General features: G+C 42.0%; 1 protein-coding gene across 1 annotated transcript; it reads right to left on the minus strand.

Moving 5' to 3' along the window:
• Nucleotides 1-27,421: 27,421 nt before the first annotated feature.
• On the minus strand, nt 27,422-56,712 carry CD80 (CD80 molecule). Its single transcript, XM_081301747.1, has 7 exons — nt 56,637-56,712; nt 55,211-55,561; nt 42,660-42,977; nt 38,574-38,855; nt 34,525-34,623; nt 32,789-32,898; nt 27,422-28,567 (listed from the first exon to the last, which is right to left on the minus strand). The coding sequence occupies exons 2-6, from the start codon at nt 55,293-55,295 to the stop codon at nt 32,810-32,812; spliced, it is 873 nt and encodes a 290-aa protein (XP_081157873.1). The 5' UTR covers nt 55,296-55,561; nt 56,637-56,712; the 3' UTR covers nt 27,422-28,567; nt 32,789-32,809.
• Nucleotides 56,713-57,533: the final 821 nt, after the last annotated feature.

Consider the following 57,533-nt stretch of genomic DNA (forward strand, 5'->3'; position numbering starts at 1 on the left):
ACTCACCCGTTGCATTGGTCACCTGGCAAAGGGAAACAAACTGTCGCCATTTGCAAGAGATACTGTAGTGAGCCGTTTCTGCGGGCTGCGGTCGCCATTACAAGATGGCGCTGGCTCGACTGTGGTTTGTGACAAACAACTCCTTAATTGGGAGAGTTGGTGCGTGGTTTTTTAACACCCTATGAGAAAGCTCCACGTGGCAGCTTCGCATTGGGGCTTGAGGTGCTTTATTAAGGCCGGGAGAGGCATCCGAGAGAGAGAGGAAGAAGAGAAGGAGAGAGAGTAGAAGGAGGGAAGAAAAGGACCTGAATAAACGGCTGAAAGAAGATTCCCGGTGTTGCGTCTTCCTTGCGGGCAAGGGGGTTGCGACAAGTGGTGCCGAGACCCGGGAACCAGAACTTTCAGTCGTCAGGGGTGGTGCACCGGATAGTCCCAGGTAAGTGGGACCCGCGACCAAAGCGGGGATAGTCCCAGTAAGTGGGATCCGCGACCAAAGCGGGGTCAGCTCCTCTACAAAGAAAGAGAGAGCCTCATATTTTATTGCAGCTGCAATGTGTACTTTCACTTTTGTTTTCTGTGTTTCTTTTGTCGTCTGTGTCTTTTGTTTTCTGTGTTTTTCTTGTTGTTGTGTCAAGGGTGCCGCATCTTCAAGTCCGCTTTTCTCGGCCCTAGATGGTCTGTTACGTTCCAGGGGCCTGAAGGTGAAGCATCGTACCTTACAGAAATTTTTGCAGAAGATAGGTATTGCTGCACCGTGGTTTGCAGCTTCGGGCAGCCTTACCATACCTAGTTGGGATGAATTGGGCAGGGATCTTGACTTTGCTTCTGAGCAGGGCATATTGGAGGGCGGGGTGATGCCCCTTTGGAGAATAGTCCGTGGTTGCCTCACAGGTGATGGATATCATGACGCACTTATTGAAGGACAGGAAGTTCTAGAACAATTACATGAGGAGAGATCAGAGACGGCAGGAAATGAGGTATCTCGGGAGGATGGAAGCATACGGAGCGTGAAACAGGGGAGGAGACGCTTGTATCCAGATCTCGGTGCGCTGCGCGCGCCCCCATGTGAAAGTGGGTCGGAGGAAGAGGAGAATGAGGAGGAGGAGCTTGGAAGGCTGTCTCGCCAGCTAGGGAGTTTAGCTGTAGGAGAAGGGAGCAAAGATAAGCAGGGGCTCAAGAAATGTGATCCTCCGGATCCACCGCCGTATGGTGGGGGTGTTTCGGGGAGAGCTTTCCATGCTCAAACATGGAAGGCTGTTCACGCTGAGATGGGTCTTGCTTATCCAGTTTTTCAGGACGATAATAGGGGAAGATTCCATGAGCCTTTAGATTTCAAAATTGTAAAGATCCTGGCGGAGTCTGTGCGCACTTATGGGGTGGACGCCGCCTTTACACTAACTCAGGTGGAGAGTCTGTCTAGATACTGTATGACTCCCTCTGATTGGGCTAGTCTTGTTCGGGCTTGTGTTTCCCCAGGTAAATATTTGGACTGGAGAGCATTTATGCTAGAGGGCGCAATAGAACAAGCCGCCCAAAACCATGCAGCAGGACATCCGCATTGGGATAAGGACATGCTTTTGGGGCAAGGCAGATTTGCTAATCAACAGACAGGATTCCCTCCTGAGGTATATGATCAAATTAATAACATCTGCATTCGGGCATGGAAGTCACTCCCAAATAGAGGAGAGGTATCTGGTAATTTGACCAAGATTACACAAGGCCCTACAGAACCTTTTTCAGATTTTGTAGCAAGGATGGTGGATGCTGCTGGAAAGATTTTTGGGGATCCTGATAGAGCCATGCCCCTTATTAAGCAATTGGTCTTTGAGCAATGCACCAAGGAATGTAAAGTAGCAATCGCTCCTTATAAGAACAGGGGCATAGAAGCATGGATGAAGGTGTGCAGAGAGATTGGAGGACCTTTAACTAATGCAGGTCTTGCAGCTACTGTCCTTCGGATTGCAAAAAAGGGCGGTCCTGCCGCTGGAACATGCTTCCAATGTGGTCAATCCGGTCATATCAGACGTGAATGTCCCAAAAATGTCAATTTTACTGGACCTCCTTACGGTGGCCCTTCCACTGGCCTTCGTCCACCGGGATTGTGTCCAAAGTGCAAAAGGGGAAGGCATTGGGCAAGAGAGTGTAGATCAATAAGGGACATCCATGGACAACCTATTTCAGCTGGGCCAAAAAACGGCCGACGGGGCCCTCGACCCCAGGGCCCGCAAATATATGGGGCGATGGAGAATGTCACACCCGAACCCGAGACATGGCCATCTTTACGCCATCCAATGAGACGCGGAGAGCCACTACAGGTGCCGCGGGATTAGACCTCTGTTCCACCTCTAGACTCGTATTAACACCTACGATGGGAGTCCAATTGGTGGAAACTGAGTTCAAAGGGCCTTTACCACCTGGCACTGTAGGTTTGCTAATTGGACGTGCATCCTCTATTTTGCAAGGTCTTCATGTTTTCCCTGGAGTCATAGGTCCTGATACTGTAGGGATAGTAAAGGTTATGGTGGAAGCTCCAAAGGGCATTGTGTCCATCTCTCCAGGAGATCGGATTGCTCAAGTACTAGTTTTGCCTAATCTACATGATCACTTCCCTGCAGACTCAAGGTCACGAACAGGGAATGAGAATGGTACCACCGGAGGGAATTGTGCTTATTTGTCGCTGGATATGAGCAATCGCCCTACTCTGGAATTAAGCATAGAGGGTAAATCTATTGTGGGCTTACTCGATACAGGTGCAGACCGTAGCGTCATTGCTCTTAAGGACTGGGCTAAGGGATGGCCAGTGCAGACTTCTGATCAATCTTTGAGAGGACTTGGATATGCCCAAGCTCCTCAGATTAGCTGCAGACATCTATTCTGGAAGGACCCAGAAGGACATAGTGGTAGTTTTCAGCCTTATGTGCTTGATTTACCTATCTCTTTATGGGGCCGTGACCTGATGAAGGACATGGGGTTCACTCTTGGTAATGACTATTCCCCAGTGTCCCAACAAATTATGCAAAATATGGGATATAAGCCAGGTCTAGGACTAGGAAAACATTTGCAGGGACGCAAACATCCTATACAGGATCATCAAAAGCTTGATAGATTTGGTCTGGGTTTTTCTTAGGGGCCGCTGAGACTCAAATACCCATAACATGGCTCACCGAGGAGCCTGTTTGGGTGCCTCAGTGGCCTCTTCCCTCGGTTAAATTGACAGCAGCCCATGCTCTAGTTAAAGAACAACTTGACTTGGGTCACATTCAGCCCTCTACTTCTCCATGGAATACTCCCATATTTGTCATTAAGAAAAAATCAGGAAAGTGGCGCCTACTGCATGATCTACGAGCAGTTAATGCTCAAATGCAACTTATGGGGCCCATTCAAAGAGGACTGCCTTTGCTCTCCTCTGTTCCTCAAGGCTGGCACATTGTTGTTATTGACATCAGAGACTGTTTCTTTTCTATTCCCCTGCATCCTAAAGATTCGCAGCGTTTTGCCTTCACCCTTCCCTCGTGTAACCACGAGGAACCAGATCAAAGGTTTGAGTGGGTAGTGTTGCCGCAGGGGATGGCTAATAGTCCCACGATGTGTCAAATGTATGTGGGGAAGACACTCGCACCTCTCAGACAAAAGTATTCCTCCATCAAAATCATGCATTATATGGATGATGTATTATTGGCTGCTAAATCAGAACAGACAGTTCACGAGGCCTATGAAGACCTAGTGAGGTTGTTAGCTCAATATGGACTGCATATTGCACCTGAGAAGGTTCAAACAGGGGATTCTATTAAATATTTGGGAGCAACAATTGGGCGTGACAAACTACGACCACAAAAAATTACCATACGAACTCAAGATCTCCAAACTCTAAATGATTTTCAAAAATTGCTGGGAGATATTAATTGGATACGAGGATATTTACAGATTTCTAATGTTATGCTGCAGCCTTTGTATGCTATTCTTAAGGGTGATCCAGATCTTACTTCCCCTCGTGGCCTCACTAAAGAGGCTAGAGCAGCCCTTATGACAGTAGAAGAGGCTATACAACATGCTACTTTATACAGGCTCCAGAGTGATAAACCTTTCCAGTTATGTGTGCTTGCCACTAGGCGGCAGCCTACTGGAGTACTATGGCAAGAAGGACCGTTGCTATGGATACATCCACATGTGTCCCCAGGAAAGTCCTTAGAATATTATCCTGATGCTGTTGCATCATTAGCACTTAAAGGGATTCAACAAAGCATTCAATTTTTTGGACAGTCACCTTCTTCTCTTATTATACCCTATACTAAAGCTCAACTTAGCGTCTTGTGTGCTACTTTAGATAACTGGGCTATTCTGTGTTGCTCATTTCAAGGCGATATTGATAATCATTACCCTTCTCATCCGTTACTTCATTTTGTTAAGGAACATCCTATCATTTTCCCTAAAGTAACTTCATCCAGTCCGATTCCGGGGGCTGTTAACATTTTTACTGATGGTTCCAAGTCTGGAATGGGAGCTTATGTAATTAATGATTCTCCCCCTGTTCAGCATCAATTTGCTCCTGGAAATCCACAATGGGTAGAACTGCAAATTGTTATTGAAGTCTTTAAACAGTGTCCTTTTCCCTTTAATCTCATTTCGGACTCCATCTATGTGGTGCAAGCACTAAAAATCTTGGAGGTTGTGGGAGCTATTAGTGATACCCGTAATGTATCTGCTTACTTTAATCAGCTTCAACAGCTTATCTGTAGCCGCACTGCTCCTTTTTATCCAGTGCATATCCGAGCTCATTCCTCTCTCCCTGGTCCGTTATCGCAGGGTAATGCCTGTGCGGACTCAGCCACTAGAGGTAAGTTGATCTGTTTGGCTTCCTCCTTAGAGGAGGCTAAATTGTTTCACCAAAATTTCCATGTTAATGCTTTGACGCTGCGCAGGCGTTTTTCCATTTCAAGAGCAGATGCTCGGCAGATTATATTACACTGTCCCCATTGTGTCACATTTCTTCATCCCCCTACTTATGGAGTGAACCCACGGGGATTGAAGCCATTGGTTGTCTGGCAGATGGATGTGACACACATACCCGACTTTGGTAACCTCAAGTATGTCCATGTTTCTGTTGATACGTACTCCGGAATTATTCATGCTTCTGCTTTATCAGGAGAAAAGGCACGTAATGTCATTACTCATTGCCTGGAGGCCTGGGCAGCGTGGGGTGCGCCCACGTCCCTTAAGACTGATAATGGACCTGCTTATACTGGCAGACAATTCACATCTTTTTGTTCTGCTATGGGAGTGCAGCTTACTCATGGTTTGCCTTACAATCCTCAAGGACAAGGCATTGTTGAACGTGCTCATCGCACCTTAAAGGAAACTTTACAAAAACAAAAAGGGGGAATAGGAGCTGAACATACTCCTAAAGAACGCCTGTCCTTAGCCCTTTTTACCATCAACTTTTTGAATTTGGACATTCATGGTCGCTCTGCGGCCGATAGACATGTGTCCCCTCAGCCTTCTGTGATTGGCTATGTTAAGTGGAAAGATGTTCTTACGGGCCAATGGAACGGTCCCGACCCCGTGCTGACATGGGCACGAGGATCTGTATGTGTTTTCCCCCAGGACCGTACGGAACCATTTTGGGTTCCTGAACGTCTGACAAGAAGAGTCTTGACGCCAGCTACCCAGCAACAAGAAACACCACAGCAATCCCGTGATGAGGATCTTCATCCTGCTGAGTGCTCTGGCACTGGTGCTGGTGCCGATGACACAGACGAAGTTTGTCTCCGACCAATTCGAAGATGATTTTTCTTACAATAATCCCTGCTTCATGCCTTCCTCCTTTTACCCTTTTTCTTCTTTACTTTTATTATTCCTCTCCTCTGACTCTATGCCTTGTCGAACCGGAACCAATTAAAGACCCTATAATGACTGGCTGAATAGATACCACTGAACGCCTTGGCAACAACAAGCTGATCTTGTAGTACCCAGAGACGGGCAACTTTCACGCTTGCACTGCAACCTAAGACAGGGGAATGGGGCCTCCCCAAAGACGGGTAAGCAGTGTAAGGGCAGTGGATGACCTAAGACAGGGGCTACTTGATTCCCTTTGACGTGCAACAAACGAAAGAGGGGGAACTGCTGGCTCGGATTCCCCCTGGCCCCCGGGGCTTGGTACCGGCCCTGGTTTCTTGTGTGCACGCCAAAGAGGCCAGCTCACAAGGCCTTGAAAGATTGGTGGTGTCTGTTTTCATATTCAGCCAATAACGGTCATGTGGGAACGTCCTGATCTGCTTGGGTCTGATAAAGGTTCCTGGTTGAAGGCTTAGTATGAGTAATGGCAATTCACCTCAAGTCTGGCTTGCGTAGATTAAACAGTAAATCTTTGACATGGTCGTTGCACCCCAAGTTTTACGAACATTGCACTGGGAACGACATGTCTTTTTTTGTTATTCTCTTGGTGTTGGAAAGCCCTTGCACTCTGCCGGCTTTGCTGCCATTGCACGCAGAAGGGTTTCCACACTAGTGCTTTTCTATCGCTTTACGACCCGTGCCTTTCTTTTAGGGTGTTACCAACTTGTTTGTCGTTGTTTTTCTAAACAGCCACAGTTCAGCCTCGGCTATCCCCCTTCGTCCATCACGATACAGGATGCGAGGCAAGGCATTGCACTTGAGTGATCCTTGAAGTGGACCTCAAGGAGAGCATGTCCTATTGCATGCGGGTTAGACGCGTCCACGCCCCGTCCCACGAGAAAAGCGTCGGCTGATATGGTCTCAGATCTGGGGAAGGGCCCTCCTTGGGCCTGAGCCATACTATGCAGCCACTTATGCACAGTGGGATAGGACCTCTACTCTCGCCTGTATTGTTTTTAGAAAACAAAAGGGGGAACTGTAGTGAGCCGTTTCTGCGGGCTGCGGTCGCCATTACAAGATGGCGCTGGCTCGACTGTGGTTTGTGACAAACAACTCCTTAATTGGGAGAGTTGGTGCGTGGTTTTTTAACACCCTATGAGAAAGCTCCACGTGGCAGCTTCGCATTGGGGCTTGAGGTGCTTTATTAAGGCCGGGAGAGGCATCCGAGAGAGAGAGGAAGAAGAGAAGGAGAGAGAGTAGAAGGAGGGAAGAAAAGGACCTGAATAAACGGCTGAAAGAAGATTCCCGGTGTTGCGTCTTCCTTGCGGGCAAGGGGGTTGCGACAAGATACCACCATGGCAGAGAACTGACGTCACCAGACTGCGGCGGAGGAGATAACTTCATTGAAACCTGCGGCTACAGGTGTGTAATTCCCTAGCCTTCCCTCTCCACACATCGGGGAAACCTTAAGGGCCCCTCCCAGCTCTCCTGTAAGGGCCCCTCCCAGCTCTCCCGTGAGCGCGATAGCCAGACCGAGGGAATCAGATGTGGCGCGGAACCCCCGGCTACCGCTCCCACCAGTGCTGACAACTGAGGTCTCTTGCACCAGCTACCACGGGCGTGGCTACCGGAGGGCAAGTAAAATTCGCTGAGGATTCTCAGCCCCAAGCTCTACAAACTTAGGGTCTGAGGGAATGGCAAACTGGGAGAGTGTGCCCAGTCGTTCATGAAAACAGGGCTCCCGGGAGCAGCAGACCTGGCGTGTAGCCAGTATTGTGGTGAGCGGCACCCGTGAGAGGGGCCTGGCTAGAGGAAAAGTGGGGAAGTGACTAGACACAAGACGAGGCCCTAGGCACTCAGGATTGGAGACTCGCCCAGTCTGGGAGGAGGAGCTGCTGCACAGTGATTGGTTCCTGCGTATTGACAGGAGAAACTTGGCCTGGTGGGCACAGCGCCACCTACTGGAAGAGAAGTTAATCAAACTCTAAGACTGCATTTATTAGTTTTTTTTGTTTTTTTTTGTTTTTCTCTTTTTTTTGATTTGGGTTTTTTCTTTCATTTTCATTTTTCTTGTTGTTTTTTAAATTTTTTTTTCAATTTTTTTAAAAATTTTTTCTTCTAATTTTAATTTTTATTATTTTTTTATTATTTTTTAAATTTTTTTTTCTTTTTCTATTTCCTATTTTTTTTCTTCTTTTGTCATTTCATTTCTTTTCAATTTTCTTATTCCCCCTTCCTTGAATTCTACCTGCTTACTCTCATCCTCTTTAGTGACTTCTTCCCTTCCCTTCTAATACCTTTCCTCCCAAGCATCAAATAAATTTATAGGAGTAAACAGTAACTCAGCAGTCAAACAGAACAAGAAGTAACATGGGCAGCTTGAAAAAGCAAGGAAGAAAAGGAGTACAAACAATGCAGGACAGCCTAAATATTCAGGAGGACCTAGAGTCATCAGAAAAATGGTCATATAAAGAACTCAAGGAACACCTTAGACAGATGGAATGGAACCTTAAAGAGGATATGAGACAGCAAATTCAAGCAGTGGAAGAACACATTGAGAATGAATTACATAAACAGATAAAAGAAGAAGTTAAGCATCTTTATCAGGAGATAGAGATTATAAAAAATAATCAAACAATAATTCTAGAAATGAAGGAAACGATAAACCAAATTAAAAACTCAATTGAGAGTATCACTAACAGAGTGCAGCAAGTAGAAGCCAGAAAGACAGATAATGAAGACAAAATATATCATCTTGAAAAGAGTCTAGCCAACTCAGAAAGGCTGGTAAAAAAATCACGAGAAAAACATCCAAGAGTTATGGGATAACATAAAAAAACCAAACTTACGAGTCATCGGGATAGAAGAAGGTACAGAGATTCAAACCAAGGGAATGAGTAATCTGCTGAATGAAATAATTACAGAAAACTTTCCAGAAATAAAAATGGAAACAGATATACAAATTGGAGATGCATACAGGACACCGAGCACACAAAATCACAGTAGACCAACGCCAAGACACATTGTTATGAAGATATCCAATATACAGAACAAAGAGAAAATATTAAAAGCTACAAGAGAGGGCTGGGGATGTGGCTCAAGCGGTAGCGCGCTCGCCTGGCATGTGTGCGGCCCGGGTTCGATCCTCAGCACCACATACCAACAAAGATGTTGTGTCCGCCGAGAACTAAGAAAAAAATAAATAAAATATTAAAATTCTCTTTCTCTCTGTCCCCCTCTCTCTCTCACTCTCTCTTTAAAAAAAAAAAAAAAAAAAAGCTACAAGAGAAAGGAGGCAGATTACATTCAGGGGTAAACCAATAAGGTTAACAACGGATTTTTCATCACAGACGCTGAAAGCAAGAAGATCCTGGAACAACGTATTTCAAACACTGAAAGACAATGGATGCCAACCAAGAATTCTGTATCCAGCAAAATTAAGCTTCAGGTATGACAACGAAATAAAAATCTTTCATGATAAACAAAAGTTAAAAGAATTTGTAGCCAGAAAACCACCATTGCAAAGCGTCTTGAGCAAAACTCTACACGAGGAAGAAATGAAAAACAATAACCAAAACCATCAGTGGGAAGTGCCTCGGTAAAGACAGAGGGCGAGGGGAAAGATAATCATGGAGAAACAAACTAAATTTTTTAAAAAAAGGATAAATAATCAAACATGGCTGGAAGTACAAACCATATATCAATAGTAACTCTGAATGTTAATGGCTTAAACTCTGCAATAAAGCGACATAGGCTGGTATCATGGATTAAAAAAACAAATCCAACAATATGCTGCCTCCAGGAGACACATCTGATTGGAAAAGACATACAAAGGCTGAAGGTGAAAGGATAGGAAAAAATATACCACGCACACGGTCCTCGTAAGCAAGCAGGGGTGGCCATCCTCATATCGAATAAAATCGACTTCAAGACTAAGTTAATCAAAAGGGATAAGGAAGGACATTATATACTGTTAAAAGGAACCATTCACCAACAAGACATAACAATTGTCAATATTTATGCACCAAATAATGGTACTGTGACATTCATAAAACAAATTCTCCTCAAGTTCAAGAATCAAATAGACCACAACATAATAATTATGGGTGACTTCAACACACCTCTCTCACCATTGGACAGATCCTCCAAACAAAAGTTGAATAAAGAAACTATAGAACTCAATACCACAATCAATAACCTAGACTTAACTGACTTATATAGAATATAGCAACCATCATCAAATGGATATACTCTTTTCTCAGCAGCACATGGATCCTTCTCAAAAATAAACCATATATTATGCCATAGGGCAACCCTCAGTAAATATAAAGGGGTGGAGATAATACTATGCATTTTATCTGATCATAATGGAATGAAACTGGAAATCAATGATAAAAGAAGGAAGGAAAAATCCTACATCACATGGAAAATGAACAATATGTTACTGAATGATCAATGGGTTACAGAAGACATAAAGGAGGAAATCAAAAAATTCTTAGAGATAAATGAAAATACAGACACAACATATCAGAATCTATGGGACACAATGAAAGCAGTTTTAAGAGGGAAATTCATCGCCTGGAGGTCATTCCTCAAAAAAAGAAAAAACCAACAAATAAATGAGCTCACACTTCATCTCAAAGCCCTAGAAAAGGAAGAGCAAAACAACAGGAAATGTAGCAGAAGGCAAGAAATAATTAAAATCAGAGCGGAAATCAATGAAATTGAAACAAAAGAAACTATTGAAAAAATTAACAAAACTAAAAGTTGGTTCTTCGAAAAAATAAATAAGATCGACAGACCTTTAGCCATGCTAACGAAGAGAAGAAGAGAGAGAACTCAAATTACTAACATACGGGATGAAAAAGGCAATATCACAACAGATGCTACAGAAATACAGAAGACAATTAGAAATTATTTTGAAAACCTATATTCCAATAAAATAGAAGATAGTGAAGACATCGATAAATTTCTTAAGTCATATGATTTGCCCAGACTGAGTCAGGAGGATACTCACAACTTAAACAGACCAATATCAATGGATGAAATTGAAGACGCCATCAAAAGACTACCAACCAAGAAAAGCCCAGGACCGGATGGGTATACAGCGGAGTTTTACAAAACCTTTAAAGAAGAATTAATACCAATACTCTTCAAGTTATTTCAGGAAATAGAAAAAGAGGGAGCTCTTCAAAATTCATTCTATGAGGCCAACATCACCCTGATTCCGAAACCAGACAAAGACACCTCAAAGAAAGAAAACTACAGACCAATATCTCTAATGAACCTTGATGCAAAAATCCTCAATAAAATTCTGGCGAATCGAATACAAAAACACATCAAAAAAATTGTGCACCATGATCAAGTAGGATTCATCCCTGGGATGCAAGGATGGTTCAATATACGGAAATCAATAAATGTTATTCACCACATCAATAGACTTAAAGATAAGAACCATATGATCATCTCGATAGATGCAGAGAAAGCATTCGACAAAGTACAGCATCCCTTTATGTTCAAAACATTAGAAAAACTAGGGATAACAGGAACTTACCTTGACATTGTAAAAGCTATCTATGCTAAGCCTCAGGCTAGCATCATTCTGAATGGAGAAAAGTTGAAGGCATTCTCTCTAAAATCTGGAACAAGACAGGGATGCCCTCTCTCACCACTTCTATTTAATTTAGTCCTTGAAACACTAGCCAGAGCAATTAGACAGACAAAAGAAATTAAAGGCATAAAAATAGGAAAAGAACTTAAATTATCACTATTTGCGGATGACATGATTCTATACCCAGAAGACCCAAAAGGGTCTACAAAGAAACTACTAGAACTAATAAATGAATTCAGCAAAGTGGCAGGATATAAAATCAACACACATAAATCAAAGGCATTTCTGTATATCAGCGACAAAACTTCTGAAACGGAAATGAGGAAAAACACTCCATTCACAATATCCTCAAAAAAAATAAAATACTTGGGAATCAACCTAACAAAAGAGGTGAAAGATTTATACAATGAAAACTACAGAACCCTAAAGAGAGAAGTAGAAGAAGATCTTAGAAGATGGAAAAATATACCCTGTTCATGGATAGGCAGAACTAACATTATCAAAATGGCGATATTACCAAAAGTTCTCTATAGGTTTAATGCAATGCCAATCAAAATCCCAACGGCATTTCTTGTAGAAATAGATAAAGCAATCATGAAATTCATATGGAAAAATAAAAGACCCAGAATAGCAAAAGCAATTCTAAGCAGGAAGTATGAATCAGGCGGTATAGCGATACCAGCTTTCAAACTATATTACAGAGCAATAGTGACAAAAACAGCATGCTACTGGTACCAAAACAGGCGGGTGGACCAATGGTATAGAATAGAGGACACAGAGACTAATCCACAAAGTTACAACTATCTTATATTTGATAAAGGGGCTAAAAGCATGCAATGGAGGAAGGATAGCAACAAATGGTGTTGGGAAAACTGGAAATCCATATGCAACAAAATGAAACTGAATCCCTTTCTCTGGCCATGCACAAAAGTTAATTCAAAATGGATCAAGGAGCTTGATATCAAATCAGAGACTCTGCGTCTGATAGAAGAAAAGGTTGGCTCCGATCTACATATTGTGGGGTCGGGCTCCAAATTCCTTAATAGGACACCCATAGCACAAGAGTTAATAACAAGAATCAACAAATGGGACTTACTCAAACTAAAAAGTTTTTTCTCAGCAAGAGAAACAATAAGAGAGGTAAATAGGGAGCCTACATCCTGGGAACAAATTTTTACTCCTCACACTTCAGATAGAGCCCTAATATCCAGAGTATACAAAGAACTCAAAAAATTAGACAATAAGATAACAAATAACCCAATCAACAAATGGGCCAAGGACCTGAACAGACACTTCTCAGAGGAGGACATACAATCAATCAACAAGTACGTGAAAAAATGCTCACCATCTCTAGCAGTCAAGGAAATGCAAATCAAAACCACCCTAAGATACCATCTCACTCCAGTAAGATTGGCAGCCACTATGAAGTCAAACAACAACAAGTGCTGGCGAGGATGTGGAGAAAAGGGTACACTTGTACATTGCTGGTGGGACTGCAAATTGGTGCGGCCAATTTGGAAAGCAGTATGGAGATTCCTGGGAAAGCTGGGAATGGAACCACCATTTGACCCTGCTATTGCCCTTCTTGGACTATTCCCTGAAGACCTTAAAAGAGCATGCTACAGGGATACTGCCACATCGATGTTCATAGCAGCACAATTCACAATAGCTAGACTGTGGAACCAACCCAGATGCCCTTCAATAGATGAATGGATAAAAAAAATGTGGCATTTATACACCATGGAATATTACGCAGCACTAAAAAATGACAAAATCATGGAATTTGCAGGGAAATGGATGGCACTAGAGCAGATTATGCTTAGTGAAGCTAGCCAATCCCTAAAAAACAAATACCAAATGTCTTCTTTGATATAATGAGAGCAACTATGAACAGAGTAGGGAGGAAGAGCAGGAAGAAAAGATTAACTTTAAACAGAGACATGAGATGGGAGGGAATGGGAGAGAAAAGGGAAATTGCATGGAATTGAAGGGAGACCCTCATTGCTACACAAAATTACATATAAGAGGTTGTGAGGGGAATGGGAAAATAAACAAGGAGAAAAATGAATTACAGTAGATGGGGTAGAGAGAGAAGATGGTAGGGAAGGGGAGGGGGGATAGTAGGGGATAGAAAAGGTAGCAGAATACAACAGTTACTAATAGGGCATTATGTAAAATTGTGGATGTGTAACCGATGTGATTCTGCAATCTGCATTTGGGGTAAAAATGGGAGTTCATAACCCACTTCAATCTAATGTATGAAATATCATATGTCAAGAGCTTTGTAATGTTGTGAACAACCAATAAAAAAAATTAAAAAAATAAATAAATTTTAAAAAATGAAACATTCAGCCCATTAGAAAAAAAAATTTTTTGTACTTAATTCCAAAGCTGAGATATTGACCTATAGGAATTTGGGTTTCTGCAGATCATTCAAGTCTTGACAGTAGTTCTCTCTTCTCGTGTTCTTACATCCAACTTGGATGTTTTCCTGACCAAACTCAACCAATACTCCACCTCCTCAGTCTCTGGTCCATTCCTTAGACTCCCTGAGCATTTTTGAGACATTTAATTTTAAACTTTTAAGAGCCAGTGAATGGGGATCTGATGTAGTCTTCAGGCTTTCAAAACTCTTGATCAATTTTAGCAGATTAGCCCAAGCTTATCTTTAGCCCATATCAGTTGAGGAGGTAGCAGGAGAAATCTAAATAAATAATTTTCAGAGTGTCTACTCTCCTCTACCCACAATAATATTTGGTGCTCAGGCAGATGTGATTCCATCAGTGCAAAATCAGATAAAAAAAAACAGCCATTTTGTCTATGGGGCAATCTACAGATCCATGGATATGATCAACTTCATACTGAGAATTTTATCTACAAGGCTGTCTAAAAGTTGCAAAAGGCGGCAGATGACAGCTCTAACACATACCTATCTCTCAGTGGAGTCTCATTGCTTTTCCTCGTAAGCAAGGTCATTTCTGTTTGCAAGAGTGGAATAGATTTTCTAAAAGGGATGGAATTTTAGAAAAGTAGGATAAAAACTGGGCTCTACCAATCAGCTTTCTTTAATCTTTATAGCCTAAAAACCTAATTGAAGATGAGAAGTTGCCTATGAATGACAAACTGATGAATAAATTATTTAAAGTTTTGTTTTTCTGTAAGTTTTCACGCTGAGCTATAAAAGCCCACTCAAGAAGCTTTACACGAGGTTTCATCCCTTTCTAGGTGTTGTAAGCAGCATACTGTTTCCTGCATAGAATACTGTGGAGGAAAGAGCAGGCTTAGTGATACCTCTTCGAAGATTTCTGAGATTTAAATCAATCCCTGTAAGAACATTTACTAAATTCCAATTCCCTCCTCCTCTATTACCCAGTTGCTTCACACAGATTGCAATTTGATTGCAAATGAAGCGACTTCTCAGTCCATCTGTATTTGGTTCAGAGACATACTTAGTAAAAATTATAGTCACAAATCCTGTGCAGATAAATACTATTATGTATCAGCCCGTGGAGCTTTCTTTACCAACAGAAGTCAGAAAATGCCTGTAGGCATAGAGGTGAATTGTCCCCTCTGGAAAGAGACAGTAAGTGTTGTGGGGGCAATCCCTCAACCAACTTCTCAGAGTTAGGTTATGAAGCAAGTGAGAAACTTGTGTTTGCAAGTACAAGTTTCCAAGCATACATGTTTTTACTCCAGCAAGGTCTTAGAAAAAAAATGACTTGAATGATTTGAAAAGTGTTTAGATGTTGTAGATATTGGTGCTGGTATCAGAAGGAAAGGTTTATTACTAAACTCTACTGGGCTTAAAATTATGCTGGAAAGAATACAAATATGTATGAGATGCATAAAGATGTATTAAGAGAACACTCTAGTGTAAAGTCGAATATCAAGCATGACAAATGTTGGGTCCCAAGTTTGCCAGAAAATAAATCATAATAGAGGAGAATATACCATTAGGTTGTACAACATGGCAGAGATGCACAAAATTGTCTACAAATGCCTTTAGACATGAAGCATTATTTTTTCATTCCTGGCACCCCGTCAACCAATGTGGAACCAGGTTCCATAGAAATTAATACAATGTTTTAAAATTCTTTAAACCTACATCAGCACCCCAGAGGTTGGCATAGGGAAGACTCATTTTCTTTAGGTAAATAGGATACTTAGGGAGGGTGAAAAAAGAAAAGAATCAAAGATGACTTCTATGCCATTTGAAATAAAATACAAAGTTAACAAAAAGGAAGTAAGTCACATTATTGAAGAAACAGTCTACTTTGTTTCCTCTCAGTCTTGCTGATAAAAAGTGTGTGCGTATTGTTGCAGGAGCTGTGTAGAAGAGAGACACCATACCTACACTTGGAGCTGCTGCCTAAGAAAGCTGTCTTGCAGATTTTAGCAGTTAGTAAATGAGAAGGAAACAGAACTGGATTAGGTGTTCAGCATTCCCCACCTTGGAAGTTCCACTTTCAGACTATGGTCTGAAAATATTAAATGAAAAATTCCAGAAATAAATAAGCAATAAGTTTTGAGTTGTGTGCCTTCCTGAGTAGAGTGATAAACTCTCATGCCTTGCCTCCCAGGACAGGAATCATTCCTTTTTCCAGCATGTCTATGTTCTACCCATTCATTCATCACTAGTAGCTACACCTATATAAAGTTCTGAATTGTCTACAGTTTCAAGCATCCATTGGGGGTTTTGAAATGTATCTCCCTCAGACTGGGGGAGACTACTATATAAAGGGGGGAAAGCTGCTAGTATTTTGTTTTAGTGTTGGGCCTCTCTGCTCCTACTTTAAGAATACTGTTGTTCCCCAAGAGTTAGGTCTAGGGAGCTGGGTAAATAGTAGCTACAGTCATGGGCTCCAGAAGCAGAACACTGGCTGTCCATTTCAGCCATGTGAACTATAGCAAAGCCATTTTACTTTACCTCTCAGATTTCTCAACCTGCCAAGAAATAACATCTTCTTGAGATTGGATACTAAGTGAAATTATTTAGGTCAAGTATAATATTGTGAAATACATATTTGGTCTTTATCCTTGACATACAACTCCTAAAATCCTTGGAATCTCCAAAGAGATCATGTCTTTTTGTACGTGAATTAGTTGAGTGATGGCTAGCATCCATCTCCAGAGGGGATGTGGCTGTTCACCCAAAAGACCCAAGCAGAAGTGGAAGGCAAGCATTTTTAGTCCCACCCCACAAACTCTGGTTAAGGGGAAAGGAACCAAAGGTTAAGGTTGATCACCAATGGCCAAGGATTTAATCAATCAGGCATATGTAATAAATCCTCCATAAAATCCCCAAAGGACCGGGATTGGAAAGCTTCCAGATAGCTGAACCTGAGGAGGTTCCTAGAGAGTGGCCTGCCCAAAAAGGGCATGGAACGTCCGTGCCCCTTCTCCCTGCTTAACTATGCATCTCTTCATCTGTTTCCTTTGTAATATTATTTATAATAAACCAGTAAAGTGTTTGTGTTCTATAAGCTATTTAAGTAAATTAAACCTAAGGAGATGTCATGGGAACCCAACTATATAGCTGGTCAGTAGGACGCACAGGTGCAACAACCTAGGGCATCTAAAGTAGGAGCCCTTGTCAGGTGATTCCAGAGATGGGGACTTTTGACTTAGTGCCAGCCAGTAAGAATGGAATCTGAATGAAGTAATGTGGAGAGCAGGCTGTGCCCTGTTAAGTTACTCCATGATGACTAGAACAGCAGTTTTCAGGACCTGCCTACCTCTGAACTACTCCATTCTGGAAAGCAGTAATTTGCCAGGATTGCTCTGTTTTGAGTATAAATGGGCTAAAATAGAATGACAATATCCCTTGTTCGTACCTGATGTGTACAAAAAAACCCACCATCTGCACAGCATAACCATAAGGCACAAACTGATAAATTAATAGTGCTAATAAAAATGACTACCTGTGAATGTATTGATTTAAATCAGAAGCACATGGATGCATGAGCTTATCAAGAAATTGAGACCCATGAGCTTATTACCTCACCAGATACAACCCCCTTACCTGAAATTCATGAAAGGAAAAGCATCCCAAGACTGGTTATGGGGGCCCATGGGGCACCTACCAACCTGCCAACAGACCATCAGAGTCCCCAGGTTTCCACTCAGCTTGATCTTCCTGTTTGATGCAGCCCACTTTGAAACTGCTTGCCTGCTGTCTGGACCTTGGCCTAGAATAAGTTCCCTGCTCTGGACCCTGAAGTTCTGGGGATGTTTAGTAATTCCAATCTGACCACTTGTAGTATCTCTTGAGTTTGTATTTGCTGTCTGTCTTTACTCTCAGAGCAGCCCCCTAGAACTCTGACCACCTTAACCCTTCTTCACTTTTCTGCAAGCTATATACCTTATCAGTGTGTAAGGTGCCATGTGTGACTTGAATGTTCTAGATCTTAGTAATTAAGATTGGAATGAAAGAACCTGACTTGTTCCTACCAAGGGACCCATTCAGTACTTGAAGAATTGTAACCTATGAAAGTGATACAGCTTGTGAATTTGTTGTTATTCAATAAATTGTGACCCTGTGGGAAGTCACAAATATGTCCAGTCTATATTAATGGCACAACCTTATTACTTCAAGTGAGCAGGAATATATAGGCAAAGCATTGGGGGCAGGGGCAGAGAAGGAAGGGCCTTTGCCTCCAGCTGAAGGGAACAGCCAAGTGTGGGAGGCCAACCTTACGGGTGACTGAGTTACACTCCCCAGCTGGGTGCTGAGGCGCTCAGTCACAGAAATGGGTGTGTCTTGCTACAGCCCCATGGGTGAAGCTATGCTCACCTGTTCCTTTGTAATATAACCCCTTGCCCTGTTTAGGATAGAATCTTCCATGGAAGTGCCCTGTGTGTGTCCCCTTCTCTTATTGTGCCCTTGGGTGTGGCCTACCCAGATGTCAGTCAACCTGCTGACAGTGGACATCATGAAGATAGACTCAGCCCCCTGAAACCTGACCCCTTGCCTCATTTGAATAGCTTCTCCTCAATAAAAGGGGTCAGAGTGTGCTCTCGCTCTCTCTTTCTGTGGACCCTTGAGGTCAGAGGAGCCGTCACAGAGACCCCAAAGAAAAAGGTATTTGTGTCTCTTGTGTGGTTATTTCATGCAGCCCAGTTAGCCCAGTTTAACTAGAGTGACCCCTGAGCCTTTTAGTCGCGAGAACAGAAAACCGGCAGCCAAGATTGAAAGAGAAGTCAAATCTACCACGCGGCCTGCGCAGTGGTTTCATTAATGAGGTTCTGGCATTAAGTTAGTTAGAAGAGATCAAAATAAAACACACAGACAGTACCTTATTTTATATTGCTAGGTCCGAGACGGCTCGCCTCCCTGGTCCCCGCCTCAAGCCGCCCAGCAGGGCAGCGAGGATTACTCTGGGCTAGCAGGAGAGAGAGAGAGCGAACACGCCGGGGAGTAGCCTTTTATTTGGGGGGACAAGAGATTCAGGGGAGAATTCCATCCAATGAAGGTTGAGGGGGGGCTGCACTCCAAGGTCAGGGTCAGTGATTTGGTCTCCAGGGTCAGTGGTTACGCACACCCCCACACGGATGGGCTCTCTCATCAGGAAAGGGTCGGGATAACTCCGACACAGACAGAGTGCCTCAGGCCCTTAACGGGAGTCACCCAATCACGTGTCAGAATGGCTCCCCACATATTCCCCCTTTCTTTTCTTAACAATGAGGCGGCGGTTCACTCTCTGGAGTCCCCGGATTCTTGATTGGAAGACTTGCCATCCTATAGTTACAATACAAAAGAGAATTAACAGCAAAGAGAATAATCCAATAAGGTACCAAGCGGAGTGTTTGAGAATATTTCCAGGGTTGAATCCATTTAACTCCTTCAATATTTGGTTAGCCAAGGAAGAAGGATCTGAAAAATCAGCTCTATTATTTTGACTGTCTTGGATATGGTGATGAAGTTCCAGAATATCTAAGCTATTATTACTATTTTGCCAAATACCTAATAAATGGTTTTTAACCTTCTCCCAATCCCAGAGAGAAGCATTGTACTTGGCAGCTGTAACACATACATACTTATAATTAGCATGGCATTTAAGCCTTTCCTTAAATTTTAAGGCTGAAAGTTCATTACCAATGTTTATAACAGTCGCCTCTAAGGCATTTAACTTAGTCTCAATCCTTTCATCAATATTTACTTGATTATGCAGAGCCTTGGAAGTATTTTGAGCTAAATTATTAAGAAATTTTGCATGCTGAATATTCTGAGACAATGTCAGAGATGCAGAGACAGTTGAGGCAATAAATGAGACCAGTGCTAAAACACCAACAATTATGACTCCAATAGCACGTTTAGGTCTTGTTAGCTGGGCATGAATCTGCTGTAAGACTTGTAAACCAGCATCAGCATACCATGGCTCTAAAATATTAGCAGGTAATAAAACAAAAGAGGGCTGATGAAGTATCAGCACTCCTTTTCCTCCATTATACCTAGAAATACAATTGGTTAGGTTGCACTTATTACAAGTAACAAAATATCTATCATCTATCCATTTAACTTTTACATTTCCAATAATTAAAACATAAGGAGATTGGACACAGGCTCTTAGGCCATAGAAAGATCCCTCTTTACAGTTCTTGCCAACAAATTTTGGTAAAGGTTTATCTGTAAAATGTAAATATTCTGAGGCAGCAATTAAACGCCAAATATCTTTTTGAATACCTCCTTCACTATAAGTCAAAATATTACTAACAAATCCTGCAGGTGTCATAGCAGAATTTCTTCGTAATTGTCTCTTATCAATTTTTGGAGACCAGTCTAAAATATACCCACCAGCTTTAGACACCTTATGTTGTACAGGAAAGGTATTTACACAATCCATCCATTTAGGAAAGGTGCCAATCTCAATTATAGAACTATTTGGACAGTGGGGTACCGGTGGAGGTTTTGCAGAAATGACTGGCTTGTTATGGGAAAGTCCCATCTTAATTACTGATCTAGTATTAGGTTTTAACTCTCCATAAATAGAATTATTTGTTAGTCTAGGTTTACCAATTGCTGTCTTTTCTTTAAATGATACTTTCAGACAGCCAGCATGTTTATCATGTGACCAACATAAAGGTAATTGGGCACTGTAGTCAGAATAATTAAATCTAGTCACATGACTGGGAGTAATATGAGTATCTGTAAATCCTCCCATCATAAATGAGTCATTAGTAAATACTGGAATAGATTCTCCAGTCCACACAGCTGGGTGTACCAGGGGTGGATCTGGGAAATAAGTCCAATAAGTGTCTACTTGATTCCCTTTTACCTGACAGCCCAGTAGGGCAATTACTGTCGCTACCATCAAGACTGGGGTCCTGTTCTTTCCTAGGCGTCGAAGTATTTGGGAAGCCTGGGTTGTCAGCTTCTTCACATCTTTCCACGAAATCAGCTTTTCGGCTGGTTCAATCTGGTCTTTCTTCATCTTTTTCCGATATCTCCTCCTTCTGGGTTGTGGCTCCTCCGGGTCGATCCTCAGTCGCTTGAGTCTGGGTTCTATCTCCTCCATGTCTGATAGCACGTTCAGGCACCCAGATAGGACGAAAAGCACCTTCTGGAAAAATACAAGCATGCCCTCGGCCCCATGATATTACCGGATCCGGGCCCTTCCATTGACCAGTCTGTAAATCTTTCCACAGAACTCTGCCTAAGGGGCCTGTCACCGAGGGAGACATTTGTCTCTCAGCAGCAGTGTGACCTTCTGTGTCACAGTTTAAAAAATTTAAAACAAACAAGGCATGATTAAGGCTATTTTGGGGAGTCACTATCTTATCCCCCCTTTTTAATTTTTGTAATTGAAGTTTAATAGATAAATGAGCTCGTTCTACAATGGCTTGACCTTGGGGGTTATAAGGAATTCCTGTTTTATGATTAATTTCAAACTCTTGGCAAAATTGTTGAAAAGCAGAGCTTACATAAGCTGGAGCATTATCTGTTTTAATCTGCATAGGACACCCTAAAACGGAGAAGGCTGCTAAGCAATGAGAAATTACATGTTGAGTATTTTCCTTAGTACGTGCTGTTGCAAAAATAAATCTAGAATAAGTGTCCACTATGACATGCACATAACATTGCTTACCAAATTGAGGAATATGAGTTACATCCATTTGCCATATCTGATTTGGTTTTAATCCACGGGGATTTACCCCTGATGGCAGAGATGGAGTGTGAATAACACACTTAGGGCATTGGCTTACAATTTGACGAGCTTGTTCTCTGGTAATACTAAATTTTTTACGTAAGCTAGAAGCATTTTGATGATGCAAGGAATGGGAAGCTAGTGCACAGTCATATGAAGACATCTGTTGACAAAAAGCTACTAATTTATCAATTTTATCATTACCTGTAGCTAAGGGTCCAGGAAGGCCAGTATGCGCTCGGATGTGTCCAATAAAACATGGGTACTTCCTCATTAGCACTGTCTTTTGTAAATTATGAAATAATTCAAATAACTCCTGTGATGAAGTAAAGCCAATAACTGAGGTTTCAATATTTTTGGTAACTCCGACTGCATATAAGCTGTCAGAATAAATATTAATAGGCTCATTTGAAAAATAATCTAAGGCACAAATCAGAGCTTGGAGCTCTGCCCTTTGAGCTGAAGTATAAGAAGTTTGTATTACCTCTGTGTGAACACGGCTGAAGAAACCTGCCTTACCAGAGTTGGAACCATCTGTGAACACCGATAAAGCTCCCTCTATTGGATGAGAACGTACAATCTTTGGAAAAATAAGTGATGTTAATGATGCAAATTGTACAATCTTATCACGAGGATAATGGCTATCTATCTGGCCAGGAAAATCTGCAAAAGCTATCTGCCATGAACTAGAAGTTTGAAAAAGCCAATTAGTCTGTTGAACAGAAAATGGAATAATTATGATATCAGGCTCAGATCCAATTAATTGTAAAATCCTAGTTCTACCTTTAATAACTAATTGAGCTATAGAATCATGAAAAGGAATTAATGTTTTTTGAGGGGAATGAGATAAGTAAATCCATTCAATAACTCCTAATCTTTGCCATATGGCTCCTGTTGGGGTATGCTCAGTTGGAAATATTAATAAATACATTATTTCTTTAGGATCTATTCTAGTAAGCTGTGCATTTTTAATTGCAATTTCCACTTTCCTTAAGGCTGCCTTGGCCTCCAAAGTTAGTTGACGTGGAGAGGTTGGAGAAGGATTTCCTTGTAATATCTGAAATAAAGGACTTAACTCAGAAGTAGTTAACTTTAAGGATGGTCTTAGCCAGTTAATATCTCCTAATAGTTTTTGAAAATCATTAAGGGTACGTAACTCCTTAACTCTTATCTGAAGATTTTGAGGACGGATTGTACTCCCTTGAATTATCTGACCTAGATATTGAAAAGGAGATACCTTTTGAATTTTTTGAGGAGCTATACATAAACCCATTGCAGTAAGTGAGGTCTCTAACTGAGTAAAAATTTCTGAAAGTACTTCTGGATTAATATGAGCCAATAGTATATCATCCATAAAATGAATAATATATGCATCAGGGAAGCTATTTCTAATGGGATCTATTGCCTGGTCAACATATTTTTGGCATAGTGTAGGACTATTACGCATTCCCTGAGGAAGGACTTTCCAGCAGTATCTTTTAACAGGTTCCTTAAAATTAACTGCTGGGACAGTAAAAGCAAATTTTTCACAATCTTCAGGATGTAACCTTATAGAGAAAAAACAGTCTTTTAAATCTATTACCATCAAGCTATAATCTAAAGGAATGGCTGTGGGGGAGGGAAGTCCTGGTTGTAATGATCCCATAGGCTGAATTGCCTGGTTTATTGCCCTTAAATCCTGTAGTAATCTCCAATTTCCTGACTTTTTCTTAATAACAAAAATAGGTGTATTCCAAGGGCTAAGTGTTGGTTCAATATGACCAGCCTGAAGTTGTTCCTCAACTAATCTATGAATTATTTTAAGCTTTTCCCCTGAGATGGGCCACTGAGAAATCCAAATAGGCTCTTCTGTGAGCCACGTGATTTTTTCAGCTGTCTTAAGGATTGGGGAAGTACTCAGGGCCCCTAGTAAAAATTTTGGCCTGAAGTATTTACTAATCCTTGTCGTGGAGACTGACTTATAAACAGATATTCTTCCTGAAAGGTTTCCCTATCATCTCCAGGAAAATACCTCTGATTAATTTCTTCAACTGACCTTATAGAATTTGGGGTAACTAGTAGCAGTCCCATTTTGGCTAATATATCTCTTCCCCATAGATTAGCTGGTAAAGACTCTAACACATAAGGCTTAAATATTCCACTGTTCCCATCAGAATCTTCCCAATGGAGATAGTTGGCACTTTGAGCAGGCTGTGAAATCTGTCCTATTCCTTCTAGGTTAGCTGATGCTGTATGTAAAGGCCATTGCTTGGGCCAAAACCGGCTGGACAATATTGAGCTATCAGCTCCTGTATCAATAATTCCTAGGAAATTTTTATTATTAATTCTAAGTTTTAATAAAGGGCGTTCTTGTCGCACTAACTGGGACCAATATACTCTGTCCGGCGGTTTAGAAACTGAATCTACCGGCAGGTGCCTTTCTGAGACACAAGGCAATAATATTAATTGAGCAAAAATATCCTTTGGGGTGAGTCTTAGGGCATAATTGGATCTTACAGTAACATATAATTGCCCTTTAAATTCTGAATCTATCACACCAGGTATTACTTCAATAGCTCCCTTTAAATTATTACGCCCCAAAATTAAACCTACAGTATTCTCAGGAAGCGGCCCGAAAATCCCAGTAGGGATTTGTGTTGGTCCTGTTTCAGGATCTAATTCAACTGTCTCTGAAGGTCCTAAGAAAACTGTCTGTGATCCCTGTCTTTGTCCCGGTAAAAATCGCGGACTGTCCTGGTCGGCGCTGCCAGTGACGTCATACTCTGCGACCGTTCCTGGAATTCCCGGGCTCTCGCTAGGAGGAGATGCCGGCGGCAGTGAGAAAGCGGGCTGATCCGCGCCATCTGAATTCTCCGCATGGGGCTGCGAGTATAAGTTCACATTTCTAACCTTGGTCCCTAGTGCTTTTGTTTTCAAACGAAAGGAAATTAACTTAGCCTCAGGCCGATTTTCCATTTGAATAGACCTAATGGCTCTTTGAATACCTTTCAGAAGATCTTCTGGCGGCCACGGACTCTGGTCCATGTATTCAAAGAGACAGACTTCTAGGGCTGTCCAAGTTTTCTGTATATTCTCTATACCTCCAGGTATTTCAGTAGAAAGACAAACTCTCTGTAACTTTCTTCCTAATTTCTCCCAAGTAAGTAAATTTGGAGACTCTTGGTCACAAAACCAAGGACAATATTCACCTACAATCTTTAAGAATTGCAATAACTGAGTTTTCTTTATCTGTTTTCCTTTCTGATTAATTATACTGTCTAAAATAGTTAGATACATTTCCTTATCCGAAGAAGTAGAATTTCCCATTTTAAGTAAATTAACGTCTCTTTCCTTCAATATCTCTCGGTACTTTTGTGACCCAAATGTCACTTCTTCCTTTCTCTTATCTTATTTCTTATTTTCCTTATCCTCTTTATTACTTTTGTGACCCAAATGTCACTTCTTCCTTTTCTTTATTCTTTATTCCTTATTTTCCTTTATTTTCTCTTTATTTCTTTTCCTTATCTTCCTTTTTATTTTTTCCCTTAATCTTTTTAGCGCGCACTCCCACTCAATCTAACTAATTCAGAATGCCCCCCTCTTGGGCGCCAATTCTACCATGCGGCCTGCGCAGTGGTTTCATTAATGAGGTTCTGGCATTAAGTTAGTTAGAAGAGATCAAAATAAAACACACAGACAGTACCTTATTTTATATTGCTAGGTCCGAGACGGCTCGCCTCCCTGGTCCCCGCCTCAAGCCACCCAGCAGGGCAGCGAGGATTACTCTGGGCTAGCAGGAGAGAGAGAGAGCGAACACGCCGGGGAGTAGCCTTTTATTTGGGGGGACAAGAGATTCAGGGGAGAATTCCATCCAATGAAGGTTGAGGGGGGGCTGCACTCCAAGGTCAGGGTCAGTGATTTGGTCTCCAGGGTCAGTGGTTACGCACACCCCCACACAGATGGGCTCTCTCATCAGGAAAGGGTCGGGATAACTCCGACACAGCCAGAGTGCCTCAGGCCCTTAACGGGAGTCACCCAATCACGTGTCAGAATGGCTCCCCACAGTCAAAACTGCTTGTGAACACAAGAATGGCCCAGCCTTTTATTGAGTGACTAGGGCTGGGAGAGTCAGGGTTTTTTTTTTTTTTTTTTGTTCTTGTCTTTTGTGGTACAGTGGATTGAATGGGGGAGAAGTGTAGGGGGTTAATCTTTCTTCCATTGATCTACATCCTGGCCCTTTTATTTTGAGGCCAGGCTGGCCTTGAACTCATAATCATTCTGTCTCAGCTTCCCAAATAGCAGGGATTATAGGCTTGTGCTATCTCACCCAACTAGGGTCTGATCCTTTTATGATAACTTATTTGAGAAGTTTCTTTCTTGTGGAAGAGACTTGTGGAACAGGAGTCATAAATAACATAGGAACACAAGTTGACTACTTCCTTCTTTTTAATTCTGTGCTGATTTCAGAAGGGTCCAGAAATACCATGGAGGCAGAGCCACTTTTAGGGATCTAAGGAAGCCCTATGGAAGACTATTATTACCTCAGATATAGTAATGTTGATAGCGCCGATTTTGGGTGACAAAACTGCTTCCTCACAAGTTGAAGTTTGAACATTACCTAGGCAAGCATATAAAGCAGGGTTTATTTAAAAGAGAGCAACACAGTTTCTCCCAGGAGGGAGCTGGTATCCTGGTATACCAAGAAATGAGGGTGCCCTGCCCCTTTTATACATCCTAGACTTTCTTTGTTTTCCTACCTTCTTCCCTCTTTTTTTGGTTGGGGGTGGTGGTGCTGGGGATTGAGCCCACAGCCTTGTGCAAGCACTCTACCAACTGAGCTATATCCCTATCTCCCCACTTCTTCCCTCTTAGTTCTCTTTTTCTACACAGAAGACTAGGCTCTGGAGATGGCCCTGTGGGAGGGCCAAAGGGTGAGAAGCAGATGGGCCGGGTAAGAGACAAATGGAGTGATCCGGGCAGGAAGCAACCCTGGAGGTATTCATTAACAACTTCATAACTCCCTGTAGGAGAGGGACAATTCCAGGGACAGGTTATCTTAGCAACAGATTGAGAAGGGGTAGGTTATTTTGATGAGGGTGGAGGAAGGGCTCTAAAGGCATTAACATTTCAATCCCAGCCTCAGCAACTTAGGGAGACCCTGTCTCAAAATGAAAAATATAAAAGGTTGAGGATATAGCTCAGTGGTAGAGTGCCCCTGGGTTCAATTGCACTAGTATTGCAAAAAGAAAAGAGAAAAGAAAGAAAGAAAAAAAAAAGTGGAGGAGGAGGAAAACTAAAATTTAGTAACAGATCATGAATTAAGGCCGGAGAGTTTATCCATTTTATTCCCTGTTCTGGAACCTATTTGTTTTGAAAAGTCAGCCATTAACCTGTGGGATCTGATGCTTAATTATCCCATTTATAAATTGCTGACAAAGGGGCAGTTAGCCAATCTGTTCATTGTTCAATTTTATCATTATCCTTATTATTTAGTAGTGGGGATTGGTCCCAGGGGTGTTTTATCACTGAAATACATTCTAGTCCTTTTTATTTTTTATTTTGAGACAGTGTCCTGCTAAGTTGCTGCAGCTGGCCTTGAATTTGTGATTCTCCTGCCTCAGCCTTCCCGAGGTGCTGGGAATATAGATCTGCAGCACTGCTCCCAGCTGTTGTTGTTTTACTCACATATAAACCAAATCTTTCAAGTAGAAATTATAAAAGGAAAGAGTTGTTTTTAAAAATATTTTTATTCATATCACAAAAACATCACAATAATACAAGTAAAGCAAAACTTTTTAAAATTAGAGCTTGAAGAGTTATGGAAAATAATATTCCTTCATGACAGCCCCTGGGAAAAACAGAAGGACAGTGTAGCTTGGTCTTGTAGGCATATTATTTCCCATAACCCTTCAGAGCTAACACAGTTATCAAGTATAATAATAATAATTTAAGATAATTTATATGTTATTTATATTTGAAATATTACAAATTTCTTCTTGAGGTTTCCTTAAGATATTGTTTAAGGATTATAAACCTTAAATGCAGCAGCAGCTCCTGGTGTTTTTAGTTTTATTGTTTATTTTTTGATATTTGAGTCTTTACCTTAAGTTCTTGTCAGCCCACTACCTTTATTTTTTTCAATGATTTGTTCTGAAAGCAACCACTTAAAAGCGTACCCATGTTTCCTAGAATCTGGCCCCATTAGAATGCTGCCAAAATGAAACATCTTAAATCCAGTCACATTTGAGAAACTTGGCCATCTTGCTCTCCAGTTCCATTTTCAGATGAGAATATCTGCCCCGGTGTTAGCTGGGTCCACTCCTGGTCCAGTGGAAGGCAGTTTCAGGGAAAGAGGACTTATAAGTAACATAGGAACACAGTTGACTACTTTCTTCTTTTCAATTCTGTGTAGGCTCCAGGAACACCAAGAAGGAACACAACTTTTAAGGCTATTATTATTACCTCAGAAGATAGCTTACTATTTTTTAAAAAATCTCATTTTAAATGAGAACTTTCTAAGCACATTTTATAAATGAGGTAAAACTTATCTGTTGTCATTTACCAACCTTATCAGTCCAATATGAACCAGTAAACTATGACTTAAAACTGTCCCTCTCCAACTTCGTTATTGCTTTGAGGTACAAAAGATATACACTCATACATCAGAGGAAATTAATTTTGGATATTTCTGTTTTCTCTGAATCTGATGAGGAAGTTGGAGAGCAAAAAGGAAAAAAAAATAATATTAAATGAGCCAGCCTCATTGGCTTATTGTCTGTACCCAGCTACCCAGGAGGCTGACACAGGAAGATCACAAGTTCAAGTTTAGCCTGGGAAACTCAGCAACACTCTGTCCCAAAAATGAAAACAGAAAAAGATGACGTGTCTGTGTGCTGGGGATGAAGTTTTGTGGTACAGCCTTCAATATATTAAAAAAAAAAAAATTCAGGCTGAGCTCATCAAGGTCACCAGAGCTACTTCATCCAAACGGAGGTGGAACCTGAGGAAACAAAATAAATAAATGAGTTTTCTAAGCCCTAAATTTGCAAGGGAGAAAAAAATAAATTGTGCATTTTTAATCTCAAGGTAATTATTTTTTTTTAAAGAGAGAGGAAAGGGGGGGGGGAGAGAGAGAGAGAGAGAGAGAGAGAGAGAGAGAATTTATTTATTTATTTATTTTAGTTCTCGGCGGACACAACATCTTTGTTGGTATGTGGTGCTGAGGATCGAACCCGGGCCGCACGCATGCCAGGCGAGCGCGCTACCGCTTGAGCCACATCCCCAGCCCTCAAGGTAATTATTACTATTAATTTTAACCTCAAAGGTAGCTTGAGGTAATATTATAGATATAAATCTTAATAGCTAAAGAATATGAAGGAAGTTTGGAAGTATGAGAGAACTTAGAACTAGACTAATTTTCTCCACATGAAATATATGGTCAAGCAAGTGTTTATTAAAGCAGTTACACTAAACAATCAAATGCTATTGATCAAGACTCTCCTGTGTGTGGGGCAAAGAGGCATTAGACATGGTTGCCCTTTTCCATAGGTAGAAGTCTGTAAAGGGTATAAGACATGAAAATAAATTCTGGGCTATACAGAATTTCAGAGGCCAAATTCTCAAAACCATGTGGTAGTTATTGGGTCTTCTTTGGGGGAAAGGACAGATTTCAGTATCAAGAAATGAGCAATACACTGAAATAAAAAGAAAACAGGGTGTTTGGAAGATTGGAGAAATGTGTAGTGAAAGGAGCTTAAAGTCCAGTTTGAGCCCTGCTTTAGCTCCTTCTCTGTATAATCTCAGCCAAATCACTCACCTCTGGGAGTCTTGGGTTTCTCCCTATAAAATAGAAATAGAAAGATATTGCTCAAAGACATTTTTATTTTATTTATTTATTTTGTGATACAGAAGACAAAACCCAGGAGTGCTCTACCACTGAGCTCATCCCTGATATGAGTACCAGAAATATTATGAGAATTGATTATTAACTATACTGATTATTGATTAAATATTGAGTGATATAAGCAGTGTGCCAATGATGTAATGTGAACTGCAGAACTTAGATAGACTTAAGTTAGTGATGTAAGAGGATACACCCAGGGTGTAACCAGGTACACCCCAGACGCCACCCAGCTAACATCTGGAGACACAGCTGAATGGGGGCTTTAAAAACCTAGAATTCTGTGAGCTGGTGGGGCTGACAGGACTGAGATACCTCCATTGCTTTCGCCACCCCACCTGCACCAGACTCCTCTGGCCTGGGTCGAGTTCTAGCATAGGTGAGCATCTGGGACCCTTGGGTATAGACTCAGTCAGGACTTAGAATTAGGATGTGTGTGTTGAAGTGTGATGAGCATTAATAAAATGGATTTGATTGAATCTAACTACTTCTCTGACTATAAGAATGGCTGGTGACAATCCCCTGTGTGGGGCCACCCAGAGCTATTTGAAAAGCCTCCACTCAGCCTTGGAACCAGGGAGATTTTGGTCTGGCATGGCAAGTCATTTTGTGGCTTTGTAAGGATGACCTTAACCTAAGAAGGGCCTTAGCCTAAGTAACTCCATTTTAAAATAAAACAGCAGTCCCCACTACACAAGCCTCAGAGCCCTCCAATATTGTCATCAGGCATAGCCTGATAAGTCAACTTCCACAACCCTGATAAAACTCAGAGTGAAGTCACTGTCATTTACTTTCGCCCTGATAAAGTCAGAGGTGAGAGAGCCGGGCAGAAACCACCAGACCAGATGTCCTGACCCTAGAATAAAAGACATCACTGAGAAACCTGGTAATGGCTGACAGGGAATGAAAGGGCGGGTAGAAGCCCCAAAATTTAGCATAAATGATGGAGCAAATGAACAGACATTTAGTCAGACAACGCTGATGCCCACATGTTGGAGAGCCAGATGAGGACCTGGACTGACATCCCAACTCTTCTCATCATCTGCTTGATCCTCTGCATCATCCTCACCACTCTCAAACTCTACAGCCATATCTTGACCCTGGTGAGAACAGTGACTTCTCCTTACAACCCTCTCCTCAGTGGGTCATCCTCTCCACCCCACGAGAAGCCTCCATTGGTTCCTGACCTGATCACAGTGGTCTGAGTGAATGTGCATCTGCTGGACTTAAGGCCTAAGGCTTGAGACTTTAGATCTGGCACTTGAGCTTAGCATGCAGAGGGAATGTGTGTAATGAGTCTGTCATGATTAAGGGTGTTTGCAGTGCTTAGAATGGACTTAGAATTATTTGTTTTGGATTGATTATGTCTATTGCAGGGCTCAGCATTAAGGATTGTTGTTTTCTTGATTAAGAACCTATAGAGTGAAATGGTATTGAATAATCTGAGTGAAAAAAGCATTGAAAAGGGCATTAGCACAAAGACATTCTTTATTTCTCCCCTCGACTGCATATGTCACACCTTTGCCCATTGCAACAGGCTTCCCCCACTTAATGGATTACGCAAAGCACTTTGTGACCTCAGTCTTTGGTTGGCTAGGGAGGCTGCTCTGTAGCTCTGGAGTTGGCATGCCCACTGGGCTTGGACAGCTCACCTCCTACCTTATTTGGCAAAAGAACATTCCATGGAAAACCTTTGAAGAAGCCCTCTTGTATAAATAAAGCAAATGTAGGCTCTTCTCTCTCTCTCTCTAGTGTGGAAGCAGGACCCCTAGGGTTGCAGAGCCATCATATCCTCACTTTTAAAAACTACTTTCTGTGTAGGGTGATTTTTTTGCCGAATTCTTTTCTTAGCATTATTTCGCAGCCAGCCTGCTCCACACAGAGAAAACCCAAATTTCACAGCCCGTGTGGGACATGGACAAGAATCCCTAGTCATTTTTATTTTTCATTTTGAGACAGAGTCTCACTAAGTTGCTAAAGCTGGCCTCAAACTTGTGATCCTCCTGCCTCAGCCTCCTGAGTAGCTCATAGAGATTTTTATAAGACTAGGATGACATGGTAGGCTGGGCATGTTAACACACATCTGCAATCCCAATGTCTCCAGAGGCTGAGGCAGGAGGATAGCAAGTTCAAGGTCAGCCTCAGCAATTTAGAGAGGCCCAGAGCAACTTAGCATGATCCTTCTCAAAAAAAAAAGTGCAGGGCAGAGGTGGGGATGTAGCTCAGTGGTAAAGCACCTCTGGGTTCAATCCCTACTACCGCCCCCCCCCAAAAAAAAAGAAATGGTGTTTTTGAAAAACCTAAGGGGTTTTTTCATTTTCCTTTATTTTTAAAGGAAATTCTACAGGTTCTCATTTCTCATGCAGGGGTTACCTGAAACTTCATAAGTTAAAGCTAAACATGAGTGTTATAAATACCTTACACCTGATATCAGTAAAGATTTCAATGTTCCAATGTTTCTCTTACATAAAGACCACTGTCTTTTAGGAGAATACCAAATTGATAGTCAACAGTGTAACTCTCACAAAAGCTAAATTTCCTTTAAAAGAAAGAATATTCCAGATCCTAGATAGCGATTTCCTCCCGTGTGTAGAGTCACTAAGACAGATCTAAAAGTCTTGAACTCCATTCACTAGCATCTAGTGCCTGGAAATGAGGCTATGTGAACACTGGTAAGGACTGAGGATGTTTAGACTGAAGAGATCAGCTGGCATGTAGAGTTAAAAGTTTCAAAACTTTTCCTGTAGGCATTGGGGTCTCTTCTGAGTTTTTAAGTGAGCAAAGGGCATGGCAGAATAATTCTTGATGTAATTTGGCTGAGTGATTGTTCAGAAGGATGAGTCTGTCAGGAAGAGGCAGAGAAATCAAGGAAGATGTGATCACGTCAGTACGAACTGATCCCAATCTGTGTCCACGAAAAGTGAGAGATATAGGGAAAATAAATGATTGGAATACGAAGTTAGCTCAGGAGTTTTATAAATAAAGATACTGAGTTGGCTGACAAGAGGAGAAGATTTCAGGCTGGAGATGTAGCTCAGTTGGTAGGGTGCTTTCCTTGCATGCACAAGGCCCTGGGTTCAATCCCCAACACCACCAAGAAAAAAAAATTCAAGATGGCAGAATAGCACCTTCAAAGGAAGAGAGAGGGGCTTTTTTTTTTTTCATTTTGAATGAAATCTGTTTAGAGTAATATGAATAAATTTTTGAGGTGAGGTAGTAAGTAAAAGAGCTCACTTTTGATACTAAGAGGAAGAAAGAGTGCCTCAGATCAGCACCATCCCATATGTCCCACAGGGGTAGAGAAGAGCTAGAGAAAGCTACCTTTTCATATTATGTGTAGCCTCAGGCTTCTGCAGGTCCTCTGTAAATGTGGGCTGCCGTCCTCATCTCTACTCCTTCCTCGTTCCTTCTCTGCATGCGCATGTGTAGTACTTGGAGATAAACATGAACAATAAAAATGATATTAAGTCTACCTTAAATCATGGCTGTGTGTTTCAGCAAGACTTCAGACTGCCTTAGATCTAGAGCAGTGGTTCTTAGACCAGGGGGAACTTTCATCCTCTCCCACCAGAGGACATTTGGTAATACTTCAAAAAAGACATTTGGTTGTCACAACCCCGGGCAAAGGTGCTCCTGGCACCTAGTGAGTAGAGGCTAGGCAAGTTGCTAAGCATCCTAGAGGATACAGAACAGGACTCTAAAACAAAGAATTATTCGGCCCAAAATGTGGATATTAATAGTGCTCAGAATGAGGATCCTGAATTAGAGGGTAAGATTGAATAGTTTGTATTTGAAATACTCTTGAGTCCCACCCATAGAGTAATTTGCTCATAACACAGTCACTTTTGACTTTCTCTGAGCATTGACATTTTGTGAGTGTGCTGAAAGCTAGAAAAATCAGCAGAAGGTGGTCTTCTAATTTTCTTCACTCAGTGTGTGTGATTTCAACTCCAGGAATTACCCTTCCTGGTAATTACAGCTATAGCTTTGGCCTAGCAGTTCCTCTTCATTTTTAGTCACAGAGATCTAAGGCAGAATGTGTCAAAGGCCACAAGTTTAAATTCCTAGAGTAAAATATCCTAAATGTATTTTCATCAACCACTTTTCCTCATCTTTTATCCAAAAATGTGTTCTGAAGACTTGAGCATCAGTGAGCAACTGTGACCATGTAGTTTCTCAACTTCATTAGTGCACCTTGTTGTCCTTCAAGAAAATAACTCTTGCCCTTGAAATCTTGATGTTCTGCCTTTCCTCTAACTCCAAACCAAAGATTAAAAATGTCAATTAGCACTGGAGATGTTTTCAAATTAGTTAGCAAGCCTCAGTATCTCCAAGAAAATACAAAATTAGGGAAAATAAAAGGGCCACGGTAGAATGCATATTAAGGGTACTGACTTCTTGTCTTTGTTAACTCCAGCACCTAGGAAAGTGCCAGGCACATAGTAGGTATCAAAAATATTTGTGCAGAGAATGAAAAGAACTTATTTTTTTGAGACAAGTTAAAAAAGACATTGAAGTTATCATAGACTTGCTCAAACATGAGAAGTGTTTTAGTCAGCTTTTTCACTGCTGTGATTAAAAAGGTCTGACTAGAACAATTGTAGAGGAGGAAAGGTTTATTTGAGGGCTCAAGGTTTCAGAGGTCTTAGTCCATAGAAGGCTGGCTCAGTTCCTTGCGGCTCAAGAGGAAGTAGAACATCATGGAGGAACAGTGTCGCAGAGGGAAGCAGCTCATGTGATGTTCAGGAAACAGAGACAGACTCCCCCAGCCACGCTCCAATTCCCACCCCCTCCAGCCACACCCTACCACTTTAGTTACCACTCAGTTAATCCCTATCAAGGGACTAAATGACTGATTGAGTTAAGACTCTTACAACCCAATCATTTCTCCTCTGAACCTTCTTGCATGGTTTCACACATGAGCTTCTGGGGGAAACCTCACATCCAAACCATAACAAGAAGAGAATAAGCTAAAATGACAGAGAGATGCTGAAACACACTAATAGAGTTTGGGCTTCCAGGAATTGAGATCGTGATGATATACAGGTAGTACTTACTGCAAATGAAACAGGTCCCAAGTATTATAGCGATGCCTACACACACCGGGATTAGGATCCTTCTCTTCCACAGCTGATCATCAGGAGGATCTTCCTTGGCTGTGGAGGGAAAAGAAAAATGTCAGCTACAGCTTGATTTCCATCCTGTCCTCTTCTATATACACATGAGGAGAATTATTCACTTCTGTGCCTTGTCACCTCACCAAGACACAGCTGCTAACAACTTTCTTGTATAATTCTTCAATCAGACACATACTGAGGGCAACTAATCTTCAAATCTCAGTCACTGAATATGAGAAGGACCGTTTGAACTTTTGCTTTTACTGAGCTACGTGAGCAAAAGAAAGAGTCTAATGCCTGGTGCAGCGTACTCCCGTAATCCCAGCGACTCGGGAGGCTGAGGCAGGAGGTTGGCAAGATTGAAGCCAACCTTGGCGTTAGAGATATCCTGTCTCAAAATAAAAAATAAGAAGGGCTGAGTTTGCAGCTCAGTGATAAAGTGCCCCTGGCTTTAATCCCTAGTACCCCATCCCCCACAAAAAAGGAAAGAGTGTGAGGAGATACTGTAAAAGGCATTTTGTTTTCATCACTACGTCTTCCTACTAATACTTAGCTGATGTCCCATTCTACATATACTTTATTTTTCCTTCTCTAGTTCTGTCCTGCTTTCTACCTTTCTCTTAGCATGTTCTCTTTCCACACATACTACTGTCTGGGATGGCAGTCTTCCTGGATGATCTCATCCATTCCCAAGGCTTGAAATGCCATGTGTTATCATATTTCTGATCTGATTTCCAAGCTCCAGATTTTGTAGTTTTGGGGCCTGACAAGATAGTTGGAGGTCGGCTTCTCCACCTGATTAAAACGGAACTCACTATATTCTTTCCGAAAGCACATCTGCCACCTGTATTCACCAGGGCAGTGAGTGCCACCATTAGTTACCCCCATGCATGATATGTTTTCTTGGTATTCACTTCCCAGTAGCCTATCATGGGCTTTTGTATACACAGTACCTCTGGTGCTGATTGCTTTTTCCCAAATCTCTCTCAGGGACTGCTTTAGTTTGGACTTTTCTCATTTCCTACTTAGTATCCTCCAAACTGGTCTCTGCCTCAGGTGTGTTAGGCTGTAACAATTCCTACACATTGCTGCTACAGTCATTATTCTAGAATGTGTTTCTGATCACAGCATACCTACTAATGACAGATTAGGGAAAGTTGGCTCTTCTTCTTCTTTTTTTTTTTTTTTTTTGGTTAAATACCACATTACAAGGAGACATCAAGGTATTACCAAGGTAGGCCTCTGTCATCCAAAATGACACACAAAATAACAAAGAGGCCTTCACCTGCCCACCTGGTTATCCTGGGATTCTGGAATTTCACAGCCTCTGGCTCACACCTGGCTTCCTCTCAGAAGCCATTCACACCCACCTGGGAGCTTCATTTAGCCTGAGGGACCTTGTGGGAGTGAGGGAAAGAAGGAAACATACCTGGCAGCAGTCTACTGGCCCTGCCTGGATGCTATGACACACCACGGGGCAGACTCAGAAGCCAGAGCACACTGAGCCAGGACACCTGAGCCTAAAGCTTCTTAGACACCATGAGTGGGGGTCCCCGGTTTACCTCTTTCCAGTTTATCAAGGTTTAACAAATTTGGCAGGTCTAGACTACAAAAATCATATACCCAATCTGTTTAATTAATTATTGGATTTTTTCCAGATCAGGTATTTTTTAATTACTTTGATTATTATGTTTTTACCCAAATGGAGCACAACTTTTCATTTCTCTGATTGTACATGGTATAGAGTCATACCATTCTTGCAATCATACCCATTCGTAGGGGCGATGATGTTCATCTCATTCTACCATCTTCCCCCACACACTCTGCCTCCCCTCTCCTCTCCCTCCCTTCCCTCCCTTCTGCTCAATCCAAAGTTCCTCCATTCTTTCCATGCCCCCTGCCCATTGTTGATCAGCATCCACTAATCAGATAAAACATTTGGCCTTTGGTTTTTGGGATTGGCTTATATCGCTTAGCATGATATTCTTCAACTCTGTCCATTTACCCATAAATGCCATAATTTCACTCTTCTTTAAGGCTGAGTGGTGTTCCATGGTGTATATATACCACAGTTTCTTTATCCATCCATCTAGTGAAGGGCATCTAGGCTGTTTCCTCAGTTTAGCTATTATGAATTGAGCTGTTATAAACATTGAATTGGCTGCATCGCTGTAGTATGCCAGATCAGGTATTCTTATAGCAAAGGTTTACTCACATTAACCCATAACATTTTTATGAACTATACACACCTAACCTATGTATGTTTATATGGTCACCCTTGACCACATACAAATGCATTATTTACTTTCAACTCAACTCTAAATGATGCCTGCAGCCCAGTTAGTGAGATTTGAGATGTTTATACTCTACAGTTCTCCAACCACAAAGACAAAGCCTACACATTAGCTAGCAACAGTGCCTGGGCCAAATCTGGACTACCACCTATTTTAAATAAGGTTTTATTCAAATACAGACATGTCACTCATTGACATGTCAATGCTGCTTCATGTACAGCAGCAGAACTGAGCTATTGCAGAAGATACTGTGTGACCTGTAAAGTCTGAAATATTTACTATCTGACTCTTTTCATAAAAATTTTTGGCAACCTTTGTCCTAAAATGTCACATATACCCATCTTCCAAACATAAATAATGTCCAATGTAAAACAGGATTCAAGCTATTGTTACTGATTAATCTCTGTACTAATTCCCACATACAGGATAATCTAAAATTGGCTAATGATAAATATCTAAAGTAAAAAAAAAAAAACCGAATTAATAAACCTTCATTACTGTATGATTCAAATCTTATTTTTATAAATTTTTAGAATATATATAAATATGATTGAAAAAGAGGAGTTTGGAGTATTGATGAAAGAAACCATGTCAAATTTTGGTTTATATTGGACTAATTTTCCCAGGAAATTTTATCTCATTACCTACTGAAGAAAATAGTTTAAGAATCTACCCCAAGACTGAAAACTCTAGAATAGATACACTAGAATGAAGTTGTGTGCCATCTAAAATATCTCAACAACAAGAAGGCATAAGCCATACCATGTATTATGCTCCATATTTACAAACCACTGAATATCTTGCTTGGTACAGTCTTTCTTATTAAGCAGACAACAAAATGTATCTTTGGGAGTGGAGCTGGGGGTTGGGGGAGGATCCCAATGGTCCTCTGTTATGGTTAGCCATATGAATTAGAAAATGAATTTCAAGTATCTGAGTTCTCCTGTGATAACCTACATGGGTTTAACATACCTCTAAACCCAACTTTTTCATTTTATATTTTCAGATGATCTTATTTCTTAGGGAAAGAGAATTCTATAGTATTGCCCACAAAATTTTTAATCATTCACATTTTTTACCAGACTTGGTTCTGAATGAACCAGTAGTTCCTATTAAGCACATTCAGTCACAAAAGACAAAGATTTTTACCATGGCCCATTGAGGTAGGCTGCTCTAAAAGAAAGTGACAGAACCCTGAAGGAAATTCCAAAGAAATACAAATGTTACTGCTTTATTTATTTATTTCTGGTTCTGGGTATTAAACCCAAAGCCTCTCTACCACTAAGCTACCTCCCAGCCCTTTTTATTTTTTTATTTTGACATAGGGTCACACTAAGTTGCTGAGGCTGGCCTTGAACTTGTGATCCTCTTGGCTCACAGTCACAGGATTACAGGTGTGTGCCACCATGCTGAGGCAAATTTTAGTGCTTTTAATAAAAACAATATTATTACAATAACTCACCTACAATGACTACCTGATAAATAGCACTTATTAAGTATATAAATTTTAGAATATTTATTCTAGGAACATTATCGTCACATTTGTGCAATAAACTTAACAAGAACATAATAGCCTAACTTGTGTGTCTAAAATGACTGTAAAATTACTATCAGTAAGTTTGATCTAAAAGCATATCTGGCTGAGTTCTTTTCAGATTCCATGCAGTAAAATATCCCCAGGAAAAGGTGGCTTACATTTTTCCCAGTTGAATATCTGTGACACTGATAAGTCTCCATACTTGACGAGACACTCAAAGCTGTGGTTGCTGGTGACATTGAAATCCAGGTTGCTGTAAACAGCATACAACTCAGTTTCAGGATCTTGGTAAACTGTAGTGTTGACAGCTTTTACTTCTTCTCCATTTTCCAACCAGAAGAGATAAGGCTTAGGAAATCCTCCAGAGGTGGAGCATGTTATCCTTCTAAGGTCAGGAGATGGATGTTCAGAGTCTGTTATGCTGGGGGTAGGGAAGTCAGCTAAAGAAAGAACAGGATAGAACTAGAGTCAGATATCTAGGCATATGGCTTTATATTCTTGGTCAATTATTTAGTTTTATTAAGAATGATAAAGTGAGATATAATTTGCAACTCCTCATAAGTCATTAATAGCTGTGTATAATCCAAAGACTTCAATTTGAATTGGTTGTATCCATTTTTTTTCACCACTTTTGATGAAGATCAGAAGGCACTTAGAGAAAGAAATAGGTTCATGTGACTAAATGTTGACAGAGTACTTGTGATTGTTAGAGGCAAACAGAAAAAATAGCAAACATTTATTGAGCTCTATTCACTTAGGTCTGGACATTATCTTATTTTGTCTTCACAGCAACACTAAAAGGTACATATAGATCAAAAAAGGTCAGATATCAAGCAATAAATACACAGTGGTGCACACCTATAGTCCCAGTTACTGGGGAAACTGAGGCAGAGGGATCACTTGAGACCAGGAGTTGGAAGCCAGCTTGGGCAAAGCAGCAAGACCTTGTCCCTTAAAAAATATATAATTAAAAGGTTGAATGTCAGTAACTTTATAAGATGTAACCTAATATAATTTCCGTGTTATAAATAATAAACTGAGATCTGGAGAAATCAAAACTGGTAGGTAACAACTGGGGTCTGCATTCAGGTTTTCCTGACACCAGAGCTTTGTCCTTGCTGTCCCTTTGTTTCCTTTTTTTCTGTCACTTGAAGTAAAAAAGTACCTCTCTTCTATTTGATCTGTTTATTTGGTAAAGCCACCACCCTCCTGAGCCATTTTTAGTTGGCATTATTATTATTTCCTACTTGTTAATCTATCCATAAGACCAAATCATTACTTTCATACATTTGTTTCTTTTCACATCATTATGACATGGGTTATAACCTGGAATAACAAATCAAATAAATCATATTCTAAATTATTCGAAGTCAGATGGTTTACAGACACATAAACATTTGTGAAATACCACTTCAATGGACACAATTTAGAAAATTCAGAATGGTTCTGGGTGAAGTAGGTCACTTTTCCCTTTTTGTTTTCTTTTAACTGATGTCTCTCTACCCCTATTCCAGGACACCACTAATTTCATGTTTAGCTGTCCTTGGTCTTCTACTGTAATCTGCCACCAGAGCCAGCCCTCCCTAAAAGGTTTTCTCTTCCTCTTCTTGGATTTTTTTTTTTTTTTGTATGTGTGTATGTGATGCTGGTAATTGAACCCAGGATCTCTCACATGCTAGGCAAGGACTGAACTACATCCCCAGCCTTTTTTATTTTATTTTTTCTAGTTTTTAAAAAAATGTTCTAATTAGTTGTACATGGCAGTAGAATGCATTTTGACACATTATACATGAATGGAGCACAACTTCTCATTCCTCTGGCTGTACATGGTACAGAGTCACAACAGTTGTGTAATCATACATGTGTATAGGGTAATAATGTCCATCTCATTCCACCATCCTTCCCACCCCCACAGTCTTCCCCTTCCCTCACTCCCCTCCCCCAGTCCAAAGTTCCTCCATTCTTCCCTACTTTTACCACTCTGCCCGCCCCCACATTATGGATCAGCATCTGCTTATCAGAGAAAACATTTGGCTTTTGGTTTTGGGAGTTTGGTTTATCTCACTTAGCATAATATTCTCCAGCTCCATTTACCTGCAAATGCCATAATTTCATTCTTCTTTAAAGCTAAACACTATTCCATTGTGTATATATATCACATTTTCTTTATCCATTCATCTGTTGAAGAGCATCTAGGTTGGTTCCATAATTTATCTATTGTGAATTAAGCTGCTATAAACATTGGTGTGGCCGAGTCACTGTAGTATGGTGATTTTTTATTTTATTTTATTTTATTTTTGGTACCAGGGACTGAACTCAGGGATACTCGACCACTGAGCCACATCCCTAGTTCTATTTTGTATTTTTTATTTAGAGACAGGGTCTTGCTGAATTGTTTTGTGCCTCACTTCTTTCTAAAGCTGGCTTTGAACTCATGACCCTCTTCTCTCAGTCTCCAGAGCTGCTGGGATTATAGACGTGCGCCACCAAGACCGGGTCTAGTATGCTGATTTTAAGTCCTTTGGGTATGAACTGAGGAATGGGATAGCTGGGTCAAAGGGTGGTTCCATTCCAAGATTTTTATTTTATCTTGAGATAGGGTCCCATTCAAGTTGCCAAGGCTGGCCAGGAACTTGTCATCCTCCTGCCTCAGCCTCCCAGTAGCTAGAATTACAGGTGTGCACCACCATGCTCAGCTTTCTTTCCTTTTTTTTGTGTGTGTCTTTGTTTTTGTACAAGAGATTGAACCCAGGGGCACTTAACTGCTGTGCAACATCCACTACATCCTTAGTTCTTTTTTTTTTTTTTTTTGAAAGAGGGTCTTGCTAAGTTTCTGAGGCTGGCTTTGAACTCACGATCCTCATTCCTCTGCCTTCTGAGCAGCTGGGATTACAGGTGTGAGCTACTGCACCCGGACTTCTTTGTCTTTTCTTTGACTCTGCTTCTCTCTGAGCATTCTGTTAGAGGACCACGTGCCTAATGTAATTAACTAGTGTGCAGGCTAATATGTTTGTGGTGCCACCTCCCACAGGTCACACAGTTTCACTTTTAACTGAGCTTTTCTGGGAGAAATGGTGAAACTCTCAGGAGCACTATAAAGATGAGTATTTCAGGAATTAATGCATTTTGGAAGAGGAGAGCTTCTTAGTCCTCCTCAGACCACATCATCATATAACCATTTACTCCAACAACAAGCAGAAAAAAACAGAGTGAGGTGTAAGATAATTCCATGTCCTCTGGCTTACCCCCTAAGCTTTAGGTGTAATCTGATTGCCACAGAAAAAGATTCATAGCTAATGACTGAAGTGGGGAAGAACAGTGAGGAATTCACTAAGAATCTGCCAAAGTCATCTATGATCAAGATTCATCATTACATTTTAGTAAGTATAAGGTTTGGTTTTCACAAAAGCTTTAAGTGCCCAGAAAGTAAAAGAATTGTTTGAATTTCAAGTGCGAGGAAATAGCTGAGGCTGTCATTTCTCAACAAGGACGTGGGCTGCATCAGTGTCTTGTAGAAACTGTGACCAAGGAACATTCCTTCCTATCCAATATAAGCCATAGTAGCCCTTCACACTAAGGGTATAAATAGGGCTTCTTTCTGGGGCAGGAGTGACTCATCAAACCAATTCTCTAACCTCTAACTTCACAGGAGGGGCTGTTAGATGGGAGTTTCAAATATTCAGTAAGTTATCATTTTGAAAACGTTAGATTATAATAGTAAGATAGCCATTGTACGACGAGGTGTTCAGATACAATCTGAAAACCATGCCTGCATTGCTCTTTTCTCTTTTCCAATGAGGCACTACAGGCACATATGGCCTGCTCAGGTGGAGTTAATAGCACAGCTACATGAGAACAAAGATGCCCTCCTGAGACTCAGAAGGCGTCTCAAGCCATTACACTGCCCAGGATGATTGCCATGACTTTGGGTTGTCAGAGTACAAGAAATGCACACTAACAGATATTTCCATTTTGAGAAATCAGTGAGGATGCACTGGAACACTGCAGACCAACCCTAAGAAGAAAATGAAATAAGATACATCCCTTTTGGGTAAAATTTCCGATTGAAACAATAGACATAGTGTCTTTTAGGGCATTAAGAATCAATCAATCTTTTTTTTTTTTTTTTTAAAGACTGTAAAAGAATCTGGTTGAATACCAATTAAAAAACAAAAACAAAAACAAAACACAACAAAAACCAGGGGCGGGGGAGGATCTATCAGATTAGAAAACGGATCACCTACCTTTGATAGACAGCATCACAGAAGTCAAGTGTTCCACTTGGAAAGATCCTTTTTTAGTCTTCTGAACCACACAGGTATATGTGCCCCTGTCTGACAGGCGCAGGGCCAAGATCACCAGGGAGAGGTTGTTAGTGATTTCAGGGATGGTCCGGTTCTGGTACTGGGACCACACCTGTACTCTCCCAGATATGACACTCAGCACCATTTTGTTTTCCTTTTGCCAGTAAATGCGAACTCTTGATAGCTCGTCAACAGAGATGTTGTAGTTACAGGACAGTTTTGCCATTCCTTGAACTGTCTTAGTCACCTGGCTAATGCCTAAGGAGAGACAAAGACAACAAGGTTTTATTTTTACTAAATATAGATTCTTACAGGGGCAGACAGCAACAGAACTCAGATCATTGTTATCTAAAGAGAAAACATGATGAGAGAATCCAGTTTGGGATTTTTGTTTGTTTGTTTGGTTGTTTGTTTGCAGAGTGTTTCATCTTGCAGATGGTAATCTCTGTCCCCCTTAAACACCATCATCCTTTCCTCTTTCCCTTGGCCCTGGTAACCAGCATTCTACTGTTGTTTCTATGGATTTGACTAATGTGCTCATATAAGTGGGACCATACAATGCTTGTCCTTTTGGCTGGCCTAATGCCCTCAAGGTTCATCCATGTCATGTCATATGACAAGACTTAATTCCCTTGTAAGGAATGAAGGTAATCTCTCACTAAATATACAAACCACATTTTTCAATTCATTTATCTGTCAATGGACACCTAGTTTCTTTCACCTCTTGGCTATTTATTGTGAATAGTGCTATTATGAAAATGGGCATGCAAATGTCTCTTCAAGACCCTGTTTTCAATTCTTTTGGAAACATACCCAAAGTAGAATTGCTGGATCATATAGTAGTTTTATTTTTTTTTCCTTACTGGAGGTTGAACCCAGGGGTGATTTACCACTAAAGCTACATCCCCCGTCATCAGCCTCAGATACTTGGCCAGGCCCTCAGTAACTTAGCAAGACTCTGTCTCAAAATTAAAAAATAAAAAGGGCTAGGGATGTGGCTCAGTGGTAAAGCACCCTGGGTTCAATCCCCAATTCCACTTTTCCCCCAAATGGTCCCAAAACAGTGTGGAAGTGCAATCTGGTATTCCTAAGCCCAAGAGGCTGTGTTGCACCTTACAGAGAAAATAAATGTGAAGTAAGCTTCTCTTGGACTTGGGTAATAACACTGCTGGCTGGGAGTCCAGTGTTAGTAAACCAACAACATCTGTTCAATAAGGGGTCTTCCAAAGAAACACATATAATACAAGAGCTGATGAGTTGATGCTTGTGCTGTTACTATAGGCTCCCTGCATTTTCCCTGGGAGCAGTGGTTCAGGTCAGTATTTGCTAATGCAGTGGTCATGGAATTTTTTTTTTTTTTTTTTTTTGTGCTAGAGATTGAACCCAGGGCCTTGCACTTGCTAGGAATGCACTCTACCACTAAGCCACATCCCCACCCTGGTATGGCAATTTGTAGAACATAACTACTGCAAAAAAAATGAGAACCAACGGTATTCACATTACCTACTTTATACTATCTGCTAGGTGTGATGACATGTGCCTGCAGTCCCAGCTACTTATGAGGCTGAGCCAGGAGGCTCCCTTGAGTCCAGGAGTTTAAGGCCAGCATGGGCCAAATAGTGAGACCCTAAGTTGAATAAGAAGAAGGAGGAGGAGGAGGAGGAGGAGAGAGAGGAGGAGGCGGGAGAGGAGGAAGAGAAGTATACTCTTGAGGGCTAGGGGTATAACTCAGTAGTAGAATGCACAATTATCAAGCAAAGGCCCTGGATTCAATCACCAGCATGGAAAACAATAACAAAAAGCATTCTTTATGGGCCAAAGGAGCATATCTTTTTAGAATAAATGATATCCTTTTATCTTTTCCTTCTTGGTACTGGGGATTGAACCCAGGGAAACTTTACCACTGAGGTGTATTCCCAGTCCTTCGTCCTTTCAATTTTTTTGATGAGTCAGGGTCTCACTGAGTTGCTGAGGCTGGCTAGTCTTGAACTTGTGATCTTTCTGTTTCAGGCTCCTAAGTGTCTGGGATTACAGGTGTGTGCCACGGCACCCAGACATAAAACACCAAGAAGCCCACTTGCAGAAGGTCTTCTTCTTGTCTCTGTTCCCTGGTCACTTGCTTAGGTAATTTTGAAATGCCACTGCCCTGAGAAGCAAGGAATATTCTTTCTGTTAAAAACTGAACCATTGGAGTCCCTGCTTTTCCCCTCTCATTTCTTTTACACGTCCTCTCCTCCCACTGTATGTGGTACAGTGCTGCACACACATTTACACATAAACACACACTCTTTTAATCTTGTAACCAAGGGAGAATCCAAGGATGGAGGATTTGGGGGGGGGGCGGGTACCTGGAACTGAACTGAGGGGCACTTGACCACTGAGCCACATCCCCAGCCCTATTTTGTATTTTATTTAAAGACAGGGTCTCACTGAGGTTGTTTAGTGCCTCGCCTTTTGCTAAGACTGTCTTTGAACTCAAGATGCTCCTGTCTCAGCCTCCTGAGCTGCTGGGATTACAGGTATGTGTCACCCAGCTAACAAGGATAGAGTTTTTATGCAGATTAGGTGAGCTAAAGACTCTGTCTCATGTGACTTCATTGTCTTATCTAGGAATAAAGCCTTCATCTGTCACCTTATCACACACCTTGATTCTTCCTCTTTTTACTTGACTGGTTTTATTTATTTATTTACTTTTGATACCAGGGACTGAACCTAGGGGTGCCTAACCACTGAACTACATCCCCAGCCCATTTTATTTTTTTATGCTGAGACAGGGTCTTACTAAGTTGCTTAGGGCCTTGCTAAGTTGCTCAGGCTGGCTTTGAACTTGTGATCCTCCTGCTTCAGCCTCCCTAGTCACTGGAATTACAAGTGTGTACCACCACACCCCACCCTGATTTAGAATCTGAAGCTCTCAGGACTGAGCAAGAGCTTAAATATAATCCTAAGTGTAGATATAAATATAATCCTCATAGAGAGGTCTGTAAGTAAGTAGGTATGAAAACATGGGCTTTTTGGTGTTAAATAAACTCTACAGTAGCTATGTGACCTTAAGCAATTTACTTAACCTCTCTGAATTCCAATTTTCTCACTCATAATCACAAGGATTAGATGAGATGGTTTAATAACAATTCAGTGCCTAGGCAATCACCAAATATGAATCCTGTTTCCTTTCTCCATGGGAAGGGGAATTTACTAACTTCTCATCCCTATTTCCATCTTTGGCAGTTGGACCCAGGAGGCTTTGCTTTGCTCTGAGTTGAAGTCTGTTTACAAAACACACCTCATTCTTCTTATGTAATGAGACTGTAGATATCTGAGGATAGTTATTTCCTCTCTCAGTTCTCCTGCAAGTTCCTCTACCTGTCCAATACTGACCTGGTTTTTGAGTATTTTCACTTTCCTCCTTAAACAGTTGGGGTTGAGACAGGAAATGCGACTGCACCTGACATCTGCTGTGTGACTGGCTTAGGAGAGCTGAGCTGTCATCTCCCTTATCTCCTATTTATTCAGCTTAAAGTTGAATTCAATACTTTAGCAGTCACCTCCTAACTTTGATATACTATTGACTATATGGACAAATAAATTGCCTATTTTTCCACCCATACATGCCATCTAATCCAATATCCCACCAAACTGGTAGCTCTTTTCCAGGGATGTCACCTGCAAAGAATTATCCAGAATCTTCCCTTTCCCTATCTCTCCATATGATGACATATCTTGAGCATTCGGAAATATAGAAAGGCATCTTCTCAAGTGCGTAGAGGACCACCTATGGCAGGAGTGTGGGACACGAGCAGGAACACACAGTGAGGCAGGTAGTCTACTGGTCCTATTAGAAGGAAGACAGACTTTAGGAGACCTGGACAGAAGTGCAACAAGGACTGAATAACGTGCTCTGTCCAGGGGACAGGGAAGTCACCATTAAGAATGCAAGATCTGGAAGGGACTTCCACAATTATTCATTCTGGTGACCCTGTTTTACAGATGAGAAAATGAAGCTCAGGAAATGAAACGGCTCTGGATGTACATATCTATTTCTTTCTGGCCCCAGCCGTTCAAGGCACTCTCTTTTTTATTGATTTCCCCGGTTTTAGGCCTGAGTTTCAAGATGAGTAAGTTGACACTGTCCCCACCCTGCCCTAGCACTGCCACCTAGCTGTAGCTGTTTTGCTTTAAGAAAAAGCCCTTTTCTTTCCATGCTTAGGTTGGCCCCATGGCTCTGGACTGAGATGACTGTCCTCATCACCAGACATGATCCAGTCCCCCATGGGACTGTTTCTTCTCCCTTCAGCTACCCTAAGCGGGTCCTCTTCTGTTGCTACTGCTCTCGGCTGTCTACAATTCATGCATTCAGTTACCCTATAGCTTGCATTTGCTCTGAGGGCTCCATTTTAAATATTCTGCTCACTTCCCCATCAGCATATGCTAGAAATACCAACATGCTAGTGTCCCAACTCCATCCTCTCATTAGCTCCTGGCCCTCATGGATAGCACAAAATTCCCTATCAGTCTATGTTTTTGATTTTTGGTTCAGAAAGCATGATCGCTCTTCCTGTACTGTGCAGTACCTAAAAGCAGTGTCCCTCTAGAGCCCAAGCTCTTGGAACAAGCCCCCTTGACCCAGAGCGGTCACGTAGTCTTGGGTCTTGCGGGGCCTTCCTTGCCCTAGAGCCCCGGAGCCACCCAGATGCTTGTGTGAAGGCCATTTTGGGCTGCATCTTCAGGTCTTCCTTTTCCTTAGGAAGCAGGACGGTGGGGCCCAATCCCCTTTCCATACCACTGCCACTCTCAGGCGTCTACCAGACTGGATGGATGTGGCTGCATCACAGGAAGAGGGTTTTATGACAGTGGGTATTTTCATAGGGAAGTGAGGTGACTCAAAAGGAGCTAAGGTTCCCCACTTTGGTGACTCCCTGAACACTGCCAGTCCCTGTTTTAGGGAATATAACTGAAAGGGGAGGAAATGAAGAGATAAACTTAAGGGGAGCAATTTCATAATGAGGATGTAATAGTTAAAGGTCAAGGTACATACCCGGACACCCTTAGGGACATAAGGGAAGCAAAACAGCATGTAGAAGGGGATGGGCTATGCATTTCTCATTGCCTAGTCCCAGCTCAGCCACTTCCTGATTGATCTGCTTTGTTTAAGTGGAAAGTGGGCATGATACCCACCCCTCAGGATCATGGTAAAATCTAACTCGATTCAATGCTATAAATAGAAAAGTCCCAAGGACATTTAGAGAAGGTCTTCTGTAAGAGTTTCCTTTTTTTTTTTTTTAATCTCCCTCTCTTCTTACCCAGTTCAATCATCTGGTTCTTTTTGTCACTCAGGGGTCATGTCGGATATAAAGGATTCTGGTCTTGCTATGAGTCAGACTGACACCATAACAGAAAGCAGCTCAGTCAATTTGGGCCCCCAATAATGGGGTCTTTCCCTGTTGAACTTCTTGTTCCCACCCCCAAAGAATCCAGTATTTCTAACTGATTCTCATGTGATAACGTGAGCAAAAGAGAAATCATAACTGAAAGTGAATCCCTCGTATTTCAATGATAGTTTGTAAGAAGTTTTTGTCCAGCCGTCAGAGGAGAAGCGTGGGTATGAAAAGGTCATGGTGCACCCTCAATGGGCAGCTCCACATTCCCAGCCGAGGGCCTCTGCTCACCAGCACTGGTCTGAGGAAGAACCAGACTAAAAAGAGGAACAAAGAAAATCTTCTGGGCAATTTGGAAATTCCCGCGGGAGCCTGGCAACCGGTGCTCAGGGGCTCCACTCCACATACACGCAGAGAAAACGGTTGAGACGTTTCCGAAGGGTTTTGCCTGCATCGATGACTCTGAAGGGAAGTCAGGTAACTGAAACCTCGCTATGTCATGGACGTCATTGTAGACTATCAGGTATTCAACATCGCCCCACACAGCAGGCTGAGGATTTAAATGAAACATTCAGTGGAAAACTTCTCATAGTGCCCAAGATGTTCTAGGACACAGAGTCTTGTCCTGAGATCCGTTTGGCTCAGGGGTGACGGTATTCAGGTCTTCCCTGGTGTCTCCTTGTGGGAGAGGCCTTCTCTGAGTTTTCCTAACAGCTCTGTACTCCCTGGTTCCGTCAGTCCTGCCACTCTTTAGTCTCTTGCCCTGATTTATTTCTTTTCAAGCTTGTCTCCAGCTGATGTCTATTTGCATGGGGACTATCTATTTACAGGTATATATACATGGGACATGTAAGTACCTATGGGCCATGAAAGCAGGGGCTTTGATTCATTCATTGTCGTTAACTGTAGTGTTAACAACAGGGCCTGGCCTACCACGTGCTCCAAGAATACTTCTCGAATGCATGGCTAGGCAATGAACAAGGCTGTTAAACTCTTTGGGCCTTGGGTATCCTTTCTGTAAAATGGGCACACTATCTTCCCCACCTCACATAATCATCACAGTGATCATGGCACCAGATGGCAAGCACTCTGTCTGCTGTAAGATGCTACATAGACCTTATTATTTATTCATTTGTTTGTTTGTTTATTTGTTTTTGTTTTTGTGAACCAGGAATTGAACCCAATGGTGCTCAACCAGTGAACCACATGCCCAACCCTTCTTATTTTTTATTCTGAAACAGGGTCTTGCCAAGTTGCCTAGGTCCTCACTAAGTTGCTGAGGCCGGCTTCAAACCTGTGATCTTCCTGTCTCAGCCTCCCAAGCTGCTGGGATTACAGGCCCAGCTATGCTGCATTGATCTCCATTCTCCTCATGCACAGGGGCTGGCTTTGTTGAACCACACCCAGGACAGACCCATGGTAACCGACTGGCATGGGGCACCCATCTGATCACTTGTACTCAGCAGCAGTCATATGGGAACAGAGGCTGTGAGGGGAGAGAAGGCAGACATAGAAGGCAACTCTGATCATCTTTCCTGGTGAATGTGTGCAAAGTGCCTTCCTGTATGGTACCCTGGTGACACTCAACAGTGTTAGCCTCCAGTCCCTGTTTTTGTCACCTTCCTGAGATGAACACTTCAACTCCTGACCACTAATCACCCAGGAGAGAAAGCTGTTGGCCAATAAACTCAAAGACCATCAGTTTTAGACAAATAATGCACCTCTAAAATTTAGTCTTCCACAGAATATTATTAGCTATCAGAACAAGTGTTCGGATGTAGACTACAGCGTGGATGAAACTTGAAGACATAATGTTAAGTGAAAAAAGCCAGACACCACATACTATCTTTTTTTTTTTTAAAAAAAATAAAGAGTGGTTATAGGTACCTAACCAAAGTTATTTCTTTTTTTTTAAAGAGAGAGTGAGAGAGAGGAGAGAGAGAGAGAGAGAGAGAGAATTTTTAATATTTATTTTTTAGTTCTCGGAGGACACAACATCTTTGTTGGTATGTGGTGCTGAGGATCGAACCCGGGTCGCACGCATGCCAGGCGAGCGCGCTACCGCTTGAGCCACATCCCCAGCCCCAAGACACCACATACTATACGATTCCATTTCTAAGAAATATTCAGAACAGGCAAATTCATTGAGCTAGAAAGTAGATTAGTGATCTTCGGGAAATGAGGGAGGGCAGATATGGGGAATGGCTGCTGATTGGAAAAGGGTTTCTTTTGAGGGTAATAGAAATGCTCTGGAATTAGATAGTGGTCATGGTTTCATAAGACTGTGAATTGCTAAAATCCACTGACTCATTCATCTTAAAATGGTGAATTTTGTCCTCAAGAAAATTTCAGGGAAAATTAGGGGATACAATAATAATAAAATAATTAATGCATATCTTTAAAAAAAGAGAGAAAGAAAGAGAGAGGAACCCAGTCTAGAAAGATCTGTGTCTTCCTTAGCCCCTCCATACAGGACTGATTCTGTGGCCGGACCACAACGCCCCTCTGGGAGTTCAAGCAAAGCAGCAGATCGAAAGTCTGCCTTGGCCCCCAACCCCCTGGACAGGGGGTCTGAGTGCCAACCCCCTGGACAGGGATCTGAATGCCATTTCACCACATCTCCTAACAGAGAAGAGGAACAAGAGCCCGACATAGCATCTTTAAATTCACCAAGTGATGTGATGTACATTATCTCACTGAGACTTAAGGGTGCTTATTAAGTAAACATTTTCCCTGTCTATTAAAAAAAAGCCACACATTAAATTTAGAAAGAATGAAAGAAACAGAAAACATAAATGAAACCCATTATCTACCAACTCAAGAGGTTCTGTGCAGACCCTTTCCTATGGAAATGACATTTTTGGATACTTCAAAGCTTCTGATTATGTGAACGAGCATCAGCAGAGCTGGAGTGATCCCTGGGCTGGGTGCAAGCAACAAGGAAGACAAATTGTATCTGGCCTCCAGCACCTGGCAGATTTGAGACTTTCCACTTGATTTTTACATTGCTCCGACCTTCCCTCCTGCTTAGACCCAGCTCATACACTCTGTAAAAATCCAATCCTTAATCCCCCTCTCTCTAAATAATATTTATATTTCTTAACATACTCAGGAACTTGAACAATTATTATCAGGGTAAAGAAGGCAAAAATCATTCCTCATGGACCCCTTGGCCAGCAGCACTGTGACGGCAACATGGGTGTGGAGGTATTCTATTAGTGGTGGCACCTGGGGGCATTCTCTTTTTCTGTAGCACAGTGTTCTTCATGGCATTGATTTCCAGGCTAATGCTTTTCTTGTATCCGTGGCCTGCACCTAGAGGAGGCCCTTCCCCACCTCTTAAAGTCGTTGAGCCTCCCCTAAGCGACCCAGCTCTGAAGGGAAAGCTGCCCATGTTGGTCCATCTGATAGTGGCCCTATTGCTGCACCCTCTGCCTTACAGCCCCCAGTCTCCAGAGTGCACTGTCAGATGTTTCTGCCTCCAGAGACAGTGCTTGCCTACAACCTGGAGGTGGAGAGGAGCCCAGCCAGGTCCTCTCATGTACAGAAAAGAGGCTCACTCGTCCTCAGTGTTGATGGCTACGGTGGCAGTCTAGAGGGGGATCTCTCCTTCCACAATGTAGCCTTCTGTCCAGGACAGGAGAGGAAAGCCCAGTGTGGACATGGCCTGTACTGACACCATCTCTAGTTAATCTCATCGCCCAGACTGTGGACAACTTACACCCAAGCTCCAGTTGGGTAAATCTTCACCAAATTCACATCGTACACAATCCATCCATCCATTTCCCTGACTCCATCCCCCAAATCATCATCATGTACTGTCAGCTACTAAAGGGTGCTACTCAAAAAAGCCGCCCAGTCGTGTTTTCACAATCACTCTGGCTGTCCGACACATCATTTTTTTTTTATATTTCAGAAATTCTGGTTATTTTTTTTTAAATGTCATTTTCAGACTTACTACTGGAATTAGAGATATATGATCCAGTAGCCTCAGCATTTCCTGAGTGCTTATCAGAAATGCAGAATCTCAGGCTCCCCTCCCAGACTCATCTAAAAAGAAACACCACTTAGAATAAAATTTTAAAATGGATGTCATATTTCAGAGCAGTTTTAGGTTCGTAGAAAAAGTGAGTGGAAAATACAGAGGTTTCCCATGGACTCCCTCCCCATACATTCATGGCCTCCCCTACCATTGACATCCTAGACTAGAGTGGAATAGTAGGTAGAGTCAAAGAAGCTGTGCTGACCCATCACTATCACCAAAGTCCACAGTTAATTTCATAATTCATTCTTGGTGATTTATGTCATGGGTTTAAAAAAATGTATAATGACTTATAACCATCATTGTAGTATTTTGTAAATCAGTTTCACTTCTCTAAAAAATTCCCTGTGCTAGAAACTGCACTTTTAACAAGACCCCCTGGTGATTGATATGCATAAATCAAGAAACAGCACCAACATAGACCATGCCAGTCTCTTGCCTAAAACTCTCCCATGGTTTCCCGGTGCTGTGCAAATAACACTCTGATTCCTGATTGTGGTCTGCAAGTCCTGAAGGGCCCTGGGCTTGACCTCCTCCCAGTTGTGACATGCTCCATCACTAACCCTTTGCAGGTCCTTCCTCACTCTGCAGTTCCCTTCACAGGGGAAACCAGCACTTCCTCTGACAGTGCCTGCACCTTGCCTTCAAAGCACTCATCTCTGTGTGGTCACACATTGAGTGCCGTGATTCAGTGCATTTCTCCTCTTCTTCTTCCCAGTGGCCATAAATGGTCATGGCAAGGGTCATGACCATTTTGCTCACAATATGAGGAGGACCTGGGAAGACCAAGAAAATAATCCTGTACATAGGAAAAGCCCACTGTTTACTGAATTAAATAATTAAACAAAATAATGAAGAGTCCTACCAGTGCCCTTCACCTTAATGCCTTTGATCAGGCTATTGTGCTGCCCAGAATCCTCTCTCCAACAACCATCTTTCATCAACACAAGCCTGCTCCCGATGCTCTAGGCCACCCTGGACCCCCCTCCTTCCCAGATTTTCACCGTCAAGACTCAGGACCTCACTGATCTTTGCTTGCTTTTTGCGGTTAGTTTTGCTTTCCCCAATTATATGCAAAGCTCTTTGAGAACAGGAATTCCAGGCTCATCTTTTATGGCCTACCTGGCCCAAAGTGTGTGTTCAGGCCTAAGATGCTAGCGGATTGGTTTGTTGACTTGGCAGCCGCGAAATCTGGATGTTAAGTAGAGAACAAGGTACTTTCCTGAGCACCTTCTTAAACTCAAAGCTCTTCTTTTGTTTGCCTCGGACTCATTTTTCTGAGACAATTACTAAAGACTTGGTTTAGCTTTTCTTGTGTGTTTCTTTCTCTCTTTTTAATAAATTATTTTTTAGTTGTAGTTGGACACAATAGTTTTATTTTATTTATTTTTATGTGGTGCTGAGGATTGAACCCAGGGCCTCGCACGCGCTGGGCGAGAGCTCTACCACTGAGCCCCAGCCCTACCCTCTTTCTCTTTTTTTTTTTTATTAGTTGTTCAAAACATTACATAGCTCCTGACTTATCATATTTCATACATTTGATTCAAGTGGGTTATGAACTCCCATCCTCTTTCTCTACTTTAATGTTCTCCCTCCTCACACCTATTTCTGGGTTTAAGATTCTAGATTGGGAATGCATCCCCAATTTCCCAGAAGAAAACTGTAACTTTACACCTTTTGGAAAAATAATATAACCATCAAATATGTACAAAATCTGATGTGTAAACCGTGAAATGTTTACATGGTTTTCTTGGTTTTGCGATGGTATGAAAGAGCAAGCCTTGCAACTCAGAGAAGAAAACTTAAAATGACCACTAATGCAGTCAGGTCATCTGTGTGCCCAGCTCCTCTTCCCTCCCTACCCTTCAAACTTAGGGATTCTGAGCAGGACTTTAACTGACAAAGATCTTTGATAGAGCTCTGCAGATTGGCAAACCATGAGGTCACCCAGGTCTTCTCTGTTTTTGAGAAACAGGGGCGTAGCCTCCCCCCCACTTATATCATCAACTAAAAATAACTAAAGCCAGATGCAGCGGTCCACGCCTTTAATCCCAGCATCTTGGGAGGCTGAGGCTGGAGGATCAGAAGTTCAAATTCAGCCTCAGCTACTTAGCAAGGCCTGAAGTAGCTTAGTGAGACCCTGTTTCAAAATAAAAAAATTTAAAAAAAAGCTGGGGATGTGGCTCATTGGTTAAGAGTCCTGGGGTCTATCCCTGGTATCAAAATAAAAATAAAAATTAAATAAATAAAAATAACTAAAATATAATTTTGTCCTAATTCTGAAACTACTTAATGCCATAGGCCAATTAACCCACAAGGCACAATAATAAATATTAAGAGAAAGATTGAACTTTAAGAAGATTATATTCCTCAACCATTCTCCCTGCCCCCTGCAAGTTGAAGAGGTCATTATTGTTCAATTTTTGAGGCAGAATGTATCAGCTGAGCTGTAGCATAGAGATGTAGTTTGGAAACCAAATGTCAAGGCCAAGACCTTGGAGCATCACAACAAGCAAATGAATACCTAGTATTCATTGAAAAGGCCACAGCTCTAAGCTAGTCTTTGGAATCAGTTCACGGTGGCGCTCGCCTGTAATCCACACAGCTTGGGAGGCAGGAGGATCTCAGGTTCAAAACCAGCCTCAGCAATTTATCGAGGCCCTAAGCAACTTAGTGAGACTCTACCTCAAAAATAAAGTGTAAAAAAGAGGTGGGGATGTGGCTCAGTGAAATGTGGCTCAGTGGAACGTGCCCCTGGTTTAAATCCCTGGCACCAAAAAAAAAAAAACCCCACAAAACAACAACAATAACAACAAAACACATACTCCCCACCTCTTTCTTGAAAGCCTGGAATCTTGAGTTAATCTGGCCTCTCACTTGCTGTGTGGTCGTAGATAAATCCAACAACCTCTCTGGACCAGTTTCTTAGCTCTAAATCATTGTGGAACACCCTGAATGTGTCCATTTTAGCTCACAAAGGTGACAGAAGTGGTGGCACAGAGAACAGCTCTACTTTTCTCTTAACCCCAGAGATATTAAGTGAAGACTTAGTTAAGTTCCTGAACGTTGCTTACCCGATGAGAAGTGGAAAAGAGCAGCCAGCAGCACCATGAGCCAAGAGAGCTTGGGGAGTGTCTTCCACATCAATATGGGATCCATGATTGCAGAGGCTCGGGATGGACCACCAAAGCCAGTGATCCAGAACCAAGAGGTTTGGGGCACCTCCTAGCACACAAAAGGGAGTTAAAGAAGGCAGCAGAGCAGGCGGGGTGGTGCACACCGGGCAGGGTGGTGCACACCAGGCAGAGGCAGAAGGTGATTCAATTGTTCCACTTAGAGGGTTCAAGGGTGATGGTTCCAACACACACTGACAAGGATGGATAGAGCTCTTGAGTCTCCAGAGATTGTGGATTTATTTCCAGAAGCTGAAACAGAAAATAGTACAAGTCACCCAGGAAAGAAAGTCTGTCTACTGTGGGTTGAAAACCCTCCAGTCGCCTACCTACAATAAGTCAGAGCTCTTAACTTGAGTGACCTCTAAACCTGGGCGTGAGCATGAAGGGAAAACAAAGGTTGAGAGAACTCTGTGAGGAGGTGACCTTAATCGGTCACCCTGACGGTTTTAAGAACCAACCACAGCTCTTCTGTGAAATGGCTTTCTAGTTATTAGGTGTGGTTAACTTTGTTCCCACCAGAGCACCCTAAGGACCTTCAAAAGCTGTTAACCAACCCTGGAAAGCTCAGATCATCTTCCAGACATACCCAGGAACACAGAGCCACCGGCAGGGCTGCGTGTGTCCAAGGGGGTCGGTCATAAGTCCTGAAACAACTTTCTCAACATGTTAACAGAAAAGCGAGTGTCTCGATTCTCGAACACCTCTCAGATAATGTTTCCTGCAGGGGCAGAAAAGCCATCAACAGAAACCTCTACCAGTCAAAAGGGAGGAAAGAAGAGACACAGTGCAAACATTGCTTATTTGTATCATGTGGTGTAACTTGAACAGGCTGGGGTGGTTTTTTTCCCCCCAGTAAATGCATCAAAATTGAGAAATGAAAATGTCTACTCTGCTCCTCGGTCACCCCTCAGTCTCTTCCCAGCAACTCACTCCCCTGTGGACTGGAGGGCATGTGGCTTTCCTCTTGCATTCCCGCCATCCCAGATTGTCTCATTAGCCACAGTCCAAGTTAACCAGGATCCGCCTGGAGGAACTTAGTCACCAGGATTTTGTTGATATGCAAAACTCAAATTCAGCCTACAAATATATTTGCTACCACCTAAGAAATTTAAGAGTCATGGGCCACACTGCTGAAGGTGATTCTCTAAAGGCGTTGAGAAGCCACAGACTCTTTGGGGACTGAGAGAATCCAGAAGCCTCTTCTGGGGACAAACGTGGGCCCTGGAGGCAGTCATGGTGGTGTGTTTGTTCCAGAAACAGTCAAGTTGTTGGTAACCTATTCTACCAAGCTACCCTGTAGTAAGATAATAGTAAATGTACTTACTTGCTGAAGGAAAAAAAATCCTCTTTTGTGTTAAAAGTCAAAGGATGACACTCAGCTTCAGCGAAGTTCTCTTCTTGCTGTCTCACAAGTAATGGCAAGTCACCAGAGGTGGCATTTCCCCCTCCCAACTTCCCTTTATTTGAAGAGGACTGAGTTCACTCATAAATACGTAAGTCAGGCTGGGGCTAGAGAGGGTGTTTTAGGAAGGTTCCTCTGCTTTGCTGCTCTCTCAGCAGCCTCCTGGGAGGGTGTGGCCTGGGCAAGACACCCAGCTGCCCTCCCCACCACCAACTAGCAAACCTAAGCACCAAAGGTTCTGGGCGCTTGAGGATGAGGAGAGGAGGAGAGGCACCATTTTGAGGAAGGGAGCAGCCTAGACTTGCCTGGGCAATGCTGTGCTGGTCTCCAGTTTTGTTTCCATGGTCAGAATTACTCTTTCCTAGTCACTAGTGTTAGGCCGCTGCAGGAATGGTCATCTACCCAATACACAGTGGCCACTTTGGGGAGAGTGCTCAGCTCACAAGACCACCCCCTTAACTGCAGCCCTCTGCCCCCATGTCCCTTCTATCTTCACAGAGCTGGCTCCTGGCAGCCAGTTGGACAGTGTTTCCATTTATTCTTACCATGGTTAAGTGCGCCTCAGGTGAGCAAAGTGATAGCACCAAGGGATGGGGTGAGGAAAATTTCAGTTCCTATCCAGCCCCCGCCCCGGCCCCCACCACAATTTCCATCTGCCCACTACTCCTGTGCCCCTCTATGTAGGATTCTGGAGGATTCAGGACCAAGCAGCTGATCATTCTGGACCACAAACCTCTTTGCAGGTAGAACCTGACAGCCCCCAGCAGGGGCCTGTTCTTTTTTCTCAATCTATTTCTGGCTCCACCAAGACCTTCTCTG

This window comes from Spermophilus citellus (genome assembly GCF_964194105.1).
Source record: "Spermophilus citellus genome assembly, chromosome: 7".
NCBI classification, from domain to species: Eukaryota; Metazoa; Chordata; class Mammalia; order Rodentia; family Sciuridae; genus Spermophilus; species Spermophilus citellus.

Excerpts from the sequence above, each read along its gene's own strand:
- CD80 (XM_081301747.1), bottom strand. The coding sequence starts at position 55,295 with ATGGATCCCATATTGATGTGGAAGACACTCCCCAAGCTCTCTTGGCTC. Across the intron at positions 38,856-42,659 it reads TGTGATGCTGTCTATCAAAG|CTGACTTCCCTACCCCCAGC; the intron begins GTAGGTGATCCG and ends TTCTTTCTTTAG. Across the intron at positions 32,899-34,524 it reads TGGGACCTGTTTCATTTGCA|TACTACACATGCGCATGCAG; the intron begins GTAAGTACTACC and ends TTTATCTCCAAG.